This window comes from Castor canadensis, chromosome 4 (assembly GCF_047511655.1).
Source record: "Castor canadensis chromosome 4, mCasCan1.hap1v2, whole genome shotgun sequence".
NCBI classification, from domain to species: domain Eukaryota; kingdom Metazoa; phylum Chordata; class Mammalia; order Rodentia; family Castoridae; genus Castor; species Castor canadensis.
In genome coordinates, this window is record NC_133389.1 from 22,356,186 (window position 1) to 22,428,274 (window position 72,089).

At 36.6% G+C, this 72,089-nt stretch overlaps 2 protein-coding genes and 1 long non-coding RNA gene across 4 annotated transcripts; 1 reads left to right on the forward strand and 2 right to left on the reverse strand.

The window, feature by feature from the left end:
• Positions 1-16,079: 16,079 nt before the first annotated feature.
• Positions 16,080-20,414, reverse strand: LOC141422330 (dynactin-associated protein-like). Its single transcript, XM_074069527.1, has 3 exons — positions 20,097-20,414; positions 17,758-17,838; positions 16,080-16,977 (listed from the first exon to the last, which is right to left on the reverse strand). The coding sequence occupies exons 1-3, from the start codon at positions 20,151-20,153 to the stop codon at positions 16,639-16,641; spliced, it is 477 nt and encodes a 158-aa protein (XP_073925628.1). The 5' UTR covers positions 20,154-20,414; the 3' UTR covers positions 16,080-16,638.
• Positions 20,415-34,304: 13,890 nt separating this feature from the next.
• On the forward strand, positions 34,305-37,883 carry LOC141422331 (uncharacterized). Its single transcript, XR_012446882.1, has 3 exons — positions 34,305-34,415; positions 34,647-34,732; positions 37,436-37,883. It is a non-coding gene; the product is annotated as an uncharacterized lncRNA (long non-coding RNA).
• A 10,550-nt stretch (positions 37,884-48,433) lies between these two features.
• LOC109699047 (uncharacterized) lies at positions 48,434-61,764 on the reverse strand. 2 transcript variants are annotated; one of them, XM_074069793.1, is made up of 3 exons: positions 61,647-61,764; positions 58,328-58,492; positions 48,434-52,675 (listed from the first exon to the last, which is right to left on the reverse strand). In XM_074069793.1, exons 1-3 carry the CDS (start codon positions 61,701-61,703, stop codon positions 51,890-51,892), a joined length of 1,008 nt encoding a protein of 335 aa, XP_073925894.1. In that variant the 5' UTR covers positions 61,704-61,764; the 3' UTR covers positions 48,434-51,889. The 2 variants fall into 2 exon arrangements, 1 of the variants encoding a protein (XP_073925894.1); XR_012447026.1 differs by lacking the exons at positions 48,434-52,675; positions 61,647-61,764 and adding an exon at positions 60,003-60,183 and having other exon boundaries at positions 58,353-58,492.
• Between the last annotated feature and the right edge of the window lie 10,325 nt (positions 61,765-72,089).

Here is a 72,089-nt window from a genome sequence, read left to right on the forward strand (position 1 = left end):
TAGTCTACGGATTTCTAGATACAAGAAACAAAAGAGGACTGTGTTTGTTCTGCACATTCCTAACAAAAATATCACTCCCACCTGACACCAGTGTTTCATGCCTGTAATCCTAGATACTCAGGAGTCAGAGATGAAGAGGATCGCAGTTCAAAGCCAGCCAGGGCAAATAGTTCATGAGACCCTATCTTGAAAAACCCTTCACAAAAAATAGGGCTGGTGGAGTGGCTCAAGGTGAAGGCTCTGAGTTTAAGACCCAGTACCACAAAAAAAAAAATCACTCATGCTTAACCATATATTGTTAGCAGTAAGGAGACTGGTGATGGACAGGATATCAATATCTTTGGGTAAGGCTCCCTGTCCCAGAGCACACCAGGTTAGGAATCTACTGATACAGATCTGTAGATGATGCAGTAATGGAACCTGGCCAATGAACCATGGGATAAGGAAGATGGATGTGAAGAGAGAAGGAAGAGGCAGGAGCCTATGCCTGAGTCCATGCTGTTCTGGTGGAGTTTATGGTGTAAATGAATACAAACAGAGAACTGGTATAGCCAGAGTTCAGAAGCAGACTTCTTCCCCCTTTCTTTGGAAGACAGAAATCTCAGGAGGTCCAAACCTAAGTGAAGGTCATTGGGAATCTAGAATGTGAGCCAAGCTATTACCTGGTTGTCAGAACACCCCATTTCAGCATCCTAAACTGGGCCTCAGTAGTAATCTTTTCCCTCAAGATTCCCAATTCACAGGAGCTGACCTGGAAATTAACCATATCCATGTTAAGAAGTAATGCCTGGTGATAATTTCAGACACATTCCTGTTCTGTACTCTCACAAGCTGGTCTGTATTATACTACATATGCCAGGGCCTTACCTCCTTCAACTTCCAGTGTAAGGGGTCATTTTATCATGTCTCCTGTTCGAGGCAAATCCTATCTTTTCCAGGATATTTTGCTCTGGCCACACTTTTTTTTTTTAAATTACTGGCATTGAACTCCAGGTCTTGTACTTCCTAGGCAGGTTCTGTACTGTTTGAGCTATGTCCCCAGTCTTCTTTTTTTCTTTTAATTATTTTTCAGATAGGGTTTTGCATTTTTGCCTACTATCCTCTCATGTAGCTGGAATTACAGGCACACCCACCACACCCTTAATTTAATGAGATGTGTCTCACAAGCATTTTGCCCAGGATAACCTCAAACTGATTATCCTCTCAATCTGCACCTCCCAATTATGGTGGTTCTTAATTCTTTCCCTTTTAGGAGCAGCTGGATTATTTCTATATTTAAGTATTTACAAAGATGTTATGATGAATATCTTTGCACATGGGTCTATCTGCATCCCTAATTATACCCGTTGTGGATTCTATAAGCAGAGTGACTGTGTTCAAGGCTATGATAAATGTGATTATTGTGCCATATGACCTCTTAAAGAATGGAAAAATATTAATAGTGATTGCTCCTGGTTCTAAGAAAATTGGCCATTTTTTCTCCTGCTTCTGCATACTCTTTGCAGTGTCCAAATTTGTTTTCACAACCATCATATATGTATTTCATTTAAGTTAGAAAAACAAACAAATAAAAATTTAAAAAACCAAAATCCTAAACAATCTTCAAAGCTCATTCAGTTACTGCCTCTACCATGAAATAGTCACTGATTTCCTCAGAAGAGATAACTGCAAATGTACAGTTGGTTTCATTCTGATCTCACAGATATTGGGTACTTCTCTTTTTCATCCCAAACTAAATTTCCTTGAAGAGACACATTTTTCTAAATATTCTTTTATTTCTCCACTGGCCTTAGCGTACTAAATATATGAGCAACCAAACCAAAGTTGTCAAGCATAGGTGTCAAAAGATGACTCTTCTAATTATTTGTGAAACATATAATAGGAAATTATGAGTTATAGCCACCCCTCTCTACTGCAGAACACTAGAACTTATTACATTTATCTAACTATATTTGAGTACCTGCTGCCCATCTCTCTCTTTCCCTCCACCCTTTTAAACCTTTAGCAATCACTATTATACACTCAGATCAACTTTTTATAACATCCACAGATGAGAGAGAACCCACAGTGTTTGTCAAGCACAAAGTAATGATAAGGAGATGGATATGCTAATTACCTGGCTTGATCAATACATACTGTGCACATTATTGTACTGTCACACTGTACCTCATACACTTGTGCTATTATTACATACTAATAAAGAATTGATGTTGGGCGTGGTAGCATGTGCCTGTACTTTCAGCACTTAGGAGCCTGAGGCAGAATGACCTTGAGTTTAAGACCAGCCTGGGCAACATAGCAAGACTCAATTTCAATTTCTTTTTTGAAAATTAAAAAAAATGTTGAAGGAGATAGAAATACCAACTACTCTGTTCTGACCACTACATTATCATATGTATGTGTTGAATTATCACACTATGTCACATAAGTATGCAAAGTTTAAATAACAAGGGCTAATTGTGAGAAAGATGATTCCAGGGGGAAGCCTATGCCTGGAATCAGAGCTCAGTAAAGTTGACATGAAATTGGATTAGTGCTTCCCACTCCACTGTGTGGCAGAGCAAGCTTTCTTAGAATTGGTGAGGAGTGGCAACATGAGACATTAACATAAACTGATGAGCTATTTCATATGTATACAGGCTGCTGATCCTCATCATAGTGACTAATGAGAACTTCCTGGGGAAAACGCTGTGTACAAAATAGTCTGCAGTTGTGCTCCAGTCTTCACTGGCTATTACTGAAGTAGCAAATAATGTAGAAAATAAAATCTCTCAATCCAATTTTTCTCCTCTTTCCTCTCAATTCATACTGCTTTGGGAAATACAGGGAAGTTCAAGCAATATGTGACTCAGGTCTGGAGAGGTGGATGATGTTCCTGATGACTGCACTGTGGGCTTCCCACACCTCATGGAAAACTGCCAACACTATTCTCTGTACCAGAATCCTGACTTCTATGAATAACCTAACTTCATTTCACTATATTCCATAGCTGTTTTTGAAGCTACTAATCTCCCATAATCCAGTCATGACTTGGAAGAATCTTCCCTTGAATTTTTATTCACTCAGATGAATAAAATGAGGATTAAGAGCCTGCCAGTAGATGACAAATGAGAATTACAAAGACCCCACCTCCTCCAAAGCAAGATTGACCTCCTTAAGAGTCATGGGAAAGGGAGGTCAATATGGGGTATGAGCTGTAATGAAATAGAAGCAGCAATAAAGAGTCTCCCAAAAAAGAAAAGTCCAGGACCTGATGGATTCTCCACTGAATTCTACTAGACCTTTAAAGAAGAACTAATACCAACACTCCTTGAACTTTTCCAGGAAATAGAAAGGGAAGGAACCCTGCCTAACTCATTCTATGAAGCCAGTATTATACTCATCCCAAAACTGGACAAGGACATATCCAAAAAGGAGAACTATACGCCAATCTCCTAAATGAATATTGATGCAAAAATCCTCAATAAAATAATGGCAAACTGTACCCAACAGCATATCAGAAAGATCATTCACCATGATCAAGTTAGCTTCATTCCAGGATGCAGGGATGATTCAATATATGCAAATCAATAGGTATAATACAGCACATTAATAGAAGCAAAGACAAAATCTACTTGATCATCTCAATTGCAGAAAAAGCCTTCAATAAGATTCAACACCATTTCAGGATAAAAGCTCTAAGGAAACTAGGAATAGAAGGAATGTACCTCAACATTATAAAGGTTATATATGACAAACCTATAGCCAACATCATACTCAATGGGAAAACTGAAACCATTTTCCCTAAGGTCAGGAATGAGACAAGGGTGCCCACTCTCCCCACTCCTATTCAACATAGCCCTGGAAATCCTATCAACAGCAGTAGGGCAAGAAGAAGATAAAAGGAATACAAATAGGTAAAGAAGTAGTCAAATTATCCCTATTTGCAGGTGACATGATTTTATACTTTAAAGACTCCAAAACTCCTAGACATCATAAACAGCTTCAGTAAATTAGCAGAATACAATATCAACTTTAAAAAATCAGTAGCCTTTCTATACACCAACAATGAGCAGATTGAGAAAGAATGTAGGAAAACAATTCCATTTATATTAACCTCAGAAAAATTAAATACCTAGGAATAAACTTAACAAAGGATGTAAATGACCTCTACAAGGAGAACTACAAACCATTGAAGAAAGAGATCGAAGAAGACTATAGAAGATAGAAAGATTCCCCATGCTTATGAATTGGCAGAATTAACATAATAAAAATGGCTATACTACCAAAAGCAATCTACATATTCAACACAATTCCCATCAAAATCCCAATGACATTCATCACAGAGATTGAAAAATCTACCCTAAAGTTCATTTGGAAACACAAAAGACCACTAATAGCCAAGGTAATACTCAGCAAAAAGAGCAATGCTGGAGGTACCACAATACCCAACTTTAAACTATGCTACAGAGTCATAGCAATAAAAACTGCATGGTACTGGCACAAAAACAGATATGAAGACCAGTGGAACAGAATAGAGGAACTGGATATGAATCCATGCTGCTATGCCCACCTAATTTTTTACAAAGGTGCCAAAAACATACAATGGCGAAAAGACAGCCTCTTCAACAAATGTTGCTGGGGAAAAGTGGTTATCTACCATAGAAAACTGAAACTAGATCCATGCCTGTCACCCTGTACTAGTATCAACTCAAAGTGGATTAAGAACCTTAATATCAGACCCAAAACCTTGACATTAGTACAGAAAAGAGCAAGGACTACACTGGAAGCAATAGGTATAAGTAAGGACTTCCTCAGTCGTACTCAAGTGCCTCAGCAACTAAGAGAAAGGATTAACAAAAGGGACTACATGAAATTAAAAAGCCTCTGCACAATGAAAGAAATGGTCTTTAAATTGAAGAGATCACCCACAAAATGGAAGAAAATCTTTGCTAGCTATACATTAGACAAGGGACTGATAACCAGAATGTAAAGGAAACTCAAAAAACTAAACTCCCCAAAAATCAATGAACCAATACAGAAGTGGGTAACTGAACTAAACAGAAATTTTTCAAAGGAATAATCCAAATGGCCAAAAACACATGAAAAAATGCTCACCATCCCTGGCCATAAAGGAAATGTAAATCAAAACCACACTAAGATTCCACCTCACTCCTATTAGAGTTGCTACCATCAAGAACACCACCAACTACAAATGTTGGCGAGGATGCAGAGAAAAAGGAACCCTCATACACTGCTGGTGGGAATGCAATCTAGTACAACCACTATGGAAAACAGTATGGAGGCTTCTTAAAAAACTAAGCACAGCTCTGCCATATGACTCAACAATACCACTCCTAGGGATATACCCGAAGGAATGTGACTCAGATTACTACAAAGGCACTTGCACACCCATGTTTATTGCAGCACTATTTACAATAACAAAGCTATGGAAACAGCCAAGATGCCCCACTACTGACAAATAGATTAAAATGTGGTATTTATACACAATGGATTTTATTCAGCCACAAAGAAGAATGAAATTTTGTCATTTGCAGGTAAATGGATGGAACTGGAGAACATCATCTTAAGCAAATTTAGTCAGGCTCAGAAGGCCAAAAATTGCATGCTCTCCCTCATATGCAGATTATGGACCTACAACAAATGTAAAAATATTATTAGACATGGGTCATACACTAAAAGGAGACCCCGCACTGGAGGGATAGGGAAAGGGAAGGAAACTTAAAACTTGAATGTAGTCGATGTGCCCACTGTAGAGGAGCAAATATAGTAATCTTAAACTGGCAGAGGTCACTATGGGAAGGGGACTATAAAGCAGTGAAGAGGTCTGGCAGAGATGAACCAATATGTATTGAAATACCCAAATGCATGGAATCTCCCTGTATAGCTATCTTTATCTCAATCTAGCAAAAATGCTATGTTTCTCTTATTATCTCTTCAAAAAAAATCAGAGAACAAGAGGGTGGAACGGGTTCTGCCTGGAAGCCAGGGGGAGGAGGGAAGGTGGCCCAAATAATGTATGCATATATAAGTAAATGTAAAATGATAAAATAAAATTTAAAATATAGATGGGGTATGGGCAACTAGAAATAGCCTTTATTGTACCAAGAGTTTGAGTCATAATGATTTTGAGGGAAAAACATTAAAAAAAATCTCTTCCTCATGGAGGCACAGTAAATAGTGACCTAAGGAGAATTAGGCCACCTAAGAGTACCAGTACAATTTAATATTCTACTGAAAAAATAATTTAGAGTCATGTCTACTTGCCTAAGCTTCTCTTGCATGGGTGACTGCCTGGTGCAAAAGCATTAAAGGTCACCTTTTTGTTTTTTTAGTTTGGTGATACTGAAGTTTGAGCTCAGGGCCTTGTGCTTGCTGGCAGATGCTCTACCACTTCAGCCACAACCACAAACTTTTTTGTCTTAATTATTTTTAAAGTAGGGTCTCACTTTTATGCCCAGGCTGGTCTGAATCAGAAGGCTCCTATTTGTGCTTTCCTGCATAGCTGAGATGACAAGTATATGCCCCTGTGCCCAGTCATTAGTTGACATAGGGTCTCACAGAATTTTTGCCTGGGTTGGCCTGGAACCAAGATCCTCCCAATCTCTGCCTTCCCCCCAAGTAGCTAGGATTCAGGTGTGAGCCACAACATCAAGCTTTAAAGGCCACTTTGAAAAGCAGATGTATTGAGCTGTTCCTAGCCTGCTCATGAGACCACGCACAATGGGCCCTGATGAGTGGTCACCTTGATGTTTTTGGTTGGGAGAGATAGACACAGCCCAGAGCAATAGTTGCTGCCAATGGAGAACAAACTCAAACTCATGGAGAGACATTTGGGAAGAAAATATGTTGTGTTGCAATAGCTGTACTCCCTGTGGAAGAAAATTGAAACAGAAAAGAAATTCTAGAAGAAGGCGAGGTGTTGCTGAAAACAAACATCACCTGCCCCACACCTGCTCCTCCACCTGTGTCTTGGAGGAGCACTGAGGCAAACCATGAGTAATCCAGTCACTTAAAATGAAAATCATAATGATTTAACAACTACTGACATTTGGTAAGCACTGAGTATATGATACCATTATTCTTTAGCAGACTATTACCCTGCATAATTCTCAAAACTCTTTATTCTATCTCTCTGCATATTTAATCCTTCTAACCCCATAAGTTAAATACTGCTATTATCCCCTTATTACAAGTGGGTGAGTCAGATTGGGTATTAAGGAGGTCACAATTCATGCATACAATCAGGATTCAAACTCAAGTTTCTCTGTCCAAAAAGTCATTTTTGCTAATTGTGATGGGTCACAGCTTCATTCTTCTAGAGTAAGAAAGCCATACTGTACCTAAAATTGAAAGGTCCAGTGGTTCTTCTACCTTAAAAGGAGGTTTAAATAATAGTGATTATACCTTTCATTGGTACAATCCTTACAGCTGCGAAGTACCTTCACGCCTATGATATTTGGTTATGTACAAAGTAAACTTCACAAATAAAATTAAGTTTCCCTATGTTATAGATGAAGAAGCTGATCCCTCATAATTTATTTTTTTGCTTTGGCTGTACTGAGGTTTGAACTCAGAGCTTTGCTAGGCAAGTGCTCCACCATTTAAGCCATACCCTCAGGGTGTTTTTGTTTGATTATTTTTTGGATAGGGTCTCACTTTTGCCCAGGTCCAGCCTCTACCATTATAATCCTACCAGTGCCAACTACATAGCTGGGAGTACAGGTGAACACTGCCATGCTTACCATGCTTGTTTGTTGAGATAGGGGCTCTCACTAGTTTTTGCCCCAGTTGACCTTGAACTACAATCCTCCCAACTCTGCTAGAATAGATGGGATTACAGATATGCGCCACTGTGCTAAGTCCCTGGTAAGCAAGTCTGAAATATCCTCCTAGGTCCATACAACTTATGAACGGCAAAAGGAAGACCTTAATCTTTTCTTCAAGATTCAATACCCAGTGTTGGGTTTACAGTTTGCGATTCTATTCTAGAGATAAAATGGTGGCAGGTCATGGTTTTTTTTGTGTGAGATGCTGCCATCAAATCTCAAGATTTCTCATGAGAAACACTCTTGCAAAAAGAAGAGACATTTGAAGAAGTATTTAAGCTCATTCTCTTGCTCTGACTCAGGTACCAGACCAGAATAATGCAGCCCATTTGTCAAGATCCATTGGTTTAACCGCATATGTATTATGAAGATGTTTTGGGGGAAAGGGTTTCTGAGAATCTCAAGTACTGTAGAAATTAAAATATACAAAAATATATCTCAGTTACTAAACTAAATATAACTATTAAATATTAATAATGAAAGCTAGAATTATAAAATAGGTACAGTGGGGGATACAAGTGGGAGGAGGAAGGTGAATGAAGGAGATTAAGGTGAGGGAGTATGGCTGATGGACTTCATATATTAATATGAAATAGAACAATGAAACCTCTTGAAATTGCTTTAAATGGAGCAGGGAGGGGGTTTGAGGGAGAAATATGAAGGGGGTGATCTAACAAATGTACAATATAAGACTAAACAGAATTGTCATTATGTATCCCCCTGAATAATGAATATTTCCTAATAAAATATTTTATAATTCGAAAAAATAAAATAAAGGTTTAAAAATTTTTAAATTCTCTGTACTAATGTAGTTCTCATGATCAAAATAATTAAGACTTTTTTTAAATTACTGTTTGCTTTGAGGAGAAGAATACAGTGTAACTCTTTTAATGTGGTTGAACCAGCTAAAAGCACATTGTGCTGTTCTTACATGGGAAGGTGAAACCTTTCATCTCCAAGAGAAATTTACCTGCAACCATTTCAAGGGCTTTCTATGTACACTTTATTTTTTATTCTACCTAATTCCTGATCTCAATCAACTTTGAGAAAACCACACTAGAAGTTTCAACTCTCTTTTTCTACAATGACTATCAATATTAATTTAGTTTTCTAAATATTTAGCAATTCTTAATTAAAGGAGGAGATATGTTCATATGTAGGCCAGTTGTGAAGGAAAAACCTATCCTTAAGAGTTTACCATTGGCTGGCTGAGTGGCTCAAGCAGTTAAAGCACCCGCTTAGCAAATGAGGGGCCCTGAGTTTAAACCTCAGTATTGCCAATAAAAGGCAAAAACCAAAACAACTGAATTCATCATTCTCTCAGAGTGATTATCAGCACTCACAAACATTTATTTAATGTTTACCACATGCCAGGCCACTATTTTAAGTTCTTTACATATTATTAATTTATCTGCTCTTCATAATAGGACTATGAAGAAGGTTGTCTTTTCATCCCCTTTCTAGATGAGGAGACTGAGACAAAGAGAAGGGAGATAATTCCCCAAAAGTCCTATATTAACTGAGGGAGATAGATTTGAAACCCTAGTTCCCTACTTTTACAGTCTGTATTCTTTCATTTCTACACTACTCTACATCATACATTGACAGATAAACATAAAACCCTTCAAGAGCTAGGAAAAAGAAAAATCTAGATTTCAGGGGAAATGAAAGGCAAAATGGAAGATATGAGAGAGAAAATATCAAGAGAAAAATGCCACTGGAGAAACAGATTTCCTTCTTCCATTTGGAAACAAAATGCATAAACTAAGTAGCAATTAATAAAATGTGACTTCAACACATCAGTGCATACATGGAGAGAGTCAAAATGGAAATCAGAAAATATAAAATGAAAAGGTTTCATGTTAGCACAGAGACCTCACTTTGTAATTCTAATCTCAGCTTTGCCGTAATGCACTGTGGATGAGGTAAGAGGATTAAAGTCTTTTGTAGTGCACACGCAGAGCCCACCAAAGGGTGTTCCAGCTTCAGTTCCTTCATAAAGTGGAGAGATTTGATTGGACAATCCACAAGGTTTTTCTTCCTGCCCGATGTCTGTAATGCTGCCAGTGTCTTATTCATCAGATGCTTGCTTTGCTCTTCTCTCTGCCAACAGAGGGCTGGGCTCTGTGGGGTGGCACAGAAGCAGAAGACATTAGTCACTCCTTCTGGGAGGTGGCCCTGATGCTTACTTGTGCGGGTGAATCTCCTGGAGACATGAATCCACAGCCAGTGAGGTTGGTGCCTGAGGTGAGCTCACTTTACCACTGTAAATGACTCGCGATTATTAGACACTCTTACAATTTTGCAACTGCCAGAATGCTTATACAAGAGCTTGAAAGATGGCCTAGGGATCATGACAGAATGAGGAATTTGGAGGAAAATACTTGTTCTAAAAGAAATTTTCATTGTTTAGGAAAACACTTTTGGTCGTCCCCAGTATCTATTCTTGTTTCCTCTATAAGTAGAGCCCCCTCTTTTAGTTGGCCATATCCCCAGCCCTTTCTGCAGCTAAGAGTGGATATATGACTAATTTCTGGAAATGAAATGTATTAGAGTTGATATATGTCACTTCTGAGAAGTATTCTTAAAGGGATGGATTGAGCCCTTCAGCCTTTTTCCTTTCTGATGGCTTGATGATAGACAAAAAGACTAGAGATTAAGCAGCTGTTTTGAACATGAGATAGAAACTATATGCCCAGGATGTAGTGCAATGAGAAAAATGAGTCTAGGTATCCAATGATCATAAGATGATATTTTTCAACTGGACTAGCTACTCTCTGTCTTAACGTTTGTGCAGTAAAACTTCTATACATTATTTTTCTATAGCTTCTGTATCTTCACTATAACTTAGGAACATCTGTCAATTACAACTAAACTTTACCTTGAGTGATACAGGTGGCTCTGGTGTAGTAAGTAGTAAGCAATAACTTGGAGATTCTTGTTCCATTTGTAGGAGCAGCCCATATCTTCCATTGAGGACAGAGTCAGATATAAAAACAAATACAATTGGTACAGAAGCACCTGGGCTTACTATATTTCTTACAAACCAAACTATACTTCAGGGCAAACACACAGCCACATAAAAGATGAACTGAGTTGTACACAATCATGCTAACTTCTTTCATTGTTAATCCACCACAGGTTTGTGGTACATTACAGACACTTTAAAACCCATCTTGTCTGAGTAACACAAAGTAAATGAGGAAACATCATATAAAATATAAATAGAAGAAAGAATAAAAGCTATTCAAAGTGGTGGGGAAATGACAAATATTACAGGTGACTTTGAGAAGAAATTGTTTAGTAGCAGGGATCATTTTACATAGGAAAGGGGGACTTCTCTGAAAGACCTAGCAAATTTGGTCCCATTTTGCTATGGCAAAAGTCAGCCACAGATGTGACAAAATGTAAACATGCCCAGCCCTATAGTGGCAATAACAAGATGCCTAGGAGGTCATTGAAGAACTTGAAGACTAAGCAGGTGAAAGTCTACAAATTAGGATTTGTTATAGAGTACAGATAGGTCAAGAAACTTTGGACACCATATGACACCAAAGAGAGCGGCTTAAGTAGTATACATCTAAAAGGATTTCCCTAAAATACTGTGGACCTCATCATGGGGCAGGACTACTTATTATACACCCAAATTTTTAGGATACTTATGGGGTCTTCTTCCAGGAACAAAAGTGATTAATAGAACATTTTTCCATAAACTATCTAAAGGAGTGAATTTTACCCTTATTAGGTAGAAGTGGATTTAAAAACTGAATGTTTTATTCTATGTTAGCCAGACTTTTGTCACTGGGACAAATACCTCAGAGAAAGAATTTTTTTAAAAAAAGTTTTATTTTCGTTTATGGATTCTGAAGTTTTAGTCCATGGTCAGCTGGTTCAACTGCATTTAGGCCAGTGACAATGCTGAAATATCATGAAGGAAAGTCATAGTGGAGAAAAGATGTTCACCTCATGGAAGCTAGACATCAAAAGGTCACAGAAAGGAACCACAGCCAAGATATACCCTTTAAGGCATGTCCCCAGGGACCCACTCCTCCAACTGGGTGCTCCTTCTACAGTTTTACCACCTCCCAACACTGATCGGATCTGAGCCTTCACAATTGTCTCTGGAAATGCCCTCCCAGACATACCCAGAAGTGTGCTTTACTAATCTCCTAGATGTCTCCCAATCCAATCAAGTTGACCATCCTATATTCACACACTTAAGAAATTATAAAGAATTTTATTTTTTGGTAGGACTGGGGTTTTGAACTTAGGACTTCAAGTTTGCAAAGCAGGCACTTTTCCACTTGAACTATGCCTCCATTCTGTTTTTCTCTGGCTGTGTTGGAGATGGAGCCTCATGAACTATTTGCCCTGGCTGACCTGGAACTGCCATACCTGAACTCAGCCTTCCAAATAGCTAGAATTACAGACATGAGCCAATGATGCCTATCTTTAGAGAACCTTTTTAACTAATTTAAATTATATTGTTGTCATTGGAGTTCAGTGAATACATTTTTGAAATAATAAATAGTGGAATATATGTACAGCATTAGTGTTTGCTGAGTTAACCATCAAAACTGGGCAATCACTTATCTGTTAACTATAACACGCTTCAAATTAACCTAGAAGGTAACACCCACGCACAGGAAACCAATGTGAGTCAACTCCCTGTATAGCTATACTTATCTCAACCAGCAAAAACCCTTGGTCCTTCCTATTATTGCTTATACTCTCTCTACAACAAAATTAGAAATAAGGGCAAAATAGTTTCTCTCTGAGGGGGGGAGAGGGAGGGGGCGGAGTGGGTGGTAAGGGAGGGGGTGGGGGCAGGGGGGAGAAATGAACCAAGCCTTGTATGCACATATGAATAATAAAAGAAAAAGGAAAAAAAAGGCATTGACATCAAAGGAAATAAAACAATAAACAAAAATAAAATGCTTGATCCTTGTCAAAGACATAGAAAAAAAAAACTATACACGCTTCACTTAGTATTTTCATAGTACTTCATAAAATCATTGTCAGGTTACATATTTTAACATGTGAAGGAGACATTTTCACAACTCTGTTACCCATTTTAATATTTTATTGAACTCTTAAAGTAAAAAGAGAATCCAACAGTTAATTCACTTCTCTATTTTATCAAGTGCAGAAATCTGATCATCTCAGATAACCTTAATTAGCATCTCCGTCCACCAAATCGTTAACCTGGGAAATTGATTGCTGAGGGATGATGAGGTTTCTTCAATCCAACACAGGTGTGCTTCATATTGTCACTTTCCGTGTCATTGCTAAGAAGAGAACAGCTATCATCAGGGCATTCAGAGGCTTAAGATTATTCTTCCAGAATACAGAACATTTTCTATTATCCTTTCTTGTGAGTGCATTTATGGACTAGTAAAAAAACCTTTTTCTCCTTTCATATCACAAAAAGAAGTTTAAGTTACATAAGAAAACACCTTTGAATCTAGTAAGCTTAAACATTTTTGCAGGCATTGTAATCAAAACATAACAGAAATAAATTGGTTCAAAACTCTACTAAGGACAAGATGGTGACTGGGCACAGAAGCAGACAGCATGAGCTCCATAAGTCAAAAATCTTGCTGAGGTGCTGGAGCCACACTTGGCAGAAATAAAGCACCAAGAAGAATCAAAATTTCAACACCCTGAACCCCTAGCCCGTACAAAGCTTCTCTACACCACGTTACACTGAGAAAACAGGAGGGCTGCCCCACTGTCAGACACCAGCTCCAAACCTGCTTGGAAGACATTCAGCAGACCAACAGGTGAGCGCCAAGCATCACATGGTATTCCCCAGCCACCCCTGGGATAAACCAGCATAGCCCCAACCCTCCTACTCCAGGCACACTGACACACACCACTCCCATCCCCCCACATCCCCCAACCCCACCTCTCCCACCCCTGCAAAAAACTGAAGAAACAAGGAACTGAAAACCAATACACTGCAGAGGGGGTGGGGTGCTGTAAGCTCAACTGGAGAAGGAGGAGGAGCAAGAAGCTGGTCTCCACATGAACTTTCAGCAAACAAAGGCTGGAAAGGCAGAAGGTCCAACAGCGAGTTGGTGATAAGCTGCTGCCTGAAATAGGGCAGGAAGAGATCCACAAAACTCATCTCCTAAGCCAGTGAGCAACATCCAAAGTCAAACGACACTCCAAAATTGAAAAACAATCAGCAAACCATCACAACACACTGACAGCAGGAGGCCAGCTGGCAGGTCACTGACCTTGCACCAGAGAAAAGGGGTGAGGCAAAGAAACAAGACCCCAGTAATCAAGCACAGTGAAAACCCAACTCCAAAGCAGGTCAGCTGGTGGGCTACAGAGCTGATTCTGGAACCTAAGGACCAAGCAGCTGCCACTGAGAGACTGAAGAAAAACTGGCGAGACTCCCCAACCACCTGTTGAGACTAAGACAGAGCCTCTGCTTAAATACCAACAGAAGGGCTGGATGCTGAAGGAGTAACACCAGAACTTCTAAGACTGAAATTCTATTGTGCTTGAGCCTGGAGTTTTTTTTGTGTGTTTTGTTTGTTTTGTCTCTTGTTTATTTGTGTTTGTTCATCTCTCCCCATTGATTTCTTTGGTTTTTTTTGTTTATTTATTTTGTTTTGTTAGTTTTCTTATTGTGAGTTAGGTAATACAAAATTACACCCAGACCAGGGACAGAAATAGTATACATACACTAAGCTAAAAACCCAGTATACCCTCAAAACTGTACTATACTAAAATGCACACGCACTCACTTGTGCTTTATTCATGCTTATCTAGAGCTTAAAGACATTTGTTTTTGAGAATTCATGTAATATTTCTCATCATTCTTAAATTCTACCATCAAGTAATGTTTATGGTGTGTATATTACCAACACTTGAGAAAAATATTAGCTCCCTATAATTCAAAGCTACTTTAAAAAATGGTAGCATTTCTAATCTTTCTTTTGCAAAGCCTTATTATTCAACAAGGTCTTAAGATCTAATCTAGTTTAAGTACCTACTATTGACTATAGCAAACCAATCTAGAATTATATGGAATGCAAAATCTTTCACTTTTGGAAATGTTGAAAAACGAATCAGTGCATTTAGAATCTTGTAGGACCTCTGATGGTGTGCAGAAAAGCATTAAAAGGTGTAGGCTGAAGAAGTGGGTTCCACTGCTGACTCCCTGGGTCTGGGTTTTTGAGTCAAAGAATCCTTTCCAGGGACAGTCTTCACCTTTTGTAGAGTTAGAAGGCTGAGGGTAGACCAGTCATGATTCTTTAGTTCTGAAGTCTTCCTGACTGAACAGTGTATATTTTAACGTACCAGTCACTCAGAATCTGAGTAACATTGAACAATTCTCATGTCTCATAGCCAATTATAAGCAATGTGCCCTCCCGATTATAGTGTGAAGTATAAAGCAATTTAAAAGCTCAAAATTTCTAAATATACATTTAAATACTTTAGAGATCAAGCAGCATGTCCAATATGGAGAATAATATTGATAATATGCATGAGAAAGTGAAGGTAGATTTGGCTGTGTCCCTTATTAATATTTGAAGTCTTTCTGGTGTGTGTTTGCTTTTAATTCTGTTATACATCCTTGGTGCTTGCAGTTTCTGTTCTAATCCATCTTATTTTCTATTGTAATCCAAACCTTCACCCTTTTCCTAAATTCAACCCTTCTCTGAAATCATCCTTGATTATTTCTTACTTATCAGCATTGTTTTCTGAAGTCTCCGGTAAGGATCCCCTCTGTAAAAATTCACATATATATAATAAATTTCATTTTAATTACTTTAATTAAATACTTGTTTCTCTCTGTACTAGCATATAGATGCTCACAACAGGAAAATACATGAGATTAGGAGAGAATCCCACTGGCTGAATGGTAGATACTGGCTTCAGCTCCAGCACATGGAACCTAAGTTGAGCAGGGCCCACCTGGCAGCTTTTTTATCAGTTGATGTCCTCATTAGTGACACAAGGTTAATTGTACAGTGAGATAAAAACAGAACTCTTTTCCCTAGCTTGGAATGATATATCCAAGGTCCGTGCTAAGGCAGTAAGGGCATGTTGCTAACAGACTGAAAAAACACCCAGAGGCAGTATGTGTGATAGAAGGTTTATTGAAACGTCCTACCAGGGCAGCTGACAGATGAGGTGAGCTGTGCCCACCTCTACAGCACTACTAAGGTCTAGTGGAAACAGACTGGACAAGTAGCATCTCCATGCCTTATCAGAAATGCTTTCCTCTCCACAGTACTACCCTGCAGGTCCAGTGGCAGCCGGTAGGACTGAAAGCCCTTGTCCTCTGCACAGAGCTCCTTAGATATACCCAATTCCCACAAAGAGAAGTTCTGTAGTTTAGGTTCCATAAGCAGCAGCAGCAGCAGCATTTTCTTAGTTTGCTTTGTCTTTGTATGGCAAATAGCTGACTTAGAAAGTTCTCTTCTAGATAACACTAGTTTGCCAGTTCCCAGCATGTCTGAGGGAATCGGTGGCCCTCCAGAAAGCCCTAACCTGGCTCCCCTCGGAGCCTGCTTTTGTTGTCCCCTTGACTTGGCAAAAGTCTTAGGAATGGAAGGGTGGCCATTGATGCCATTGCTTATTTTTCTCAGAGATCACACAGTGGGCCCAAGACTAAGTCATCACCACATGGGGGACCAGAGAAGGACTGAGTAAGAGCAGCAAAAATCTACCTCACAAAACCACATGCTTTGGGACATCATGGCAGGGAGGAGAGAAGCTGGGTGTGTCTCCTATAGGGTAAGAGTGGCGATCTGACTTGAGGAAAGCTGAGTGCTCAAAAATATCATTAGTCTTCAATTTCAACTTCATGTTCCGTAGTTGTGGCAATAGTTGTCACCATAGCAGATGTGGTTATGCTGGTAGATGAGCTTTGGCTGGTCATCGGGGTAGATGGTGGGGTGCTCAGAGGTACAGGTGGGGTTGTTGAGACAGGAGATGGAGTAGAACCAGGGATGCAGGTGACATAACTGGACTTTCCATCTGCATGAATGATGATGGTGGTATTGCTGGTAGACTTGTCAAAGTGGACAAAATAAAACACCAGAACTGCAATTGTTGTGGCAACTATACATGCCAACAGACACACTAGAAATGTTTTCCAGAGTGACCACGTTTTTTTTGCAACCTGCAAGGATTTATTAAAACAGACTATTTCAGTAAATTACATAGTTGGAGACAGATAACAAATGTCAATCAGAATAAGACTAACATTTCATTATTCCAAATATCATCTCTCTCTCACTCTCTCTCTCTCTCTCACTCACTCACACACATACACACACACTCATACACACACACAAGCCTTTGAAAACAAAATAGCCCATCTTAGTTATCCCTCTGTACTAAATGAACAGACTTTGTCTTCAATGTAAATAGATTACCTCGGGAATGTATTATGCTATCATCAGATGCTAACATCTCACTATAAATTAAATTATATTAGCCCTAGTGAGTAAAACAAAATAATAGAAAATACATGTTAAGACATTTAGATTGATTATATTTGGTTGATAGAAAATTACAGGGATTTTTTTTTCTTTCCTTTTCTTTTTGGCTCATTGGTCATTAGTTTACATTACATATTGAGATTTTATCACTTAAAATTATTTATTGATGACATTTTTATCTGTCAAACATGAAGAAAAGGAATTTCACTGAGTTTGGGATAGTTAAAAACAGAAGGGGATTTCCTTTCTCCACAGTTGTACTGTGGAGCAGAATATTAAAGGGACGGAATGCAGCACTGATACTCTATTGGGACCTTGGGTCCCAGCCGTCCTTAGGAGATAGTGTAGATGTAGCCAAGGCCTGCAGAAGGATTAATGGAGAAGGGTCTGCCTGCTTGTCCTGTTTTACCATTGTTCCAGAGAAAAACCAACACTTCCCACCTCACCCCAAACCTCACCTGCTGTGGCTGGCATGCCACACTATGGCATCTACAACCACAGTGTGCTCCTTCATTTGAACAGTGTGGATTTCTGGGGAACTATATAGAGACAGAAAAACAAATAAACAGAGAGTTAGATAGCAGCCAAACAAACCTTAATTTTTAAGAATAAGGAAAGTTTAGCTGGGTGTGGTGGTGCACACTTGTAATCTCATGAAACCCCAGCACTTGGGAGGCTGAGACAAGAGGACATTGAGTTTGAGGCCATCCTGGGCTACATAGTGAGGCTCTTTTCTCAAAAAAAAAAAAAAAAGCCAAAAACAATTTTTAAATGAAGAAAGTTTATCTCATCCTGGAATCATATTGGAATATAAGCATATAAAATGGTATGAATTGAATGAAGAAATAAGAAAATGCTAGGAGAATCTAAGGCTACAGTAATGGTTTAATGATATGAAATATACTAATACAATTTTCAAGTCAAATTATTAAAGAAGAAAAACAAAGCGATCATCTCAAAGATATCCAAGTATCATTTAATGAATTTCAGCATTCAGTCCTGACAAAAGGAGACAAACAAAACAAAGTCAATAAACTAAAAACGAAAAGAAAGAATAACTTGAAATGTGCTAAAGAAGGTTTACTTCAAAATCATTGTCAGTGTCACATCAGGACCATTCCAGGGCAGTAAGGACGAGGGAAGACGGTCTTCTACCACCACTAGCATGCAATGCTTTTCTATAAGTTCCGTTAGTACATATGAATAATGAAGTCATAGAAACAAAATCATCATTTGTAGGTGTTATTATTGTGTGCTAACAAAGCCCTATCTATCAAAAGTAACAGGAAATCAGTAATTTAAAATGTTTGAAAAATATATGCAATGCGGTTGTTTTGCATGTGCACGTGTAGGTTTGTGTGTGTTACTATTCAAATAGTAACAGAGCATGTAAAATGCCTAAGCATATAAAGTGCAATAGCATTTAAATAAAGAAAAACCATAAAGCTTTATGAAGGAAAGAAAAGGTAACATAAAAAGTTCCAGTAGTATAACCTGTCAATTCCTTGAGTTTCAATTAATATCTTTATACTATTTTGGGAAGAAATCTTAGGTCATTTAGAATTTCATGTGGCAAAATAAATCAACCAAAAGAAAGAAATTAGGTTAGGTGTGGGGGAGGAGAGAAAATATTAACAGTGATTGTCTCTGAGTAGGATGCTGGGTAATTTGTTTCCTTATTCTTTATACTGTTTGTTTTCTAAATGCTCTAAACTAAGCAACATAATAACAATCAAAAAAATAATAACTTCTATCTCTAATTTTGACACTAGAAGAGGTTACAGGTCTTCTACCACAATAAATATTGAAAAATGGGAAGTTCTAATCTTTCCCTTCTTTTTTTGGGAGGGGGGGCTAGGCAGGTGCTTTACCACTTGAGCCCCTCAGCCAGACTTTTATTTTTCTTTACAATCTCAGAAGTTTGACTTGCTATTTGTTTTCTTAACATAATTAAATAATTAATGGACTAAGTTGCACAAATGTTTTTGCTATTGTGAGGAAACATGACAAATCTTATTCAGAATATTATGGAAAAAGAAAATAAAGTGAGGGACATATAATATTAAAAAATTAACGTTTTTACAACTTTCTTAGAATATAAGGCAGTTATTGAAAACCAAATTGGTCACAAATACACACTTCAATTTATAGAACAATTTTTGTATCAAATCCTACCTGTTTTTATTTTATCTAAAACATAAGGTTAATCATAGAATTGATTTTCTTTATTAGGAACACAGTAGTCAAATTTTATATGAGAAATCTGAATTCAGTTTCTGACTGACAACAGCTTTCTTAACATGTAAATATTTCCTTTTCCTCATTTCCATAATGAAGAAATTCATTTGAATGATGAATGAAACTTTCCAACTTTGTTTATATGGTTCTAAGAAATGTGTGATATTTTCCACGATTATTACTTTAAAAACAAGTGGTGCAAAATTAGGTAAAAGTACTTTCACAAAGAAATAAAAATTACTATTGTTAGTATTTGCTATGAAGATGACATTTAAAATCATCTACCAAAATATTGTCCACTGGTACCCTATTGTAGGGTTTTGCTATGCATATTAGAATTTAGGCAAAAGTTATCCCAGTGTTCCAGGAATATGAAAGTACTATCTGTTGTACTAAATGACACCTTCACTCTAAGATGACTGATAATAACATCCTAGATTCTATTCATCCTGTAGAAGCAAACATAAAAAATCCTGTAACTTAATTTTCTTGAAGGGTTAAACATTAAAAGCAAAAGTATTAGACATGCAAGCTATTAAAAATGATTTATAACACTCACCCATGCAGTTTCATTTTGTTCAATATCCATAGCACGCTGCTGTTGCTTTCCATCCATCCTGAGGGTGCTGACCTCTCAAATGTGACTCCAAAAATGTTTGTAGTTTCTTTGTGAATTAGAAATGAGGAAATGCTGCATTTGCGCTAAATGAATAATTGTGCATTGATTTAAGGTGGATTATGTAAACTAATAATATTTATCTCCTGGGAAAACTTCAACCTGAAAATACACAATTTATATTAGGTGGAGAAAAATAAATAGAGATATCTGCTCCCTTCAAAAAACGACATGCAGAAATTATGTCATCCGTATGAATGACTCTAGGCTTCTGGAAGGATATAAACTCTTGCCTTCTTTATTTTAAGTAACTTGTTTGAAATCACTGAAATTTGATTTCTCACAGGTTAGGAATTTAGGTTTTGCTTTGAAGAAGCCCTCAAAGCCACTCCTTGGTTATGAATATTGCAGAGCTCTATGGCTAAGCAAACAGAAGGATTATGGTATTGACTGCTTTCAAAAGATAAGACAATATTGAGAGTACTGGATCAGAATAAATTTAGGTGAATGGTGAGTAAAGTCTACTTTACAATAGAGTCAATAGCTGTGTTGAGATGGATAAAGAAAATGGTCTTTTTGCTAACGACAAAATAGAAGATAAATAAGCTTCAGTAGTTCTTGGTTTTATAATCCAAGGACTATCCAAAGTAAATCTTATTTGATTCTTAGGACATTATATCTTGCTTTAGGCTATGTATGAGTGTCACAGTTTTTGGTAAATCCTGATCTTTTAGATCAGCAAGAACTAGGAAAAACCAGAAAGAAAATCTATGATACTTTCTGACTTCCCACAGGGAAAGTGTACATAATACAATATGCAACATTGAGGTGATGTTTCATATTAATCTGAGCATTCATGTTCTTTGTCCCTTTGACAGAGTGACATTGTAGTACAGTATAAATTTTTTAAATGACTTTAAAGGTCACTCCTTGCCATGTATTTCTTATAAGCCAACCACTTTTGAGGAGGTTAGTGATGTGTATTTTAAAAATACCAATAGATTTACACTCACCCTTCTTCAAGAACAGATGTCTTCTTAGAAGTCCAGATATTTCTTCAACATACTGATTTAATTTTCAGAAATAGAATGGCTAGATCAAGTAGCAATTGTGTTTTTGTTTTCTTAAGGAACCTCTACACTCTCTTCCAAATTGACTATATTTATTGATATCCCCTACATATAACAGTTCCTTTTTCACTACATCCTCACCAACTTTTGTTCTTTTCCTCTTTGAGAATAGCTATTCTAACACACATGAGATGATATCTCATTGTGATTTTATCTCCCCAATGACTGGTAGAGCACTTTTTCATATGCCCACTAGCTATTTGTATGTCTTTTGAGAAATGTCTATTAAGGGCCTTTATTCACTTTTAAAATAGGGATATTTGATTTCTTATTAATGAATTGCCTGAGTTTATATATATATATTGAATATTAATAATTTATCAGATATATGATTTTTAGTATTTTCCCCAGGGTGTGGGGTTTTTCACTGTTACTTGTTTCTATTGTTGTACAGAAGCTTTTTAGCTTGACGCAATCCAATTTATTTATTTTTGCCTTTGTTGTCTATAAAACACAGGTATCGTGTTTAAAAAATCATTGCCTAGACCAATATTGTGGAATTTCCTATGTTTAATTTCAGTAGATTTATAGTTATATGTCTTATATTTAGGCCTTTGACCTAATTTGAGCTGAGTCATGTATACTGGGTGTGACATGGGTCAACTTTCATGTTTCTACATGTGGGCACTCTATTTTTTTATCCATTGATTAACATATTTAGGTATATATTGTTTGGGTCATTTTTCCCCCTTCCCCCAACCCCCTGCCCCCTGCCCCACCCCCCTCACTTCCAGGCAGAACCTGTTCTGCCCTTATCTCTAATTTTGTTGAAGAGAAGACATAGTGATCATAAGGAAGACAAGGCATTTTTGCTAGTTGAGATAAGGATAGCTATACGGAGAGATTCCTAGCATTGCTTCCATGTACAAATGTGTTACGACCCAAGTTGATTCATCTCTAACTGATCTTTACACTAATCCCTGATCCCCTTCTTATATTGACCTCTGTCACTTTCAGGTTCCTATATTAGTTGTCTGTAGTAGGGACATCAAACACTTTCATGTTTTGGATTTCTCACCTATCTCCATAACTTCCGTATATGCTCTCCCCTTATCATGTGACCCAAGTCCAGTCACATTGCTGCATTTGCCCTAGATCTAAAGTCCACACATTAAGGAGAACATATGATTTTTGGTCTTCTGAGTCTGGCTAACCTTGCTCGGAATGATGATCTCCACTTCCATCCATTTACTTGATAATGATAAGATTTCATTCTTCATGGCTGAGTAAAATTCCATTATGTATAAATACCACATTTTCTTAATCCATTTATCAATAGTGGAGCATCTTGGCTGTTTCCATAGCTTGGCTATTGTGAATAGTGCTGCAATAAACATGGGTGTGCAGGTGCCTCTGGAGTAACCTGTGTTGCAATCCTTTGGGTATATCCCCAGGAATGGGATTGCTGGATCATATGGCATATCTATGTTTAGATTTTTAAGAAGCCTCCACATTTTTTTCCAGAGTGGTTGCACTAGCTTGCATTCCTACCAGCACTGTATGAGGGTTCCTTTTTCTCCACATCCTCGCCAACACCTGTCGTTTTTGATTTGCATTTCCTTTATGGCTAGAGATGGTGAGTATTTTTTCATGTATTTTTTGGCCATTTGAATTTCTTCTTTTGAGAAAGTTCTGTTTAGTTCACTTGCTCATTTCTTTATTGGTTCATTGACTTTGAGAGAGTTTACTTTTTAAGTTTCCTATATATTCTGGTTATCAGTCCTTTGTCTGATGCATAGCTGGCAAATATTTTCCCCCACTCTGTGGGTGGTCTCTTCAGTTTAGAGACATTTCTTTTGTTGTGCAGAAGCTTTTTAGTTTTATGAAGTCCCATTTGTCCATCCTTTCTCCTAGTTGCTGAGCTGCTGGAGTTCTATTGAGGAAGTCCTCCTTGCCTATACCAATTACTTCCAGAGTGTTTCCAGCTCTTTCCTGTACTAGCTTCAGAGTTTTGGTTCTGATATTAAGGTCCTTGATCCATTTTGAGTTGATACTAGTACAGGGTAATAAATTTGGATCTAATTTCAGCTTTTTGAAGATGGATAACCACTTTTCCCAACATTTGTTGGCACCTTTGTCAAAAATGAGGGGGGTATAGTTGTGTGGCTTCATATCTGGGTCCTCTATTCTGTTCCACTGGTCTTCATGTCTGTTTTTGTGCCAGTACCATGCTGTTTTTATTGCTATTGCTTTGTAATATAGTTTGAAGTCGGGTATTATGATACCACAAGCACTGCTCTTTTTTGCTGAGTATTGCCTTGGCTATTCGTGGTCTCTTGTGTTTCCAAATGAACTTTAGGGTAGATTTTTCAATCTCTGTGATGAATGTCATTGGGATTTTGATGGCAATTGCATTAAACATGTAGATTACTTTTGGTAGTATAGCCATTTTTATTATGTTGAGTCTATCAATCCATGAGCATGGGAGCTCTTTCCATCTTCTGTAGTCTTCCTCAATCTCTTTCTTCAGGGGTTTGTAGTTCTTGCAGTGGTCATTCACATCCTTTGTTAAGTTTACTCCTAACTATTTGATTTTTTGAGGCTATTGTAAATGGAATTGTTTCCATATATTCTTTCTCAGTTTGTTCATTATTGGTGTATAGAAAAGCTAATGATTTTTGTAAGTTGATTTTGTGTCTTGCCACCTTGCTGAAGCTGTTTAAACTAGGAGTTTGGGGGTAGATTTTCTTGGGTCTTTATGGTATAGGATCATATCGCCTGCAAATAGGGATATTTTGACAGTTTCTTTATCTATTTGCTTTTATTTCTTCTTCTTGCCTCATTGCTCTGTCTAGTAATTCTAGTACTATGCTGAATAGGAGTGGGGAGAGTGGGCACCTTTGTCTCATTCCTGATTTTAGGGGAAATGGTTTCAGTTTTTCACCATTAAGTTTGATGTTGGCTATAGGTTTGTCATATATAGCCTTTACAATGTTGAGGTACTTTTCTTCTATTCCTAGTTTTCTTAGAGCTTTTATCATGAAATGGTGTTGGATCTTGTCAAAGGCTTTTTCTGTATCTGTTGAGATGATCAAGTGGTTTTTGTCTTTGCTTCTATTAATGTGCTGTATTATATTTATAGATTTGTGTATGTTGAACCACGTCTGCATCCATGGGATGAAGCCAACTTGGTCATGGTGAATAATCTTTTTGATGTGTTGGTGGATTCAGTTTGCCATTATTATATTGAGGATTTTTGCATCAATGTTCATTAAGGAGATTGGCCTACTTGCACACCCATGTTTATTGCAGCACTATTCACAACAGCCAAATTATGGAAACAGCCAGGATGCCCCAATACTGATGAATTGATTAAGAAAATGTGGTATTATACACAGCGCAATTCCACTCAGCCAAGAAGAAGAACATTTGCAAGTAAATGCATGGAACTGGAGAACATCATCCTGAGCGAGGTCAACCAGGCTCAGAAGACCAATAATCATATGTTCTCCCTCATGTGCGAACTTTAGATCTAGGGCAAATACAGCAATGTGATTGGACTTTGGTCACATGATAAGGCGAGAGCACACATGAGATGTATGGGGATAGGTAAGGCACCCAAAAACATGATAGTATTTAATGTCCTCAATGCAAAGGAACTAATGCAAAACCTTTAAAGCAACAGAGGCCAATAGGAGAAAGGGATCAGGAACTAGAAAAAAGGTCAATTTGAGAAGAATCAACTTAGAATGTAACACATTTGTACATGGAAGCAATGCTAGGAATCCCCTGTATAGCTATCCTGATCTCAACAAGCAAAAATGCTTTGTCCTTCCTATTATTGTTTATACTCTCTCTTCAACAAAATTAGAGATAAGGGCAGAACAGGTTTTGCCTGGAAGTGAGGGGATAGCGGGGGAGAGAGTGGGGGCAGAGGGTAGGAGGGAGAAATGACCCAAACATTGTATGCATATCTGAATAAATGAAGAAAAAGAAAAAGAAAAATATTGCCAATACGTTTAAAAAAAGGAGAATGGCCTATAGTTCTCCTTTTTGAAGGTGTCTTTGTCTGGTTTTGGGATGAGTGTAATACTGGCTTCAAAAAATGAGTTAGGCAGTTTTCCTTCCCTTTCTATTTCATGGAACAGTTTAAGGAGGGTTGGTATTAGTTCTTCTTTAAACGTCTGATAGAATTCAGCAGAGAATCCATCAGGTCCTGAACTTTTTTGGAGGACTCATTATTGCTTCAATTTCATTTCGTGTTATGGATCTATGGTGATTAATGTCCTCTTGGTTCAATTTTGGATGGTCATAAGTATCTAGAAATCTGTCCATTTCTTCAAGATTTTCAAATTTATTAGAATATAGGTTCTCAAAGTAGTCTCTGATGATTTCCTGGATTTCCATGGTGTTTGTTGTTATTTCCCCTTTTGCATTTCTTATTTTACTGATTTGGTTTCTTCTCTCCTCATTTTAGTCAGGTTTGACAGGGGTCTGTCAATCTTATTTATTTTTTCAAAGAACCAAGTTTTTGTTTCATTGATTCTTTGTATGGTTTTTTGTTGTTGTTGTTTCATTGATTTTGACCCTTGTTTTTATTATTTGTCTCCTTCTGCTTGTTTTGGGATTCATTTGTTCTTGTTTTTCTAGGAGTTTGAGGTGAAGCATTAGGTCATTGATTTGAAATCTTTCTGTCCTTTTAATATATGCACTCATGGCTATAAACTTTCCTCTTAGTGCCTTTGTTGTGTCTTATAGGTTCCAGTAGGTCGTGCTTTCATTTTCATTAACTTCCAGGAAACTTTTAATTTCCTCTTTTACTTCATCAATGACCCATTGATCATTGAGCAATGTGTTGTTCAGCTTCCAACTCTTTGCATGCTTTTTACAGTTGTTTTTGTTGTTGAGTTCCAGTTTTAATGCATTGTGGTCAGCTATAATGCAGGGAAATATTTCTATTTTCTTATATTTCCTGAGGCTTGCTTTGTGCCCTAAGATATGATCAATTTTGGAGAAGCTTCCATGGGCTGCTGAGATGACTGTATATTGTATAGAACATGGATGAAATATTCTGTAGACATCAGCTAGGTCCATTTGATCTATGGTGTGATTTACTTCTAGAATTTCTTTATTGATTTTTTTGTTTGGCTGACCTATCTATTGCTGATAGGGGGGTATTAAAGTCTCCCACTACCACTGTGTTAGAGCTTATATATTTTTTAGAACCTTCAGATTATGTTTGATGAAATTGGGTGCATTGATATTGGATGCATATAGGTTGATAATTGTTATTTGCTTTTGGTGTATTTCCCCTTTTATTAGTAGTAATGTCCTTCTTTATCTCATTTGATCAATGTAAGTATGAAGTCTACTTTGTCTGATATAAAAAAGTATTGCTACTTCTGCCTGTTTTGGGGGGCCATTAACTTGGTAAATCTTCTTCCAGCCTTTCATCATAAGCCAGTGCTTGTTTCTGTCGATGAGATGGGTCTCCTGTAAGCAACAGACTGTTGGATCTTCCTTTTTAATCCAGTTTGCCAAACAGTGTCCCTTGATAGGGGATTAAGTCTGTTAACATTCAGCATTAGTCTTGATAGGTATGTGGTGATTCCTGTCATTTAGCTGTTTTTGTTGTTTAAGGATTTGATTGTGTGCAACTGAATCAATGTAACTCTCTACTTTCTTACTATTTCTTCTCCTGTGGTTTGGTACTGCTTATCCTTTCATGGGTTTGTTTGCTTTCATTTTCTGTGTGCAGAATTCCATCCTGAAAGAAATCACTGAGAATTTCATGGAGATGTTACTAGACAAGGTCAACCAAAATGTACAGGAGGCACTCAAGAAATTCCAAGACAACAAAAATCAAGAATATGAGAAGACACAAAAACAAATAAATGAACTCATAGGAGCCCTAAATAAATACCAAAGTGAAACATAAAACACCATAAATGGAGAGATAAATGAATTAAGGATGAAAATTGACAATATTAAAGAGGAAGTGACCCATGATAAGGAAAATCTCAGAAAAAAGAATGAAACAGAAATACAAAACACAATGGAAGGTCTCTCCAGCAGACTAGAACAAGCAGAAGACAGAATCTCAGAACTTGAAGATAAAATGGAAATAAAAGGAAAACCTGAAGAGCTTAATAGCTCAAACAATTAATTAATAGCTCAAACAATTAATTACTCAAACAATACAGGACCTGTGAAGGGAATATGCAAGAACTCACCGACTCCATCAAAAGACCAAACCTGAGAATCATGGGCATTGAAGAAGGAGAAGAGGTGCAAGCAACAGGAATTCATAATATGTTCAACAAAGTAATAACAGAAAATTGCCCAAATCTAGAGAAAACTATGCCCATTCAGGTACAGGAAGCTCCCAGGACACCAAACAGACTTGACCAAAATAGAACTACCCCATGACATATTATCATTAAAACAACAAGCACAGAGAATAGAGAAAGAATATTGAAGTCTGTAAGAGAGAAAAAACCAATAACATACAAAGGTAAACCCATCAAAATTACAGGAGATTTCTCAACGGAAACTTTAAAAGCAAGAAGAGCATGGAGTGAGGTATTTTGGGCACTGAATGAAAATAACTTCAACCCTAGGATACTCTATCCAGCACAACTATCATTCAAAATAGATGGAATAATAAAAGTCTTCCATGATAAGCAGAAACTAAAACAATATATGACCACCAAGTCACCACTCAACTCTATTTTATTAAAGGGACTGTCCTTTCCTCATTGTGGGCACCTTTGCTGAAAATCAATTGACCATAAATGTGTGGTTTTATCTACAAATGTTTGGGCTTTCTATCCTGTTCTATTGGTCAGTGTATCTGTTTTTAATGCCAGAACTATGCTGTTTTGATTGCTATAACTTTGTAGTAGATTTTGAGATCAGGTATTATGGTTCTTCTAGTTTTGTTCTCTCGCTCAAGATTGTTTTGACTATTTGGAGTCTTTTGTTCTATACAAATTTTACTCTGTTTTTTTTTTTTCTGTGAGGAACAACATTGGAATTTTGATAGGGATTTCATTTAGTCTTTAAATCACAGTGTGTAGTAAAGACTTTTAACATTAATTTTTCCAACCCAAAACATGGGACAACTTTCCTTTTACATGTTTTGTATATCCACTTACCTTTTGATTAGGCTAATGCACAGAAACACATTTTCAAGGCTTGGTGGCACAGTAAAATGTAAAACATGAAGTAAACTAGCTGATATACCTGTGGCCTGGCAAAAGAAGACTGTAAGATACGTATGGATGGTATCTGGCTGATGACTGCCCCTCAACACCAGTCTCAATGGCTTCTAATCCTGAAATTTTAGCTACTCATTTCATAAAAGATGCTGAGAATACTGAACGTCAGTGCCTGCAAGTAGGGAATAAAGCACACAGGAGCCACATTCCTTATATAGTGTGTACCCTTGAGATTTGTTTCTTTGTTTGATGATTTATCAACTATATCAATTCTTGTCAATCTTTAAATCTAAACTTGAACCTTAAACTTTATCATCTGTCCTAAGTTTTCATGCTTTAAACCATTCTCTTTTGTCCTTAAAGTTTGATCTCCACTTTGATATCAGAAATTAAAGTGATGCTCCCCATAAAGGGACAAGGGTGTAGGGGTATTCTTTTTTCCAAACTACTGAATGCTAATTGAAACCAGCTATAAACCATGAGGCATTGAAAACAAAGCAAATATACTGTATGTAGATTTCTGGTGACATTTATTGGGCTTTGTTTGCTTTACCACAAAGATAAAAAAGTAGAGGTCATTGTTCATAATCCTGAGAAGAGCTAAAGAGATTCCGTTTAGGAATTCTTTTATAAATTTCTCTGAAATGAAAAGTTTATATGTCAGTCACAAACATGAATCCAATTGTAAAACTCAGAAATGTCAGCAGTTCAAAGGAGTTAATAATAGTGTACGGAAATGGAGCACATTGCCATAGAGTATGGATATTGGGATACATTTGCAGTTCTTGATCTGATGACTGGAGGCAATGACAAGAAAAAATGGACTTCTCTGATTGTCTTCCATTGCTGTGTCAGCATGCTAATGGAATTCCTAACAGAGAAATATAGAATTTTGAGAAAATTATCTGGAAGATCAGGAGAGTGAGGGAAAAAAAACTGATAAACCAAATGATTAAAGTGAAACACTCTAAAACAAGTCTTATTATATACATATATACTAAAGTATCAATGATTCTGACATTGAGTAGCATATTCCATGCTTACTACTTTACAAATACAGCATACAAAAACATGTAACACATAAGCAGTCCCCGACTGACAATAGTTCAACTCATGATGTTTCAACTTTAAAATGGTATGCAAGTGATTCATGCTGAGCAGAGGTAGTGAGCTGCAGCTTCTAGTCAGCCATATGACAACAAGGAAGAAACAACTGACTCTACAGTGTTCTGAGCACATTTAAAAAAGGCTGCTTAAGATGTGGTGTTCAATAGGTTACATATTGTTAAATATATTTTGGCTTACAGTATTTTCAATTTACAATGGATTTATCAGGACATAATCTGTATATAATTCATTATTCCTCTGTGAAAACATTTGTCTCTTAAACTAATAAGAACAAACACTTATTTATCAGAAACCATGGTGGGAACATAAGGTACTAAAAGGGCGTTATATCCATATTACAGATGAAGAGACCATGTCTCAAAAAATTTAAACAAACTTCAGATTGCAAATCCAGCAGAATAGAAATTCTATCCTTACTCTAAATCAAACACCTATGTAAAGTCAGAAAATTGATTCATTTCACATAGGCATTGAACAAATAAATCTTACTGGCAGACATCCTGATATAAGGTCTGACGTAAAATAAGCTCTTCTTGGGTTTCTTTTGTGCCACAGCTTTAAAACAATGTCCTACAAATACTATTTGAAACTTCAAAGCAAATGTGTCCATATATGAGAGCAGATTCATCATTCTGCTTTAAATCTAAGCTTTAATTTCCTTTATTCTCTATCCCCAATTTAATGCCTTGCCTCTTTTATGGCATTTTCATTAGATTGTAAAAAATCCAGCTTCATACACATTTTTCCAATTAGAAAAGCAAAGAAAATAACCACTTACCCACTTTTGAGGTTTTATGAATTCATTACAGACTTTTTTCAATGCATTCCTAAGGTTGTTTTTGTTGTTGTTGTTTGTTTTTGTGTGTGTGTATACGGTCATTTCCTTTGTAACTCCAAAAATAAACACATTTTAAATCATTCACATATTATCCAAATTCATATTTATAAATTATTCATACTTATATACTCACATATGCTTTTGATACTTACATTTTATTTATTCATGTTCATATTTGTGTTTTATGGCAGTTTATCTATTCTGGTTCAGTCTTCTTTTTGCTAATAAGCAATTTATATATCAAGAAACCAATTATGTGTTTTATACTATGTGTTACAAATATTTTCCAGCAGGTCTTTATGAAATAATTTTTTGGACTTACAGAAGCTTTAAATACTTAAGAGTTTGGAATAATTATTTCTGATACTTGTGTTTTGATTTCTACCATTAACTGTTGGCATATTTAAAATAAATTTCTGTTTTTCTTCCAGTATTTGACCAATTTTTTCAGGATATTTGTTGTATATTTTCCTCCTTGTCAGTTCATGATCATTTTTACAGTGTACATTGTTTTGTTCAAGCTCTTCTTAATAATTTATGATAATTATGAACCTACTTAATTAAAGTAATTATTTAATTACTTTTTTTCAAAGACAATTAAAAGTCATTTTTTTACACTGGCTACCACATGCAGAGCATTGATAATTTGAAAAGTATTACATGAACATCCAAACTTTTATACTTTGAGCCTTAGGAAATTGGTCTATGCCAATGGATATGTATGTGATTGACATCAAGTTTACATCCTGCTGTCTAGTCTTCACAATAATTTCCCATATCCATGACAAATAATATGGCCACTTGACTTTTGACAGGTGTTCTTTCTTTTGGCATTACCTTTCTCTGAAATAGTTTCATCACTTTAATTAACATTTGCATTTTTATCCTACGACTCTTAATTTTCTCTCTGAAGATATTCTATTTCCAGGTTAGCTAAGCATAGCAATTATAATTTAAAATATTATTAGTTCCTCAAGGGTGGGGATCAGGTCACTTGAAATGAATTTAATAATTTCAAACTGATAAATTACCAGTTTGAGGTTGCTAGGTTCCATAAATACATACTACATGGTAATTATAAAAAGTCTCTCCTTTGTTCAAGGATTCATGGTAACTAATAAACTTGGAGCATATAGGTTAATTAGTGCATATAAATATTGGGTGTCACTTTTTAAGGCTGAGAATTCTATCTACCCTGTAAAATGTTTTATTATATTGAAAGTTTAAAACTTCTCATTTATGCTATCTTGATAGAAGTTTTCAATCTTGCATCTTCTTACACGGCTAAATCTGTGTTGTACTAATTAAAAGCAAATGGAAGCTAAGCTAATGTTCCCATGAAAACGGAATCTAAAACTTTGCTCCTAAGCTACAGCTACAGTTTGAAACCACCCATCTGAAGTGACTCAAGCAGTTTATTTTCACATAGTAGTATGAGCTAGGGAAGGTGGAAGGGTAATATTTGTTAAATTATTAGATTTTTCTAGAAATTCACCAAAATACTTAACAATAAAAAATAGAAAAAATGGTAAAAACAAACAGTATCTATCACCTATAATAAATAGAAACTATAAGTACAGTTGAAGTCACACTTCTTAGTATCTCCTGTCCCAGAAATAGTCAACACTCTGAATTTATCTATTTATCTTCTTTATAGTCTCCATATCTGTGCAGCTTTGGTAAGTGATGAAAGTATGAAACTATATGCTTCTGGACTTGTTTATATTTTATTTTAGTTTTTTGCTAAAATAAACAACGTTTATTAGACATCTGGCTCAGGTTTCCTAGCACTTCTCTAAGGCATATACCTACAAATTATGTTTCTGTTACAAGGTATGCACATTTCAAATTTACTGGAAAACTATTAAATAATTTCCTGTTTGTGCTATTCTGCATTGCTACAAGCAGTTTAAAATAATACTCACTGCTCTAGATCACTGCCAATATTTCAGATTTTCAGACTTTTAAGAAAGTATTTTCTAATCTGGCAGGTAAAAACTATCTCAGTGTAAAATAGGTTTTTGCATTTCCCTCATAATTCATGAAGCTGAGTGTCTTAGCATGAGATATTCAATGGCCATTTATATTTCCTAACACACAAGGAAGGGCTGGGGGTGGGGCTCATGTAATAGAACACCTGCCTAGCAAGCACAAGGCCCTGGGCTCAAAACGCAGTACTGCCAAATAAAATAAAATACATGAGGTAGGAGTTCTCAGTGGCCCAGAGCCCTGAGAAAAATGCCAGACCAGGATAGTTCAGATTCCTGAGAGACATTTGGAAATGTCACTCAATGAATTATCACAGTCTGGAAAAGCTGGTGATTTTACTACTTGCAGTAACTCACTAATTCCAGCAATTATTTACCAGTTTGAGATTCCTCCACGAGAGTAATGCATTGGGCCAGAAACAGCTTCTCAATCTTGAAGAATGACATTGTATTGAGCTAATAAAATCTCATTACCTATTTTGAAACAAAAAAAAAGGAAAGGAATAACAGGGTAAATAGTTAATAAGTTCAACCAAAGGAAGCATATAGAGTCAAGGAATAATGGAAAAAGAACTCAAGCTGAGAAATAACAAGAGGGCACAGAGTTGTTTAAATGGTCATGAAGAAATGCAAGGAGAAATGATTGGTAAGATGAAAAATGAGCAGAGTGATAAGATGGAAATCAAGACCAAAAAAAAAAAAAGATAAATACTCAAAGGGGATCAAAATGCGCATGGCAAAGATCTAAGGATTAAAAATAATGAGGTGAGAATAAAATATCAGGTAGAAGTCTCAGCTTAGGGATCAGCTCAAATGAGTTATATCAGTTCCAAGCCAGACTCAGCATTTTACCCTACACCTATGAATCTTAGTTCCTATTTCTTACTGTCTTCCCTCTTTTGTCAACCTTTAATTAGGTTGTAAAATATCTGCCTTGAAATTTAAATTTACTTTGGCCTTCATTCTTTATCTATTCTTTACGAACACTGTTCTTTTTCCTTCTTAGAATTTTCTATTCCAAACATAGTTTTGAAACTCAAGCAACATCAGCCAAAGGATGTCTTAGCTCATCAGAAAATTACTCATCACAGCCATCCCTGCTGCAGGAGGATTCCATGTCCTGTTAGTGTTCTATTGCCGATGCGACACATGGTCAGAACTTTAGTGACTTAAAACAAATGTTTTGCCTTTCAGCTCTGGAAATCAGAGACCCAAAATCAGTCCATCTAAGCTAAAGTCAAGAAGTTGGCATGTATGCCAATTTGTGAAGACAGTCCTTATCCTTTCTTTCTTAGTGTGTAGAAGTCACATACATTCTTTGGCTCATGGTTCTTTTCCATATCCTCTCTACTCTCTTACTTTTGTCATACCATCAACTACCAATCACAATTTTTCTACTTCTTTTTTCTGACAAAAATTGGCCCACAGTCTAATCCAAACTTATCTTCATATCTCAGAGCCCTTGTTTTTAGTTAGCATATATTAATTGTACAAAGTAAGAGGTTTCTTACGACATACCCATATGTGCATGTAATATACCTTGATCATACTCACCCCCTCTATTACCCTTTCTTATCATCTTTCCTTCTCCCCCCTTTTTCTGCGTTCACGTTCCTAATAGTTCCCCCTTTTACTTTCCATGTCCTTTTATTCCCCAAGATTCCATATATGAGAGAAAATCTGTGATACTTGTCTTCCTGAGTCTTGGGTATTTCACTAACAAGGTGATCTCTAGTTTCATCATTTTCCTTCAAATGACATAATTTCATTCTTCTTTATGGCTCGCAATACTCTATTGGGTGTATATATACACCACATTTTCATTATCCATTCATCCATTGATGGACACCTAGGCTGATTCCATAACTTGGCACCATTTTCTGGATTCTCCTATGTCACAAGACACACACCCTTTCTCAGAGGGATTTGCTGGATTCAGCTCATCTCTCACCCTCTAATTAATGGCATGCCAGGTATCAGATGTTGGACCATCTCCCAGCTCTACTCTCAGGACATCGGTGAGCTCATACATTCTATGGTGTTAAAAAATTATTTGTGTTCTGATGACTCCCAATTTTCTATCTGAAGCCTGGGATTATCTTCTAAACCTCAGACACTTACACCAGTTTACCCAACAACCTCATTCTGATATCTCCAAGCAACTCAAGCTTATGTGCCTGTAAATGAATTCCTTTCTCCTTCTCTCAATCTCTTCCCCACTACACAAAACAAATTTCTTTCTGTTCTAGGTTTCCTGCATAAGTGAGATGTGCCTCCACACCCAAAATTTGGCCTGGATGCTGGAACTAATGACGCCACACAAAACACCACGAAGGTATGATGGGACTTATTACTCAAATGATCAAACTTTACAGAAAAGGATCAGGGTTGCAACCAGGTCTCAAAGTGGCTGCAGAGAGAAGCAAAAAGAGAGGCATTGGCTTTTATTGTGATTAAAGAGTAGGTTTGGAGAGGGTATCTTCTCAAAGGCTTTGCTTGAATAACTTGAACTTCCTACTGGTGCCAAAAAAGGGAGCATCTGGACTTTCTCATTAGCTTCCCCAGATGTGGACCAGAAAAAAAAGAGGCTGTCAGCAGTTCAACATCACAAAAGGAACTAGACTCTTGACTACAGTTTCAGTCAGTGCCCATTTTTGTAAGTGACAACTTTATCCTTTCTAGTGGAACAAACATGTGATGCCATCCTTTTTTTCCCCATACCCCACTACTCATTCACCATCAAGTTATCACAACTCTGCCATCAAATAAATCCTTAGTCCTAGTACTTTTTACCAGCTCCACTGTTACCAAGCTGATCCAAGACTTAGTCATACCTCACTGGGTTATTTCAGTTCTCCCCTAACTAGTCTGCTTGCTACTACTATTCTTAGCTCTTTATAGTCTGTTCACTATAGAGCAGTTGGAAAAATTATTTCCATGTTATTAGTCTTATAAAAACTGTCCAATGGATTCCCAATTTACTTAGAAGTTAGTTGATATGAAAAGCCTCCCATAGTCTGCCTCTCCATCCCCATCTTCTCTGAGGTCTTCCCCTGTCACCAGCATTCTCACTTACTCTACTGAGTCCTTCAAGTACAACACTCTCCACAGTTACCCACATGGTTTGTCTTTTACTTAGTTCTCTGCAGTTCTTGATGATCCTATAAAATTGAACCCCTGATTACTCTGAAATCCCTTCATTTTATTTATTCTACTTTTCTCCATAGCACTTATCCTCATCTGAAGATAGGTAGATTTCTGTTTTATTTATTTTTATTTATTTATTATTGTCTTCTTTTACCACTCCATTGTATGCTCCATGAGAGAACACAAATAGCACCTATCATATAATTAGTAATGAAATATACCACTGAATAACTGATTAGGATCAACATCTTCTGTACAAAGAATTCAATATCAGCCATGTCATAGATGACACAAAGAGTCAAAAACATTCTAATTAACTCCCATTTATCAGCCACTAGACATATTCAAGTCTCTGCAATCTGAAAACAAAGAAAAACAAAACAGGTACTGCTGTAGTCCTGAATTACCCTTTAATATTTTTTTTTACTCCCATTCTCATGCTAGAATTTTGTAAAGAGGACTGAGTGTATTGTGTCCCTTCTCCCTTTCACCCTCTACTAATATTGACTTGTCCACCGAATATGCAGCTGAACTGTTGTTATTTCTGACTCCCTCATTGCTAAGTCCAATTAACTTTTCTTCTTTACCGTATGTTCCCTTTCTGATTATTTGACAATGTTGAGGATTCTTCTTTCTGACATTTTCCTCCTTTGGTTACAACATATACCATGGTCTTTTCCTTCTCCTCCTACCTCTTTAATTACTCCCTTTGTCCCTTTCATGGGCCCCTTGTTTTCTTTCTAAAACACTGATGTGCCATGGTGAAGCAGGAACATTCATACTACTCACCAAGTAGCAGATGTCAGAGGAAAGAGAGGGAGAGGGAGAAAGGACTGGACTAGAGAAGAAGATCGTCCACAAAGAAATAGGAATGATGCCAGAGCTGATCTGAACTGCTTTAATATTGGAGTAGCAGCATAGGTGCTGATACCTACCTATCATTCTTACTAAACAGGAGTAAGAAACAAGCAAAAAAGAGAGAACTGGGGAACATGAGGGATCCCAGATGTCACTTTGGTTTTAAAAAAATTCAAGAAAAAGAATCCAAGAAAAAAATCACATCTACAGGTGAAATCTCAACCCCCTCAGCAAGAATTGCTTAAATATAGACTGCTAGTTCAGAGTTGTCCTTTCCAGGAACAGAGTAAGGGTAGAAGAAAAAGAAGTGATATGTGTTGTAGAAATTGTGGTGAGGTCTCATCGTTGTGTCTCCCTCATTGGTATTGAAGGGAACAGAATTTGGAGGAAAGTGACCACCTGCTCACTACAGTGGACTTCAAGGACCATGGGGATCACCTGTCACAAAAAAAGATTAAATGCAATCCCTTACAAGGACACCAGAGGTCAGACTGACTCTATGAGACCTCTTGGGGTTACTGAGGCTGGCCAAATACTAAAAAGCAGAAGAGGCAGACAAGAATAAGGACCAAAATGCTAGAGAGAGGACTGAAGACAGTCTTTGGGGAAGCAGGATCATTCACAGAAGAACTAATGTTATCAAAACACATTCAAGTAATGCCAATTTGTTAAAGAACCAAATTCCAATTCAATAGCAATGAATTTCCTAAAGCAGAGACAGGGTTTGGGCAAAAACATCTTAGCTCACTCAAGCTGATATTGCACACCGGTTAGTTTATCAGCAATAGAAATTTATTTCTAACAGTCTGGATGCTGGAAATCCCAAGATCAGGGCACTGGCAGATTTGATAATTGGTGAAATCTGTATTCTAGTTCATGCATGACTGTTTTTTTTGTGTGTGTATCTTCAGCTAGTGGAAGGGATAAAGGAGGACTCTGGAGTTCTTTTCTTTTTTTAAAATAAGGGCACCCGATCTTGTCTAAAGTAAGGGCACTAATCTCATTCTTTTTTTTTTTTTTGCCTTCATAACAGAATCATTACCTAAATGCCAAATGTCATGACACCAATGTCTGGTGAAGGCCCTCAAGATGTATTGAAATATGGCAGAGAAGCAGAAAGGAGCAGTGTGCAGAAGGGGCCAAGCACATGAGGTAGCCTTGCTTTATAAAAACCCACTTTCACAAGAACTAATTTTGTTCTTCAAGGAGCAAGAAAATTATTCTTTTCCAAGGGCTGTGCCCCCATATCTTAATCACCTTCTAGTAGGCTCTACCTTTTAAAGATCTAATACCTCTCAATGCCAAGTTTCCAATACTTGAACCTTTGGGGAGCATGCTCAAATCATATCAAACTACAGCACCCACTATTGGTCAGTACATGTGGTCAAGGTAATAACTGTCCCCAAATCAGTCAAATTAGTAAATATTAGTCATGGTATCATTTCTTGAGCATAAGACTTCTATGTGTGTATTATTTTGGTTGTGGCAATAATTACAAAATCAACTGCTTTTGTTAATGTGTGTGTTAGCAATAAAGAGTTAAACCAAAATGTCAGGTAATTTACTAGTGACAAAGAAGAGTCTGTATATGTGGTCTTCTCTTGCATCCTCCAAAGATACCTCAATACTCACTAGCTGGAGCAGGGCTCATTGTTCTGGAGACAGAAGCTTTTCTCCAGGAATAGTTCCTTGACGAAAATAGATTATTTGCAATCTGAATTGTGATTTCCTGGGAGAGCAGTGAAAGAAAAGGAAAGAATCAAGTTGTACTTAAAGTGGGAGTACTAGACAAGGGAGTGATGACGCCTGTAGGCTCCAAAGGGAGAAATTGAGGGGATAAGTGGTCCTATGTATATCCAAGGAAAAGTAAAATGGAAATCTGGAAAATAAATATCCAGAAAAGGAAGTGTTAGTTGTGAGTGTAAAACTGAAATTTATACATTACTGGGGCAGTTATTCTTATAGATGAAAGGGTTTAAGGTCTAGGGTGGAGATGTGGGTTACTGGAGACTGAATGGACACTAACTACATGGTGTGATGCTCACTGGTATTAAAATCATCAAAAAATCATGATGACAGCAAGAGTTGAGTAGGAAAAAGGAATGAGCAGGTGTTAAATGAGAGTGCCCAGGAATGGTGACTAGAACAAGGAAGAATAGCAGGTGAAAGAGCCAAATGGCAGGAGCTTCAGATAATATGTTTTTTGATGAGGAAAGTTGAGTAATGGCTTGCCAGTAATGATAGGGTTCTTCTCCTCAACCTCACTGTCACCCTTAATCTGATCAAAATATGCTACAAATTATGTAGAGCAAAGAGAAATAGTCTCTGAAAGAGACAGCAGGAAGCATTATCCTATGGAAAACCACAGCATCCATTAGGCAATAAAATGTTGAGAACATTGTTTAAAGAGATCAGAGGCAGAGGATTGTTTGTTTACTATGGGGATTCCATGGGGCACAATGAGAAAGATTAAAAAGAAGGCAAAAATTAAAGGGCAAAGTAGGACAGCAAAAGGAGAGAACAGGACCGAGATGGGAGTCAGACCAAGTATGAGAAGGGCATGTCTTGGGTTATAGGTCAAGGGGAATTTGCGGATTGCAAGGTTCCAAGGAGCCCTGTGGTTAAAGCCAAGATCTGATATCCCAGGACTCCAAATGGTGAGATGCTGGCCGAAAGGAATGCATCAAGGTCTAATTCAGCGCTTTCAGTAAACATTTCCTAACCATGTTCTCTTTACATACAGTTATATATATATATGCACTATACTTACCACTGCGGATTAGATATTTGTACATATTATCTACAGAACTATAAGCACAAGTTTGCAAGTTCCCACATGCTCAATAAACATCATTGCTAACCTACCTAAAATTTGATTTTATTGCCAGTCTTTAGACATTATTCTCCTGGCCTAGGAATAGAAAATCTAAAACACAAATCTCATAAAAAACAAAAACTCAGACTTTCTCTGCTTCACAGATTCTCCCTGCCCTTTTGGAAGAATGGTTCTCAAATAGACGGCAGAAGGGTAAAATTCTTCCACAGATAGACACAGAGTTGACTGCTTTGCTTACATCATCTGATTTCAAGTCTTGGAGAATAAGATTTCCTCTATCTCAACCCAGGATTTTTCCTAAGTGGCTTATGTGGGGATCTGAAATATAGACCTACTAGGTGACTCTTACAGAGGAAAGCCTAGAGCAAAGCAGTTGTGTTTTCAGTATAAAGTGCATGTGGCTCCTTTGTAATTACCTGGTAGTAAACCAGTTGTTTCTAAATAAATCTTCTGAAGTAATGGGTTTTTTTCTCCTCTCTTCATGCCTGCACCACAAGGGTGTTTCTCCAATCTCCTGTTCTGTCCTTAGCCTAGCATTTTGGGACTCTGCCTTTATCTGTTTGATTTTAATTTTCCCATGATACTTACTTCATTTTCCCGTATGAAGATTTTTTGAGACTTAAGTTCCTGGCCCACAATAGGTGCTTATTAAATGTCCTCTCACTGGCAGATTGTCCACCAGTGTTCATTAGGATCTCATTTAATCTCTACTGCATAAAGCATATTACTTCTACACACCACTAGGTAGGTGGCAGTTTGGATGTCCCTTGTGAAAAACATGCTTCAAAACAAGTCTTCACTTTTTTCAGGGTTAAAACAACTGATACAGGTAATACGGATTACAAAATTCTAACCAAATCATCTGATCAAAATAGGTACAATGCTGTAAGCAAGTCCATGGGATTTATTTTGCCTTTTTCTCACTCAGTTGGTTCATTTATTTAAAGGTAGATATTAAACTTTATGTTAGACTAGATATGGCTCCAGTGTGGCATTTGTGTTGTTATTCAGCTTAGAGAAGATTGTGACATGATAGGGATGGTCGCCACAATTGGAAATTGTGTACAGAAGCAGATGCCAGCAGAGGGCAGGGATGGGAAAATATGCTAAATCAGATGAAATGATTAATTAAGCTCCTATTTTGGCTCAAAGAAAGAAAACATTGCATTCACTACAGAGGTGCTCAATGAAATGGGAACATGAAGAGTTCCACGTTGTTCACATACCCCTCTCTTCTGCCATCTGCTCCCAGATTCACTTCACCACACCAGCAGCAGGAGCAGCCTAAACCACACCATTCACCGTTATCTGTCCTCCTTGCTGCACCCATCACAGGTCTCCACTCTAAGTGCTCTATGTGAAAACATTTTTACAAAATTTATATAGATATTTGCAAGAGAAAAAACTGTGCTGGATAGGTGACATATGTTTCCTGAAAAGATAATCTAAGTTTCTTTAATAACATTTTCAACATGATACAAATATAATAGCAGGAGATTTAGAAAATACACCAACATCAACTAAAATGTCAGCAGTTTGAGAGAACCATCTTTTAGCATAGCCTTGCCTTTCTTTTTACCTGGTTATACTAATGCATATTTTATAATCTTCATTTTTAATAACATTTTCAGGATGTTTGAGAATATCATGGCTACTTTATATTTCACTAGATAACCTTTCTACTTTTGGACATTTTTTCAAAAATATTTTGCATTTATACATAAAATTATAAGAAACTCTTTCTGCCATTAAGGTTTTTCTATAACTCAGGTATTTCTTTGCAATAGATTCCAGCACTTAGACTTTTCCTAGCAAAGGATATAAAATTTTAAAGCTTTCAGTACATATTGCCAAGTTTTTATTTTCTCCCACTGCATTTGAGTTGGTTTTTAGTGCCATCAGCTGAATATAATTCTCAATTTTATGCTCACCACAATCAAGTACATTGTGTTTTTAAAATTTGCACCAAAATCATTAGGGAAAAAAGGTGCTCAAAATTATTTATGTTGAAGATATTTTATTGGTAGATAATTACTCTGATTTTCATATTATCAGTTTATATCCTTAGAAGATGTGACTGAAGGAACCTCAGTGATCTTAGAGAATAATTATCTTAAGCTTCTATAAGAAGCTTCTCTTCAGAGGAAAGAGGGAAACTCTGCCTATTTTAAAGGTTGTGGTATATCCTTCAAATTCAAGGGAATCACAACTACAGAAGAACAATTCCTGTTCTTTTGAGGAAATTCTTGGACATCTTGAAGACCATGGAGGTGGGAAAATAGAAACACTCTACAAGGTTCAGGGTTTATCTTCATCAGGGTGATCCAGAAGAACTGAACCAATATAATGTATGTACATATACATAATTATGAAAAGGTAGTTCTTAGGTTGGTTTACATTCTCTGAGGCTGGATAGTCCCACAATGGTCAGCTGCAGGAGGACCCATGATGCAGCCCCAACCTGAAGCTGAAGGGCTAGAAGCTTCTGGAAAGTCACTGGTGCAAGTCATCATTCAAAGGTTAAATAGCAATGGCAGCAGCAAAAAAAAAAAAAAAAATCTGCTCAAGAATTCTCTCAAGAAGGGTCTGGTGCATGAGCAAGCCTCCTCCTAATTTCTTCCATCCAGGCCCCTATCCTATTGGCAACTCCTACCCACATTTAGGCCTGGTCTTTCCTATGCAGTTTGCTAACACACATGCCAGTCATCTCAGAAAACACCTTCACACACATGCACACACACACACACACACACACACACACACACACACACACCAATGCACACTTTATCAATTTTCCAGACATCTGTCAATCCAGCCAAGAGTACAACCAAGAATAATCATCACGTTGGACTTCAACTACTTAATATGAAATAGAACATAGAAACCTCTTGCAATTGCTTTAAATGGTGTGGGGAAGGGGTTGAGGGACAGAGACAATGGGGGTGATCTAACCAATGTACAATATAAGCCTAATTGTCACTATGAACCCACCCTATAATGAATATATCTTAATTTTAAAAAATTATAATAAAAAACAGAATAACCATTATGAGATTTTAAGTGCCAGACTGCAACAGATAGATTATTCAAAAATCTCTTCGCCTCAAAATTAAAATGAGCATTAGAAGAGCATTTACTGAGCCTCTTACGGATCCTTAATCCTAACACAATGTTGAATTAATGAAAATGCATCCAAAAAACATGTTTACAGTTGTATTTTTTTTACCAGGTTGAAATATGAGCATCTTGAAAAGAATCTCTTGCCTACATTGAGGCATTTCAAAGGATCTAAAGTTTAACCAGCCTTCGGCAGTGGTCCAGCATATAACTGTTATCATTATTTGAAAGTATTTCCGGCATCTGCTTGTGGAAGCAGGTCTTGTTCATGTTTCCTAGTGAGAAGTCTTCTATCCCGAGACAGATATAGTTACTATGATGCACGCAATGAAAATCTTACATGGCACCAGATCGTACGCTTCATTGCAGGTAGCTCCATCTTTTACCCTAGAGAAGGACCAGAAATGCTGATCAAAGCAGAATCTTGGATTGTCACATTCTGATGGCATTCTACCTCTTCCTGGCCAAACGGTTGAGAAGTCATTGTGAATTTGTAATAGGAAGTAGTTTGAATTTGTGGGCTAAGATTAAGTGGGATAGAAAATCTAAAGGAGAAACCAAAAGAAGGATGTTTAAAGAAAATCAAAGATTTTTGCCAGAAACATTAACTCAGATGAGAAAGCCAGAAAACAATGCTAAAATACCTAAGGAGAGATTCCGTTACATCCAGAACTGAAGCTAAATAGAAAGAGCAGAATCTAGGTGTTGTCCTAACTTAGTCAAGTAGAGAGGATTTGAACCACAGTCTCTCAATCCTAGGTATCTATGTTCCTATCTGTGTTCCTATTTATGATAATCTAAGTGCTTTGTAGTAAAGTCATATTCAGAAGTGCAGTCTGACAAGTAGCTAAAACCATGTTGTGTACTGTCTGATGCTCCCACCAAAATCTGTATCTTATAATATGGCTACAAAGTTTAAAAGAAGTGTATTCCCAAATCTGGAAATAAGCAATAAGAAACAAGGAAATATGCAGAACAAGAAAGGTACATAAAGTTTGAGTAGGTAAAGTGTGGGAGCTGGGAGCCAGGCACCGGTGGCTTACACCTGTAATTCTAACTAGTCAGGAGGCAGAAATCAGGATGATCACAGTTCGAAGCCAGCCCAAGCAAATAAAAAAACCCATCAAAAAAAATCCATCACCAAAAGTGGCTGGTGGAGTGGCTCAAGGTGTAGGCCTGAGTTCAAACCTCAGTAGCAAAAAAAAAATTATAGAAGAGTGTATAACACAAGCAGAGACTTATAAGATAACTGTGAATGATATAGCTATGACTAGAAAAAACATGATAGGACTCATGAACAAAAACTATTTCCTTAGGATGTTTGGAAGATCTTGAATGGATAAGGTATAGTAAGTATGGGAAAGGTAAATTGGTTTGAAGAAAGGTTAAAAATAAACAGGTAACCTGCCAGATCTCATCATTGCAAATGCATTTTTTCCTTTATTTTAGAAGGTGTCTTTACATTGATACTATGGCATATATAAACACATTCTTTCCTTGCAACCTTTCTCCTAATGCTTTTAGTATCAACTGGTGATCCATACTTGAATTAGTTATTCTAATAAATGTAAGTGTTTTCTATTTTTCTTTCCGTGTTTATTCTGGAAATATTCACTGTAAAGGAAAGTTTTCTCTCATCAACTGGAGGTGAGCTTCAGGTTCACCTAAAAAGATAGGTTAAATCTTCAAATTTTTTCAATTTAATCATGAAATTCTGGAGTTAGGATTGGGTGATTGCGGTGGAGGTGGCTCAAGTGATAGAGTGCTTGCCTAGCAAGTGCAAGCCCTGAATTAAAACCCCAGTGCCAACAAAAAGAAAAAAAGAATCTATTTTGCACAGGATTGTTCAGTGCTGGTAAGTGAATGTTTTAGGCAAATATTTTTCAATTTAGTGGAATTAAGAGTTTTAAGATTATTTCTACTTGACTTAGAGCTATAATGTTATTATATATAATTATATGTATATACATCTAACTATATTTATGAAGTGCTTGACAAGACTATTAGTAAGCACAATGGGCATACTAGTTTTGAAAAAAGTTATCTATTATCAGTAGATTGGTTTCTTGTCCCCTACATCTTGCCCACCATTATAGCCCCAGGAATAGAAAAAGATGAATGTCACCTAGGAAAGGGGAATATTTAAAATAGGAAAAAGACCTCAATTGAAAGAAAGAAGTGAGATTCTGTCCATTCACCTCAAGGGACTTTGGTAAGACACAGATTGATGCAGGGAACTACTAAAGGACTCCTTCTCAAGATTCCATCCAAAATTTGGAATGGTTACTATATGGGCTGAGACTCTGTTAGCTCTAAGCACCCACTGATCCAGTGTTACCTTGAAGGAACCCACCAATTCCCACATAATCCAGAGCAAATTAATGAGAGATTGGATGGAGGGTTGTCCATCTGGGGCTGGACAGGGGTAGGAAGCAGGAAGAAGGATACCTGCTAGGTATCCTTTTTACCTTGTTCAATGAAGAGTTTTTATTTTAAAAACTATATCAACCACTCAGGAACCAACCAAAGAAGAGAAGGATGGTGTTCAATGAATAATTATTAAAAGAATTAATATCAAGGAAGATATTATAGTCCCCAAAGCAAGAATTTATCCTCTGGGTCTCTTACAGGATTCATCTGAGGATAGTGTGTTGCTTTCTGGTGGCCAAGAAAACAAATCAATGTATATTTGTGATGCCAAAAATACTCAGAAGAAAAAAAGCCCTTTAGTTAGTTGATGTTATACCATAGTTAGTATACCATAGTTATGTTCTGTATGGTATACTTAGAGGTATTGGGAAAGTCTATTTTAGTAGATAGGTTAATATGTAGCTTAAATTTAGCTTATTATATGAATGTTCCATTTTCACTGGACATGTGCACAGCCTGAATAGAGATGGAAAAACTATTAAGGCTACTCTGACCTATGAGAATTATTAATTGAAGGTTAGCCACAAGAAAAACAATATAGCTCTTTCTCACTAAACTTTTAAAAAGGAAAAACAAATAGCATAAAACCCATTTAGGAAGTCAAAAGATATTGAAATGGCTGAACACTACGGAAAATCTAATGTTTTTTCTCACCATTGTGATCTCTCATCAGCGTTTATGCTCATATTTTTAAAAATGATTGAGTTCACTTTATCCAGTTTTTTCTAGAAACACCAGCACCTCATCTCTTACAGTTAATTCTACTTCTAGTGTCTGTCTCTGAAGTCATATAAAAATGAAAAACTAACAGAAATTTTAGAACACATCAGAAAATTGGCTATAGAACTTTGACCAGCCCACTCCCGGTGCTGCATCTTTAGCCTCCATAGGTAAGTTCATGACCACCACTCAGCCATGGAATCTGCTGCCATCAAAATTTCTCCAAATATCACTTTCCCTCAATCATGAACTGATTCCAAAATCTGAGATTACAGGCAACCATTAAACCGCACCCCAGAGAATAACAATGATCCTAGCAAAAAGGACCACCAGATCAGAACACAAATTATCCCAACTAAAGTCATGAGCAGTAAACACTAACAAAACACTGAGATGGAAACATCTGCTCTGCACCTCAGTGAGGCACAATAGACTCAGCAATCACCTTCCTCCCCAATGCCAAAGAGTTGTCTTAAAGACAGCAAAGGAGGAAAAATTAAATCTTAATGATTAATTTGCAAAAAAAAAAAAAACCCTCAGCATTGAAAAAATCTTTTGCTCACAGTGACCAAAGTTGTGTCTATTTTGGTTATTGTTGTAGCACTATTTTTATAAGGATAGCATTTAGCATATAGATTGTCCGTTGGTAGACTTTGGAGGCTTTCATGTCATGACAGGGGCTATTCAAAATTGTATAGTAAAGGTAGCGTGAGGTTTGATTTTCAGTAGGTAGTGAAGGACCTTTAAGTTTTCTTATTTATAGTAATGGTGATCAGGTGTTCTGTTCTAGAAAAGATAGAACCAGCCAACACAGAAGTTGAGGAAGCAGTTGGTTTAATAGGGTGTGGAGGAGTTACTGGGCTCATTATTTCGGGCTCTTCTAATCTCAATTCTGATAGCTAACATTATTTGATTTAGATATATTTGGTTATTTAAATGCAATTATAGGGCTGGTGGAGTGGCTCAAGTGGTAGAGCACCTGCCTAGCAAGGGTGAAGCCTGAGTTCAAACCCCAGTGCCACCAAAAAATAAATAAATAAAGACTAAATGCAATTATAAGGACTACCTGTTATGCTTTTTACATGGGGTTAACAACTGGAAGACATGTGCCCTAGCCTAAATGATAAGGGCTTTTGTTATTGTTAGTTAGCTGATTGATTGCTGTTATGACAATTTCCTTCTTAGACTTAGAGAGCATATCTAGGGTTTACCTTAGTTTTTCAATGATAATTATAAATCACTAAGTTCTAGTGAGTTTTATTTTAAAATCCATAGATTGTGCATTAAAATATAAATCTAAAATTTTAAAGCTATACTGCTTTCATACAATTCTAAAGTTCTGACTGGGTTGGGTTGTTTCTAAAACATTGATTTAAATAGTGTTATATTAATCATATTTCAGAAATAATGATTAAGATGACAAAATGTTTTAATTATCTTGTAAAACATATGTGCCATGGTATACAACATTAAAAGTAAAAAATTTTCTTAATGATATTAGGAATTTCATAGGCAAGAAATCATTTTCCTTAGCATAATTGAGGTCTCTCAATTATAATCTAGAAAAAAGATTAATGCTTACTCCAAACTTGACACTGAGCTGTACTTAGTGACTTGCTTCTAAACAATACAGAATAAAAATAAGAAAGTGGATAGTTTTCAGTGGGGAGCATGATAAACACTACCTTAGCCAAGTGATTGAAGTTAACAAAACCAGTGGTGTCATGGGGAGAGCACATACCTCCAGTATAATGTGTGATGAGAAAGGCACTCCACATCCATGACATTCTCCCCAAGAATTCACAACCTTAGCCTACGGTGAGCAAATATACCAAACTAATGACATTAATGGGCATTCTACACATAACTGACTATTTCTTGACTGTCGAGTTCATGACCAATAAAGAAAGACTGAGAAGTATAGCACCCAAATGACATTAAAGGGAAATTATGATTAAATGCAGTGTGGTCACCTAGTTTGGACCCTGGAGCAGAAAAAAGACGCTAATGGAATAATTGGCAAAATTGTAGAAAGTGTTCAGTGTAAAGAATAGTCATGTACCCTGTTAGCTTTTGAGTTTTGAAAAATGTATCATAGTAATATGAGGTGATAACATTAGGAAAAAATGAAACTGGGTTGGAATACATGGGAACTCTCTGTCCTATCATTTCAACTGTTCTCTAAAATCTAAAAGTACACTAAAATCAAAAGCTTCTTTGAAAGAAAACAAGAAGGGTTCATCCAATGTGGATAGGCTACTGCTCAAAACTGGGCCAAAATTTCATCGGAACATAATCATATTTGTAAACCTAGAAATATAAAAAGTAAACTTATTTCTATTTTAAAAATGAGCCATGGCTAGAACTTTCCTGCAAAAACCTCCAGAATCAGATGGCTTCACCAGTAAATTCTACCAAACACTTAAGAAATAAAAATGCTAATCTTCTACAAACTCTTTCAAGGAATAGGAAAAGAAGCAACCTACTCCAACTCATGTTGTGAAGACAGTGTAAACTTAATACCAACATTGGCAAGGACATTGGTGTCATATATGCCTGTTACTTACCTCCCTGCTCCTGAGTGACCAAGACTGAGTCTAGGACTGGAGAAGGTCCCTGGTATTAGTACTGCTTCCCCATCCCAACCTCCATTTAATCTGATGGATTCAATCTCCCAAAGAAAAGCTGCAAGGAGTTTCAGAGGTGATCGATTCTCATCTTTTTATTTTATAGATGAGAAAAGTAAAACCCTACTATTTAACTAGCATAGCCCTTCTAATGATAAAGATGGAACTAGAAAAATGAGTCTTTTGCTTCCACTCTGTGTCTACCTACAACGATGAGCTTACCAATTACTTAGTGGATAGTCTGTTCCATGGAAATCCATTCTCAAAAACAAACAGAAGAAAAATCACTCAAGACTTCACATTGCAACAGAATCTGGAGGTCAGCATGTTCATTGTGAAATCTATTTAGGTTCACAAATGGAGTGAGCTAATTCTCTAGGTTTCACTCATTCACTCTGGATAGCTCTCACTATTAGAAAGCCTGTAAGTTCACTAAAATTTTATATCTCTGTAATTACAACCATGTATTTCAGCCAGCACACTTAGCAATGTCTTGAGACATTTTTAGTTATATCACAACAGAGGGCAGGTGCAACACACACTCGACGAGTATCACAAAGATGATACCAAACATGGCACAGTGTACACAACAGTTTCCCCCAGAATTATCAGACCCAAAATGTCCACGGATAGAATCCAGGTTGAGAGAATTTGATGTAAAGTATTCCTACCATCACACATTCAAGTCAAAGTCTTTAATGTGCACTATAAGAAATTATGAAGTCCAGATTTATGAAAAATTTGAGCATTAAGAAAATAGTCAAGTACACTATTATGTAATTCAAGTTATAGTAGAAGTTACTTGCCATTTATTGATGTGTATTTCTTTCCTTTTGTGTGTGTGTGTGTGTGTGTGGTGGTGGTACTGAGATTTGAACTCAGGGCTTTACGTATGTATGCAAGGTAAGTGCATTACCACTTGAGCAACACACCCAGCCTTTTGCTTTCATGTTATTTTTAGGATAAGTCTTGCATTTTGCCCTAGGACAACCTGGATCCCAATCCTCCTTCCTATGACTCCCCTGGTAGTTGGGATAACAAGTACAAATCACTATGCCTGGCTTGTTTATTGAGATGGGGGTCTCACTCACTTTTGCCAGGGCTGGCCTCAAACTGTGATGCTCCCAATCTCCACCTCCTAAATAGCTTGGTTTACATATGTCAGCCACCACACCTGGCTCAATGTATATTTCTTAATTATCAATTATATCATAGACCAAGGAAATTTTTCATTCTTTATTAAATATGTTGTGCATGTTTTTATTTAGAGTTATGAGTAAACTTTAGATTATTTATCATTCTGGTTATGAACAGAGCTGTGAAAGAATTAAAAATGGTAACACCAAATCAGAAACTGAACTCTCCAATCAGCAAGGTTTTAAATATCTCAAGGCCAGGTGTGGTGGCTCATGCCTATAATCTTAGATACTCAGAAGGCAGAAATCAAGAGAATCACAGTCCAGCCAGGTTGGACATAAAGCAAGACTATCTCTCAAAAATAACTAAAGCACAAAAGGGTTGGGGCATGGCTTAAAAGGTAGACTGGCTTAGCAAATTCAAGGATCTGAGTTCAACCCTCAGTACTGCCAAAAAAAAAGGTCTCTTAAAATACTCTTAATCAAAAGACCAAGGAGGTGTCAGGCAAGTTGTGTGCGTCTGCCAGCCCAGCACTGTGCAGATGAAGCAGGAAGAGCTATGTAGTGAGACTATCACTGAAAACTCAAAATAACAAAAACAAAAACCAGCCAGGAGGGAAGGAGAAGTCAATGTGTATTATGAATGACCCAAATTAATGCAATTACTAAAATGTCATTATTTCTAAGCACATATAATTAAAATAACTCAGCTAATCAAACTACTAATGAGTGCACCCTTAGGTCCAATTTCAACAAATTAAATAATGAAAATTTGAATAGAAACTTAAATTTAAATTTTTTCTTAAAAGTATTTCTTTACAATTTACAAACATTCCCTTCTGATCATATATACATTCGATTATGTAAATTTCTGTTCATAGTATCATAGCTAGATCTATGATTTTTTCTTATATACTTGGAACATGATTCACATTTTTAGGATTTCTTATTATAATTTTTATCACTCTAACTATTGTCATTATTAGAATATGATTTTGGGATCTAAGAGTCTCAAACTAAACCTTCCAGGACATTGTAAACATTTATGAAGTTTTGTTATGTTATAGGTTATTAGTTTCAATCTAAAGATCCTGATTTGGTGAGTCTGGGTTATCAGCAATTGTAATTTAATTCTTCCAGAACTATGAAGAATTAAAAATTAAGATTTTTAATTAATGAGTTTGCTACTCAATCTGCATTGACATTTTTTCTCTGTACATTTTCAGTGCTGTCACACAAAGTTGAGAATCACCTTGTCATTCTCAAGAAATGTCATTTAATTGAGTGGCTTACAAGATTGCAGAAAATCAGTTATTTAATTTTGAAATATAAATTCAAAAAGCCAAAAGCACTTTCTGTAATACTAGTGTAAAAAGAATACTATTGATTATGGGCAATTAAAATATAGTATACAGAAAAACTGAAGAAACATAATAAACTTCACCACAGAGGAAATAATTTTTACAAGTTCTACCATTTTTCTTTTCTTTTCTTGGGGAGGTACTGGGGCTTGAACTCAGGGTCTTCTCCTTGAGCCACTCTGCCAGTCCTTTTTTGTGATGTGTATATTCAAGATAGGGTCTAGTGAACTATTTGCCTGGGCTGGCTTTGAACCACAATCCTCTTGATCTCTGCCTCCTGAGTAGCTAGGATTACAGGGGTGAGCCACCAGTGCCCAGCAAAATTCTAACACTTTTCTACATACATATGCTTAAACCTTCTGCATATAAAATTTCTGTTCATTAAGCATGCAGTTTGTGTATAGAGGAATGCAATACATGCTAAATTCTAAATTGCTAGTTTTATTATAAGGTTTATATAAAATGTCTTAATGATTCCCTAAATAAACACATTGGATCACTTCTCCTATATGAAATTATATTATTTTGGATTATAGAACCAGGATCAGATTCTTGTAGTTTAAAGTTTCATTTGTATAAAGTTTTAATACTTTTAGAAATCCTAAGTGGTAATTTTGTGACAATTTGAAGGTCCAAATTATTGTTCTTCAAGGGGCATCATGGTAATTGCCATAGGTATGATGTAGTAATGTCAACGAGATAGATTCAGCTACCTTAGAAGTAGCTACAGTTTCAGTGTTAGGGAAAAGTCAGTGTGGAGATAGTTATAGGTTAATTTATGGTGGTTATAATGAAAGTTTAACTTGATATAGAAGAAATAATTTTGATGATTGACAGTAGTTCTATTCGGCTTTAAGTGGTAACGGTGGCATTTGTGATGAGCTATTGAAGGACAGTAAAAGTTATAGTAGTTGTAGGTTAGATGGAAGTGCTTAAAGAATCAGTTGAAGTGAACATGGTTTGGGGTTTCAGTGAAAAGATGGTATGAGGGATATCAGCTAAGTTCAAATTGTAGCAGTATTTGATGTTACTGAAGTTGTCACCGTTATAGAGTCTATTGAAATACTGTGGCTCAACTACAAGTGCTGAAAATCACTGTTGTTGTAAGCTGAGTTGAGGAGCTGGAGATGCAGATTCAATGAAGGTGATGGTTCTGGGTAGTTAAGGGGTAGTTTGAGTGGTAGTTGCAGCAGTCGTAGATTTTGTGGCAGGGCTGGCTGCTGTAGTTTCACTTGAAGTCATGACTGTTGTGGATATAGGTTAAGTTGACACGATGGTTGTGCCTGTCATGGCTGTAGTTTCAGCAGACGTTGTAGTGGTTGTAGATTCTGTTGAAGTGGTTCTTGTAGATTCAGTTGAAGTTGTGCTGGTGGCTGTTGTGGTTCCAGGTAGAGTCGATGTGATGGTCGTGGCTGTAGTTTCAGCAGACGTTGTAGTGGTTGAAGATTCTGTTGAAACTGTCGTACTTGTGGGTTCAATTGAAGTTGTGCTGGTGGCTGTTGTGGTTTCAGGTAGAGTCGATGTGATGGTTGTGGCTGTAGTTTCAGCAGATGTAGCTGTGGTTGTAGATTCTGTTGAAGTGGTTGCACTAGTGGGTTCGACAGAAGTACTGGTGGCTGTTGTGGTTCCAGGTAGAGTCGATGTGATGGTCGTGGCTATAGTTTCAGCAGATGTGACTGTGGTTGAAAATTCTGTTGAAACTGTTGTACTTGTGGGTTCAGTTGAAGTTGTGCTGGTGGCTATTGTGGTTTCAGGTTGAGTTGAAATAATCGTGGTGGCTGTGGTTTCTGTGGATGTTGAACTGGTTGTAGATTCTGATGAAGTGGTAGTCAGTGCAGGGTTAGCAGTAGTAGAGGTTGTTACAGGTACAGTAACTGTAGATTGTCCATTGTTTGGAAGCAGCTGGATAACAATGGAGGAATTGCTTCCATTACGATTCACCAGACTTAATATGAGTACACCAATTGCTGTTGTTATCACACAGGCTAAGAGACAAGCCAGGAAGACTTTCCACAGAGACCAGTCATTGCAGCAATTCCGCTTCACCTATGAGTGTGAATTAAAATGTCAGCAATAAAGACAAAAAATGCTTATGACTTATCATCTCTTTCATATTACTTATAATTTATAGTATTAGCATTCTTTGAATCACTAGGTATCCCTGATGTTTAGGCTTAAAAACCAAAGTGGAAGTAATGTCATGGTTTCTCTAACATGAGGAAAAATAATTTGCCAGTATCTGTCATTCTATTTTCCTATGTTTTTGTCCTTTCTAATAGATTTTATGACCGATTTAAATCCACAGCAATACTAAGGGGAAGATACAGAGATATCCCATATGCACTATAATCTCACAGCTCCCCCATCAGCTGCATCCCCAACTAGAGTGGAACATTTGTCACAGTTGAGTCATCCAGCGTCCAGAGCTTACAGTAGGGTGCACTCTTGGTGTTGTACACACAGTTTCATACAGGTTCTTTTCACTGCCTTAAAATCTCCTATGCTCCAATTATTTCTCTTCCCTCGTCATTACTCTGTGTCTTTTTATGTGAGCAGAAAAATACATTTGTTTTGTTTGGCGTTGCTGGGGTTTAAACACAGGTCTTGTGATTGCTAGACAAATTTGAGCCGTGGCTCCAATTCTTTTACTTTTAGTTTGTTTTTCAGATAGAATCTCCCTAACTTTTGCCCAGGCTGGCCTTGAATCTCAATCTTCTATCTCCATCTCCTGAGTAGCTGGGTTTACAGGCATATAACACCATGCTTGTCCCTGAAAAAGACTTTAAATGGTAAACTCTTTCACACACTTGCCTCTACTTGATGTTGTCACTATCCCAAACTGTTCTACTTCCAATGTCACTTCCTCAAGAATTCTGTCCTCCAACCACCATGCCCTCTTCTTCCAGCTTGTTTGTCCAAGGCATCCATAATGACCTTTCTTTAGTTTGATCAAAATCTTTGGTTCAGCAGCCTGCATTTTGCTTACATTCCTCTTCTTTTTTCTTTTAGTAAAGAATCTATTTTAGTAGTTTTATTAAATTTTTGAATTGACACACATTAGTAATACGAGGGGGTTTTGTTGTGATAATTCCATACATGGGTACAGTGTACTTAAAACAAGTTCACACCCTCACATCCCTCTTTATCCACTTATTACTTTAATAATACCTTTGTCAATTCCCTAAAATCTCTTGCACTTCCTTCTCATCTTCTCTAACTAGCAATAAGTGACTGTCTTCTTTCGCTGGACCTTCTCTGGAGCAGCTTCACTGTTGGGGAAAGTTCTGGACAGATCAGAATCAATACCAATGTGTGATTACCACCTCAAATGCATTTTCTGTCTTGCTCTCCCATCCTACTGTATGTCTTGGATTAAGATAATCCCTCAATTTTTAAATACTTCCTCAACCTTTCTTTTCTCTCCTCAAACCTATAATCTCCACCCATCAATCCTTTTGCACAAATGGTCCTCCTTATGCCTACAAAATGACTTCACCTCCTTCCTATTCCATTGGCAAACTCAAAACCAGCAAATGAAAATGCTTCCAACGTCCACTAACTTCCAAATCCACCTGGAATTCGCCTTTTCATCATTCTTGATTGATGCTAGAGAAGCCAATCCTACTGCTGTGAGAAGCAGATACCCCATCTTGTCTTTTGGTTGCCATCCTGTCTGCTCTGCCTTTAGTCTTTTAAGGGCCCTTTCTCTTGGATGCAACATGTCACCTTTCCTACAATAACGTTCCAATCTCACCCATTTTACACACAAAAAAAAACTCCTTTTGTTTCAAATCCCCCTCTAGCTACTGTTTCTCTGTAAAACAAAACTTCTTGAGAGTTGGCTAACTGTAATACCTCCATTTGCACATTCTTCAACCCAATCCAGTCTGACATCAGGTCCTATCATGCCACTGAAAAAGTCTCCACTGACATCAGTCTTCACTGATATCTAACTGACTTGTCTGAGCCCTCTTCTTACTTAAGTCCTTTGCAACAATTCCCACAGGAGACGACTTGTTCTCTCTTTGAACCATCTCTTTCTTTTATTTTGGTGGTACTGGAGTTTGAACTCAGGGCCTTGTTCTTGCTAGGCAGATGCTCTACAAGCCCTTTTTTGCTTTAATTATTTTTTTAAATAGAGTCTTCCCTTTATTTCAGACCAGTCTGCACCATGATCCTCCCATTTATGCTTCTGTAGCTGGGATGACAGATGTGTGCCACCACACCCAGCTTTTTCTTGGTTGAGATGGGGTCTGACTAACTGTTGTTCAGGCTGCACTTGAACCATGACCTCCACCTCCCAAATAGCTGGAGTTACAGGAGTGAGCCATCATGTCCAGCCGAACCATCTCTTTTTTACACTTTTGTGATATTCCATTTTCATTGATTTCCTCCTCACTACCCAGAATTTTCTTCTAAGTTTCTTTTGAAGGCTCATTATTCATTTTCAGTGTTTATTATTAACATTTTCAGGTACTTATCTCTTTTTTCTTTTGGTCTATTTTCTGTAAACAGTTTCAGCTTTGGGAGTCTTTGATTTCTGTTGCTGTTAAGCCAAGCTGCCTCTATTGTGAAAAGAGCCACTGTCTATGCAGTGAGAAGAGAGGTGAACACAGTTATATTTCAATAGAACTTTATCTCCAAAAGCAGGAGGTGGGCTAGATATGGCCACTCTATGTGTTCTCCAGCTGTGTCATCATTCCTATAGGTTTAACGAAATGACTCTTGTGTTCATCTCCAGTCCGGCCCTCACCTCTAACCTTTGGGTTCTTACAGCTTAGATCTCAAAGATGTCCCAAACTCACCATGTCCACAAACAAAATCATGATCTTCTAAGTGAAACTTTAATTTCTCCCACACGTTACTAAGTGTCACCCCCCCATTCATTCCATTCCATAACCTGGACCAAGCAAGTCATCCTTAAAATCTCCCCATCCATTACCAAGCCCTGTTAACTTTGTCTGCTAAGTATATCCTAAAAATCAATTGATTTTTTTCTCCATCTCTGCTCATACCACTCTACTCCAAGATTCCTTTTTCTTTGCTATGTATTTGTGTGATGGCTATGGACCACACTGGCCTCTACTCAGCTTCTTTAAAATTCCATGCTTACTTATAAAATATGACTGTTCGCAAACAGTTCTGTCAGCTCACAGTTCCTTTTCTATCCTCCATCCTCCACCCATAATGCCACATGGCTCACCTTCAACTCACCACAGTGTCCAATGTCACCTATTTTCTCACTAATACCTAAGTATTGGACAGTGATTATGTTACCAGGTAAGTAGTGATACACTATGACAGTTTTCATAATTGTTCTTAGAATATCCAATCCTTTAAGGAATATTAATATTAATCACTAGGTGATGAATTAACTCCCAGTAATAACCTTTTATAACCTCCTAATATTCAGTAGGTAGGTGGCTGCCTAGGACCTACCTAGTATGGCTTAACACCCAAAACTGCAAAATTGAAAAAAGCTCCCAAAAGCTTTCTGATCACTTATGTTTCAGCTAGATAAACCAAAGCCCTGTTCATTTTCTTCTTATCTTTATCATAGGCTGGATTATTTGCCTGTACATTTAAAAGAATAAATATGAGGGCTGGTGGAGTGGCTCTAGCGGTAGAGCGCCTGCCTAGCAAGCGTGAGTCCCTGAGTTCAAACCCCAGTGCTGCAAAAAAAAAAAAAAAAAGAATAAATATGAGATATGGGATTAGAAACCTTGTGTTGGAATCTACATTCTGCTTAGGCAAATGGCTAACCTTCTTTGAGTTCCCATATTATCATTTATCAATCAGTGATAGGAATGACCTATAATTTGTGGGATTAACAAAACTGAACTGGATTTTTAATTACAAAGTTCTTTAGCAAAGATTTGTTGTTACTATTCTTATGCAGGCAATATGGCATTGTAGAAATGTATAGTCTTTAATAAGAGAGATTGTATTGAAATTTCAGAGCTATGAAGTCTTTAAAAATTCCCTTATCTTCTCTGGTCTTCAAGTCTCTTTGTCTTGAAATACAGGGATAGAAATATCTCTCAAATTGTTGTTGCAAATATTAAATAACATACACAAAGTCACTATAGGTTATAAGTCCAAAAGGTTATTTTTTTATCCCAGGATGAGAGCAAGACCTTCAAAGAGTAGAATATAAAACTCATAGCTTTCAAGCAGAATAGAGTACATCTTAAATATTAGAAAAAATGGAGCATAGACTTTGTTGGAAGGCCAAGCTTTCATGAAAAAGGTGGCAGCATCAAAACAGCAAGAACAGGACAAGGGCCAAGGACATAGGAACCACTAAGACCAAGTTAGCCTGAAGGCAAATAGCATCTTATTTACTACCTTCACTGAAATCAGTAAGAGGCTTAAAAAAGGGAAGTGGCAATAATGTTTATGGACATCTGCCCATAAAAAATTAATTTTTGAAAAGCATTTTAGGGAAAGAAATTGTCATGTAACAAGATTATAGGAAACCCAAGCCCTCCTGCATTGACCCCTTTTGGCAAAAACTGTGAAATCTGGCTAATCTCTTTACTCTCCTTCACCTTTCTTTCCTTAATTAGTCAATGATGGAATGAGCCTAGGTCAGTCATTGTCATCACTGGTAACACATCAGATTCACCTAAGCAGCTTTTAAAAACTATTGTTGCATGGGGTCCACCCCCAGAATTTCTGGTTTAATTGTTCTAAATTGCAGCTCAGACATTAATAAGTCTTAAACCATCCTCAGGTGACTCCAATATGCAGTCAAGATTAAGAACCACCAAGCTAGATGTTATCTAAGATCACTTTCAATTCTATGATTGATATGGCTTAACCTCTGCAAAGATTAATTCTATCAGACTTATTCATCCTTTCACATTGACCCAGAAATAATATAAGTACTTGATATTTTTTTAATCTAGAATCAAAAAATGAAGCTCAGATTTTTCTTCTGAGCATCTAGAGTAAGATTAATCAGATACAGGGAAGGACTTCAGAGGCTGGGGAACACAACCCAACTGCAAAGTGAAATTAGTAATTTATAGTCAAGGTCAAGTTTGTATACATGGGATGAAGAATGAGAGATACAGTCATGAGGTGAAATTAATTCAGTCAAGTTGACATGAGGCCATGAACTACGCAGAGCTGAATCCGGCCCTCAAAATTAATGCAGAAGCTCCAGAGAACAGTTAGGCTTCTAGGTCACAATCACATGCATTGGAGGTCAGAACCAAGACAGCTAAATAAAGTGCAACACACAGGTTCAGAAGTTGCAACAGTATAAGAAAATAAGGCAATCACCAAAAGAATAGGATGCATGCAGGTTTAAATATGATAGTTTCCCATCAAAGTCTTTATACTGAATTAAATACTATATTTTATAGCCAGCATGTTTGCTACTCCACCCACTCCTCAACCATACATTTGGACCTTAATTTATTCCTTTAATTTTCACATACGTTCTCTGTGTATTATGAATATTTGAGTTCCAGATAAGAACATTAGTTCTCTGAAAACAGAGACTATCAAATCATATCCTTCCCAGGAACTGCTTCACAGTGACTTGTAAATGTACAGAGAATACAGCAAATCATATCATGAATGCAGACAAGTAAGTAATTAACTACATTTCCTAGGAAAAAACATACCATGTGCATCCCTACACACAACACATGCTAACCCAGAGCAACCGACTATAGCAGACATTACCTGTGTGTTGGATGATTCTGGCTGTGGGCATCCTGATTGGGCAAGGATTCCTGGGCTCACCCAGACTCCAGACAAGTTGGAGGAAACATGGCCAGGTATGTCATGTGAAGGTGGACACCAGCCTGTGGAACTGTGGACCTCTTGGTCATTTGGACACGTGCATGGCTGCAGAGATGAAGCATCTAAAATTAAACTCTTCTGTCAAAAATAGTGTGACTTTAAAAGAAATAAATGTCTTACTCTGAAACCAAAATGCCTATAATAATCTATAAATACATCATTATGTTACATTTAACTAATTTTTATAAATTACCAGTGTTCCAGCTGAGTATGTATATCATCCCCTCTTCTTTATCATACTACATGAATGCATTGAATATCCTTATGTTGCAAGTTGCTGTAGTTAGAACAGATGTTCTTCTATGAAGAATAGAATGGGGGAGCTATAAAAAGTCCTTGCAGCTAATCAGGTATAGCCTGCTCAGGTCACTTTGGAAATGAGAATATTGAAGCAAAAAGACTTGAAGTGACTTGTCATCACAACACAATAGCAAGCGCTGGAGCCCCGACCTTCCGGGATTAAGGTCACTGTGCTTTCCATTATACTACACTATGTATAGTATATTGATATGGTATACACATTAACACACTACACCTGGTATAGCTTATCCTTCACTGTACTCATGAAAAATTCTCAAAGTGACTCCTTCACCCAATTTTCGCCATGCTCTATCCAGTGGAATTTGTGATACCATGTCAGGGACAAATCATTTGTAGAGTTTATGATATGTATTTGCCATGCTCCTTTTGGACATATACCAATGTGAAAACACTTCACAACAACAAAATTCCTACTTTCAAAGAAAGTATTTATTAACAGGAAAATAAAGAGGATTTGTATATAATTAATAATATCTGGAATAATTATAAAATACTGAGAAGAAAGAAAAGTAAGGATTGAAAATTAGTTCTGTGGGAAAGACCTTGGGGAAAAGACGTTTTAAAGGGGGGGTAGGAAACAAAATAAAGTTACAATAAGGACAGAGTAAGCCTATGAATCTTATACAAAAGTTTTGTTATATCTCAAAAATAATGTAGAACTATATGGGGCTTTTCCTTTCATGGGAAATAATGTTTATTTTCTTGCCATGAGCCAAAAGCATCTTCACCAGCCTTGTTCCTCTTCAAAAGATTATCCACTTGTACATTTGCTACAATGATTAATGAGTAAATACCTGCAAATGTATAACGCTATGTCTAGCACACAGTGTGTCCTCAATAAATGTTAACTACCATTATTGTTATTAGTGACATTCGTGTTTTTATCACTATTGCTTCTACTAATAATTATCTTGGATCATGTTGATTTAATAACCCATTACTAAATAGAAGTTGATAGTCAACCAACCAGTGAGTTCAATTAAAACTTAAACTAAAACAAACAAAAACTGTCAAATTAGAATTTGACATTGATCCATTAGGAACTACTGTTAAAATACAAAAAATACAATTTTTATTAAATATAGATGAAATACTCTTGGCAGAAAATAATTAGTTAAGTGAGATTTTTCTGTAATATCAAAGAAATAATCAGCTCTGTGTTTTAATGAAAACATTTAACAACCTCCCTCCCCCTGTTTTTCAGTAGGCACATTTAAGGAAAGTTTGGACTTACCTACATTAACGCCCTTGCTTATTTTCCTAAGTGCTGATTCCGTTGCCTTGGTAATATTTAGCTTGCCTATGGCTGATGAGCTTGGACATTTTAATACATTACAAATAAAGAAAAAGTTACTCACTAGGCTAGCTTACCAGAATTTTCTGGCCCTGTTGGAATGCTAGCCTTTTCAAAGAAGATGATGGGTGGGTCTCCACTAAGGGTGGAGACCCAAGATCTGCGCCTAGCTTTGTAGTGATATTGCAGCCTAAGTGATAATTTTACTGTGTTAAATTGCTCTGGCTGTTTGTATAGGTGGAGTCGCTACAAAATTGCAACAGGTGGAAAATGTGGTTCATGTTTAGTCAGATAATTGGCATTAGCTAATAATAGCTGGAGGCAACTGAAGTGAATGAACTGCATTTTCCAAAGGAAAATTCTGAAGGTTCTTCCCCTACCCTAACTTTGTAAGTTAAAATCTCTTGTATCTCTAGCACAAAAAAAGCAAAACATCAAAACTTACTCTCTGTTTATGACTTTCCAACAATTTTTAATTCCATTATTGAATTTGGTCTTAAGAGAAAAATATTTTATAACTATGTTTAAATATGTTTAATAATCCGAAATATACAGTCAGCTATCCAGGTATCTTCTGTTAAAAAAAAACAACTTGCGATAATATTTATAAACATCTTCAACATTGTTGCTCTGTAGGAAAACTATCAAGCTGGTAAATACTAAGGGCAATATTTTTTTCTGTTTGAGTATTTGGACATCTTGAAGATTCAAATACAGAATATCATATTCAGAAGAGGAAAAGAGAACACTCTCAGGAGTGCAAACTTTTTCTTTTGGTGAGCTAGGCTTTCCCTTGGGATTCTTTTATTTGACTAACACTGATTGAGAAACAGGACTTTCTTCTCTGGTTTATCTCCTAAGTGATTAGTGCAGGCTAATTGCCACAGCTCTGCATGGCAAAGATAAATATTTCTTCACGCACTTTTTATTCACTCTTTAGGCAATGAATTTTAACTTAGCATTTTAATTTTCAAAACCATTCCTTTCTTTGTTCTGATACCAAAGATGATTTAGTCTGCTAGAAACAGACACACGTAAGCACTTGTGAAAACTCTAGAGTGAAGACAGCTCTTGATTTAAAATCATTTTTAAAAAGTAGACAAATTTATATTTTTACATGAAGCAAGTGTTTTAGAAGGTTTCTTTCTTAAGTCTAAACACAGTATCTAAGATTAATATCTGATTTTCTAGCATATTTAGAAATCTGAGTCCTAATAGGTCTAGAAATTATAGATATAAAAACCTAAGCATCAAATTATAAAACCATAATATGCCAATCATGCCATTGAAGCATTTTATTTACATAATAGTGAATATAGAAAGTTAAATGGATTTATTTGTATGTCATATAGTCATAGAAACATTCCTAATGATTTATATCTAAATATAAATATTTTAAATGTCTAAATTATAGTATAGTAAGATACATCAGGAAACTTGGAGGAGCAAATCTCACACAGGTCTTCTCTTCTTTTTCTGGAGAAGAATGTATAACTATGACCTTGACTACATAGTAGTAAAAAGTTTAACTAGCTTTTAAATGCTGAAAATGAGACTCTAAGTAAAGAGAGAAGTGATACTCACTGGCTGGTTTCTAGAGGGTTCCACATTCACTACGTATTTCCCATGCTTTCTGTCCATTCTTGAGTTGCTAATATAACAAACTTAAAGCCAAAAATATCTTTCAATTTTTCCATTGCCCTTTATATCTGCAACCATGAGAAATAATTAAGACAACTTCTGGAAAATCACTATGATGCATACATGCAAGTGTGGATTAAACTAAATATTGCATAATTATTTACTAAACTAGGATCCACCTTGAAGGAGGAAATGAAGTGTTAATTACAGAAAGACACAAGATCAGTACTGCTTCTGAGAGTTATTGTGACTACCCTCACAGCAACTCTCTAGACAGAAACTCTGAACATCTTGAATAATTTTTTTTTTACTTTTTTTATTTGCTGGGCAGGGGTACATTGTGGCATTTACAAAGGTTCTTATAATGTATCAAATGTATCATAATTGAATTCACCCCCTCCACCATTCTCCTTTATCCCTGATCCCCCCTGTTTGCTCCATATTCCATTGAGTAATTATTCTTCTCTTCTCCTTGGTCCTGTCTTTCAGTTACCTACCTTCTATTTTAGGACAAACCCAAGAGGGGAAAACTAATGTAGAAGTTTGTCATTGTTTTCTTTCTTCTCAAGCACGAGTGTCTTTCATTCTTTTCCCTGTTGACACCATCTCTTAAGCAACTTTGGAATACTTCGCCTTTTCAGTTCCTCTCTTGATATCTGGAATTTTACTTGGTCACTTGCTCAGGTAATTTATACACATTAAAATTTATTAGAAACAGTTCTCTGGGAATTAATGCCAAAGGAGTGATGGAATATTGAAACCCTTTAGGGAGATATTTTACTGTTTTTGCTGTTAAGAAATCTAGTTTGTCCTAAATTGAAAAAGTATTAAAATTCTTATTGGATTATTCACTCAATAGGTAAGAATACTGAGTTTATAAGTAGACTATGTTTTTTTACTAGTAAAAAAATTTTAGTTACAAACAAGAAAGACCACACCCTTATCCTTCTTGTATGATATTTTTGGATTCTAAATTTCTTTTTTAAAAATGTGTTCCATTTAAATGTATCTTGTGAATGTATTTAACATCTTCAGCTTAAACGATTCTTATCAGATCAACTGAAGTGATACAGCCTCAAGCCTGAGAACATAAGGAACATGGAAAACTGGAGAAAAATTGAAAAGTTAGGTAGGGTTTGTCTTAATAAGCAATGAAAGCATGGTGACTTGCTATAATGTGGATGAACTTTGAGACCATTACACTAAGTAAAACAAGCCAGTCACAGAAAGACAAATACTGTAGGATTCCAGAATTATATGAGATCCTGCAGGTAGTCAGATCCATAAAGACAGAAAGCAGAATGATGGTTGCCAGGGACTAAGAGAAAAGGGTAATGATGAATTATTGGTTAATGGGTACAAAGGATGAAAGGTACTAGAGATGAATGATAGTGATGGTTGAACAAAATTATGAATGAACTTAATGCCACTGAACTGTACACTTAAATTTGGTTAAGACAGTAAATTTTATGATATGTGTATTTTACTACAATAAAAAATTGAAAAACAAAAATATGATGACTTATGTTGAAACATAGCCACGATAACTATCATACGGCCATTGGGTATAGGGATAGTCATGAGTTCAGTGTATCAGTCATATAAAACTTGACTTTTAAATAAACTTTGAAAACCAAAATTATATAGTTACCTAAAATGATACATGATAAGCTATATTTTCATTAAAGTGTTACTACAATTTTAGTCTACAGAGACATTTAATCTGGAACAATGGTATAAAACTCTATTCCTTTTCAGGGCATTTGCACATCATAGCAATGGCATGAAAAATGAAAAATCAATTTGCCACCAGAGTCTCAGGCTCACAATCTCTAATGACCAAGAAGTTATAAAACTCAGTTTGTTTGGAAGATTTAACTTTTGACTTTTAAAAATTAGTAACTGAAAAATAAAACAACACATTACTCTATAGCTAATCTATGGCTAATTTAACCAGATAGAAAATGAAACTTTATTTTGAAAAAAAAAAACTTCTTTAGCATGTATATTAATAGTTCTGTGAATGTCTCCATCCAAGCATCTGCAGAAAGACAAAAAAATACCTGGATTATTACAATGAGCAGACAGACTGGGCACCTCTTATTGCCATCTCAGAATTTCCCATGAAAGATCTTTGTTCTGAGCAGGATTTCCAGCCAAAAAGAAACCTGAACATCTTGACTGACATATGGTTGAGAGAACTCTTTGATAGTTGGCCATTCTTTTGGGTGGGGTGAAAAGCTAGGCAGTCTGTTTCTCAGTCATCTAACAGAAACATGAAATGCACTGTTGTCTCAAAGACTAGGTCAAACTATTTTTCAATTATGTGACCTAAAACTTTTCTTACCTGAAATTTCAGTGTGTTCTGATTATTACTTTGTTTTTGGTTTGTTGAAAGACAATATGACATCTTCAACCCTGTAAACTTAAACAACATTTTAGGGAAGGGAATGGTTAAACTTCATTTTGGGTTGTGTTATTAACATTCCAAACAAACATCCAGACACAGAATTTCAAAGCCTAAGTAAAATACTGACAAGCAAACCAATTAATTCAAAGTATGAAAGAGCACCGTTGAAAAAAAGATACTAAAAACATATTTCCAAAGTGCCTATCAAAATTATCAAAGCACTTAGAAGCAACTATGATGGACAAATTAAAAATAAAAGTTGAAATATTTTGCCATTGTGTTTGTGTGTGTATATATCCATATAAATCTTAACATTCCCAGGGTTTCAGGGTCTTTTTTATTATCATTTTTTGCAAAGCTGAGCTAATAATGCCCATGGAAGATATTCCCTCATTAAATTAAAAACAATCAAAAGGTAGCTAGCAAGACAAAAGGATTGTAATAAATAGCCCTACTCAAAATAGAAACCACAAGAGGAAAAGTATGTTTTGATGCATATCACTGAATTTCCTAATTCCATATTTAAAGTCCATTTGTAAATTTCAACTAGTTATATTGACAGCATGTTCAATTATTCCTTTTTATTGAGCACCTAACACATCCCAGTGTCTAGAACCTGAATATCAAATCAGCAGAGACCAAGACAGACAAGACTCCTGCTTATAGTCTAGTCTTTCTTTATTGAATGTTTGGCTTTTGACTTTAACTTTAGAATTTATTTAAAATGTAATATTTTTGTTTAATCAAAGAAAATGTTCTTTTTTTAAAGGTAAGTATATTTGTATTTTTAGGATAGTTGGAGGAAGGCCCCAAATGGTAAATATATATCAAGTTCAAAAAAGTAAGGGATAATATGAAAAACAGGTCTTGCATGGAAAGGTCACATACCAGAGAAAGAGAGAGAGAGAGTGTAAAAGAAGGAAGATTGGTGAGTATGGTTGAGGTACTTTGTATACAAGAATGAATATAGAATTTTAAACTTGTTCAAGTCCCTGTAGGAAGAGGACTACAGCAGAAAGGAGAAAAACAAGGGGATGAACAAATTCATGTTATAATGCATATATACATGGAAATGTCACAATGAAGCAAACAAAATGTCAGGTTTGTTTGTCTTAAGCAAACAAAAATGTCAGGTTTTCTTTTTACAAAAATGGAGAACAGGAAGGCAAAACAGGTCCTGTCTGGGGTTTGGTACCAATGGGAGGGGGGAGGATATAAGGAAAAGATGTAGGAAGGTGAATATGGTAGAAATATTATGTACACATATATGTAAATGGAAAAATGCACCTGTTGAAACTTTTCCAGGAATTGTTGAGGGGAATAAAGTAGATAATAGATGGGGTGAATTCAAATACAATATGTTGTAAGAACTTTTATAAATGTCACAATGTACCCATATTACATATATAAAAGTATGAGGCAAATGCATAATTCATTTCTGTTTGACCACGAAGACTGAAGCACTGAATCTGCAGGATTTCTAAGGGTTCATGTGCCATTTTAGTATGGTCAAACACTGTGGGGAAGTTCTTTCCCTTATGTAGCCAAAATTTTCCTTCTTCCTTCTATTGAATTATCCTTTGATCCTGCTATCTGGATATACCAAAATAAAACTATTTTTTTCTTCAGAAGATGAAAAATGACTCCTAATGCACAATTACCAAATCCAAAAGGCTTTGAAAACTGAAAATCATCTCTTATACTTAACACTAATTTATTTGACACCAGAGTCAATCCAGATATATAAGCCTATTTTTAGTCTTAATAAATTTGGCATGGTTATTAATATGTTCAATTACAAAATACTGATGTGTGTTGAGTTGTTACCACATGTGTTGACAAATATAGCATATGTACTGTATTATCTTTATGAAATTTTTAAACATCTGAATTATGATACATATGTAACCCAAAATTCTCATGAGTATGAATTTTTAGAAATTTTACAATTTTTTAAATACAACTATGTTCATTATTCACTTTCCCTGAAAAATTATTTCATGAAAAACTTCAATTAATAAACTGACTCTAATAGAGGAAGTAAATATGATCAAAGTATATCATATGCATGTGTGGAAATGTTATGAAGAAAACCTTACAATTTAATGTACACCAATAAAACTCTACTGCTAAAAATGTGTAGAGAATAAAATGTAAGTTCATCAATTACAAGAAATATACTCTCTGACTAGGTGCAGTGGCTCACAGCTGTAATCCCTGCTATTTGGGAGGCAAAGATAACAGGAGGATGATGGTGCAAAGCCAGTGAAAATGTCAATGAGACCATATCTCAAAGAACACACTGGACGGGGTGATGAATGCTTGTAATCCCAGGTATGCAGGAGGTGTGGGTAGGAGGATTGAGGTCTGAAGCTGACCCAGACAAAAAATAAAAACAAGAATAGCTCTAACCATGGTTGAAGTGTAGCAAATGGGACTTCTGACACAGTATTATTGACATTATAGAAATGTTTACTCCAGTGTGTGTACCTACTGCTCATGCCAATCCTATAACACCACTACCATTAAGTGTTATTATCCCTACTTTTCTGATGAGCCAAGCATGCTTTCGGTGACCTTTTATTAGCCCTAGTCATTATTAGACATTGTGTGGCCCTCAGCTTCTTCACTCATTTATTGTCTATATCCATTTATTCATCATCTAATGTTACCATTCTATGAAACAATGTGGAGAAAAAGTCAAGGATAACTCAGAATGTGAATTCACTATAAAGACCATAAAACTGTTGAGCATTTAGAGATCCTGGTCATATTCATGATGAAGATTTAGGAGGAAGTATGTATGTTTACTGGAAGCGAGGCCAGGGTAGTGCTGCCACCTTGAAATAGACCTGCTCACAAGGACAGAGAGTGATGGAATTCCAGCTACAAATAGCAGCAGGGATTGACAGCTCCCAGGGTGGAGACATGGCCTGTTGTCCACGTTGGTCCTGAAAGTTCCAGCCAAGCATCACATGAAATTTGGATGATCACAGGACATGGGGGTTGGCAATCAGCAATTCAGACAGTGTCTACTTGATCACAAAAGATCCCAAAATCCAGGTGATAGGGTTCACCCACCAAAGGAGTTTGCAGGAATGGCATTAAAAGAAAAAACAGGAAAGAGCTTCAGGCTTCTTTTTTAAAATTACAACAAAATTCTGGTTATTAAAATGGCAGCCGAACCTGCACATCCATGTTTATTGCGGCACTATTCACAATAGCCAAGTTATGGAAACAGCCAAGATGTCCCAGCACTGACGAATGGATTAAGAAAATGTGGTATCTATACACAATGGAATTTTATGCAGCCATGAAGAAGAACGAAATGTTATCATTCGCTGGTAAATGGATGGAATTGGAGAACATCATTCTGAGTGAGGTTAGCCTGGCTCAAAAGACCAAAAATCGTATGTTCTCCCTCATATGTGGACATTAGATCAAGGGCAAACACAACAAGGGGATTGGACTATGAGCACATGATAAAAGCGAGAGCACACAAGGGAGGGGTGAGGATAGGTAAGACACCTAAAAAACTAGCTAGCATTTGTTGCCCTTAACGCAGAGAAACTAAAGCAGATACCTTAAAGCAACTGAGGCCAATAGGAAAAGGGGACCAGGAACTAGAGAAAAGGTTAGATCAAAAGGAATTAACCTAGAAGGTAACACCCACACACAGGAAATCAATGTGAGTCAATGCCCTGTATAGCTATCCTTATCTCAACCAGCAAAACCCCTTGTTCCTTCCTATTATTACTTATACTCTCTCTACAACAAAATTAGAGATAAGGGCAAAATAGTTTCTGCTGGGTATTGAGGGGGGCAGCAGGAAGGGGTGGAGTGGGTGGTAAGGGAGGGGGTGGGGGCAGGGGGGAGAAATGAACCAAGCCTTGTATACACATATGAATAATAAAAAAAAAAAAAAAATAAAATAAAATAAAATGGCAGCCGAGATGCAAATCTAAGAAAATCTCAAATCTCTAAGGCAGGCAAAGAGAGAAATCAAGTCTTGTAAGGAACAGAACCATAACAGAGTTATGGACAAATTGGGGTCAATTCTAATCCTAGGATGAGAGTGAGACTCAAAGGCTTTAGAGTGGAAGACCACAGCCATGCTGAAGGCTGCAGTTCCCTGGTTCGGGGTCCAATGCACAGGCAGACCCAGCAGTTCCTGAGTTCAAATTCACTTCACTTGGGCAGAGGCTGGAGTGATGACAGAGGAGAGCTATGTGAAGCTGGAGCTGGAGCAGTCATAGAACTCTTTCTAAGTCAAGTTTGGATCTGGGACAGTGATGGAAATTGAGGCAGGACCCAAGGAGGCTGTGATGAATTCAGCTTTGAGGACATAGTGGGGAGAAGGCAGTGAGGCGGGGAAATGAGAGTAATCCTATTGAGTGATGTTCAGAACATTCGGAAAGCAAAGGAAGTGATGTTTGGCAAAGTACCTGATGTGAAAAGTCATGATGTGAAAAGGGCAAGATCAGAAATCCAGTACATAGAGGTCCTTGATGCACATGGATAGGTGGGAAGGAGGAAGGAAAACTCGACAAAAGCAGTTGAGACCAACCTGGGCATGGGGGGATTGGGAAGAGGGGTCTGGATATAGGTGAGGTTATACCAAAAGTAAAGATTAATTAGGTCACTTGGACAAGGGGGAATGATAAATGTGAAGATGTGAACTTTCAACTAAGAACTAATAAGTGAACAAAAAGTCATTAGAAGAAGAAGGTAAATGAAAATTGCATTTGGAAAAGCTAATTTTGGAGCCACTATCATTAAAAGGAAAGATTGTGAATATCCCTAAATTTATTCTAGTTGTAACTTGGTTATTCCAATTTTGTCCCTTGCTCTGTGTTAGGTGCTGAAATATGAACAATAATTACACCATTCCCCTTGAGGAGGATTGCACACACTGTGTCTCCCAGCTCCCACAATTGCCCCGGAGTCATTCTTCACATCATAGCCAGAAAGTTTTCTAAAATGTCAACCTACTTATATCACCATCTTGCCAAAAGTGCCCTGTGCAATATAATAGTAGTCGAGTTCCTAGCTCTGGAGAAAGGGTTGCCCATTCAGGTACAAGAAACCTCCAGGACACCAAACAGGCATGACCAAAACAGAAGCTCTCCACGGCATGTTATCATTAAAACAACTAGCACAGAAAACAGAGAAAGAATATTGAGGCCTGTAAGAGTGAAAAAACAAATAACTTATAAAGGTAAAGCTATCAAAATAATAGTAGATTTATTCCTCAACAGAAACCTTAAAAGTAAGAAGGGCATGGAGTTAGATATTTGGAGAAATGAAAGAAACAATTTCAGTCCTAGGATACTCTATCCACCAAAACTATTATTCAGAATTGATGGAGGAACAAAAGTCTTCCATGATAAACAGAAACTAAAACAATACATGACCAAAGTCCCCTGTGCTGTACCATGCCCTATAAGGTAAAATCTCAAACTCTTTCCATGGTCTGCAAGTCTCTGGGCTTTCTGACCTCTGTTTTCCTCCAAATCCTTATCCTCACCTAGTTTCCACATCACATCCCATGTCCAGCCCACACTGTTTAGACCGATGTGCTAAGAAACATTTAATATATGCAAATATCTATCTATCCTCATAAAGATTCATCTAGTAAACAGCCAGATTCCCACTACCTGGCTTAAGAGAGATGGTTTTGTGGGCAGAGTGGCTCAAATGGTAGAGCACCTGCCTAGCAAGTGTAAGGTCTTGGGTTCAAACTCCAGTACCACCAAAAAAACAAAAAAGTTAAAAAAAAGTGGTGGTTTTGTTATGAACCGCAGCAGCTGCTCATTCCTGAACGCATTTCCTGACAGCCCTTTTTGCCAGGTGTAATCACTCTCCTTAATTAATGTGTATATTTTGACTGTTTTTTTCAGATTTTAATGTATTCACAAGTAAAATTTTTTCAAGTTTCAAAATTTAAATGAATCTTATTAAACTGTATTTTTTCCAGGATATTATGAGGTAAGGTGTTGCCCAGATTATATTTCTAAAACTGAACTCTATGGAGTTCATTCATTCTTCATTCATGTTCACTGTTGTGTAATGTTTCCTCAATTGAACCCATGACAACATTAATCTATTCTCCTGTTGATGGAAATTGAGTTCAGCTCCTTTTTTATACTATAAATATACTGTAAATATTCTAGTATATCCCTTCTTGGGAATGATTGTTAAAATGTTTCTAGATGTCTAAGTAATAGTGAAGTTCCTGAATCATCAGGTGTGTTTTTCAATTTTACTGTGTATTCTGAAATTGTTTCCAAGATTGTATGAATACTCACTCCTATAAAAGTATTCTCATTTTTTATAAGTGCTCAAAATATTGTCACTTTTAACTTTGCAAATGTATACAGTATAAAAGAGATTTTGCCTGTTTCATCTTTTTTTCCACCCTGTTTATAAAGAATTTGGAGTTTGTAGAACTTCTTTAGTTTTGAGTTGTAAAAAATTTATTTGTTCTGGGAATTGTGTGTGTGTGTGTGTGTGTGTGTGTGTGTGTGTGTGTGCATGGTTTCAGAACCAGGGAACTGTCTTCATGCTACGGGAATTAAAAAGCTTCTGCCTCTCTGTCATACATTTTTTTTTTTGCATTGTGGTCACTTTATACTCTTACAGATACATACACTTACAGTATTGTCTTTTTCACTTAGCATTTTAACATGTGCATTTTTTTGTCCCAACAATCTTAAATATTTTCTAAAGCAACATCTTTAATGCCAATGTAATTATATCATGTAGGGCATGACATAGCTGAGCTTACCTGTTCCCTAGTTCTGCAACTCTAGGCTGCTGTCTTCAGATATGAGTAACAGTGGGAGGTGTTGTCATCTCTATTTCAAGCTGTTTTCCTGTGACCTGTTCTCAGAAAGTAACACTGCACAGTCTTGGTTATGAGTAGTTTATTAACCTTAATGCAAACTACTTTCCAAAATGCTATAAAACTTTTGATTTGTTAAAGTATTAGCAACACATGTTTAAACACATCATGAACAGGACTGAGTAAAGTAATATTTAAATGTGTATAGTAGTAACTACATAGATGAGTGTAATTTTTGTTATTATTGAATTTAAACATGTTTCCATAACTGTAAATCATTGAATTTTATGGTTTTTGCTGAGCTATTGGGATCTAAGTATTTTTTTCTTATAGAGGAAACAGCACACATTCTGCTCAGCAGTTAACCTTGGTCCTTATCCTCAGTTCATTTTTTTTTTAAATTATTGTTGTACTAGGGATGCAATATGATATTTTATTTTTTTCTTACACTAATAGAGTTTGAACTCAGGACTTTGCACTTGCTAGGCAGGTGCTCTATCACTAGAGCCATGCCTTCATCCTTTTTTTTTGCTTTAATTCCTTTTATATAGGATTTGTGTGTCTTTTGCCCAAGTTGGCCTTGGTTTTTGCCTGAGCTGGCCTTGAACCATGATCCTCCCACTCTCTGTCTTCAGTGTATCTGTTATTCCAGACATGTCCACCAGGCCCAGGCCTAGACTTATGACTCTTAAACCTTCTTGTGCATTAGAATTGACCTTGAAGTTGTTTATAAATGTACATTATTCCTGGCCTACTTTCACTAGTTCTTGATACAGTAAGCCTAGGTGGAGTCTAAGAGATATGAAAATCAATCTAAATCTCTGTAATACCGAGGACTTATAAACAAAAAGTCATGGTTCAACTTAATTATGATGTCAATTTTTCTGCATTGTCACTTCTTCTGCATGTCCTTCAGTATGTTGGGGGCATGCACTTGGTAAATGTTGATGTTTAACTAAGTGACTATATAGTTACACAAAGAGTATCAAATGGTTCTCCTAACAGATGTGATGCTAAACAGAAAAAGTGTCTGAAGGAAAATATGAAAATAAAGTGTTTTTACCCATAAAGACAAGAAAATATGCTACTTAAAAATTATTATATGTGTATGCTTATTTAAAATACATTGTAC

Coding starts and splice junctions, on each gene's coding strand:
- LOC109699047 (XM_074069793.1), bottom strand. CDS start 61,703: ATGGACAGAAAGCATGGGAAATACGTAGTGAATGTGGAACCCTCTAGA. Junction 58,493..61,646: donor AACCCTCTAGAAACCAGCCA/GTGAGTATCACT, acceptor TCATCTCTGCAG/CCATGCACGTGTCCAAATGA. Junction 52,676..58,327: donor CAGAATCATCCAACACACAG/GTAATGTCTGCT, acceptor TCACACTCATAG/GTGAAGCGGAATTGCTGCAA.
- LOC141422330 (XM_074069527.1), bottom strand. CDS start 20,153: ATGGATGGAAAGCAACAGCAGCGTGCTATGGATATTGAACAAAATGAA. Junction 17,839..20,096: donor AACAAAATGAAACTGCATGG/GTGAGTGTTATA, acceptor GTCTCTATATAG/TTCCCCAGAAATCCACACTG. Junction 16,978..17,757: donor TGGCATGCCAGCCACAGCAG/GTGAGGTTTGGG, acceptor AAATCCTTGCAG/GTTGCAAAAAAAACGTGGTC.